General features: G+C 47.0%; 1 protein-coding gene, 1 long non-coding RNA gene and 2 pseudogenes across 2 annotated transcripts; 2 read left to right on the top strand and 2 right to left on the bottom strand.

Annotated features, from left to right (window-relative positions):
• Positions 1–8,150: 8,150 nt before the first annotated feature.
• Positions 8,151–10,840, top strand: LOC142457271 (tubulin delta chain pseudogene; annotated as a pseudogene).
• A 4,183-nt stretch (positions 10,841–15,023) lies between these two features.
• On the bottom strand, positions 15,024–29,897 carry LOC142456328 (uncharacterized). Its single transcript, XR_012786063.1, has 3 exons — positions 29,102–29,897; positions 17,116–17,632; positions 15,024–15,908 (listed from the first exon to the last, which is right to left on the bottom strand). It is a non-coding gene; the product is annotated as an uncharacterized LOC142456328 (long non-coding RNA).
• Positions 21,382–24,455, bottom strand: LOC142456966 (AP-2 complex subunit beta pseudogene; annotated as a pseudogene).
• A 16,161-nt stretch (positions 29,898–46,058) lies between the features above and the next one.
• On the top strand, positions 46,059–57,372 carry LOC142456748 (arpin-like). Its single transcript, XM_075557982.1, has 6 exons — positions 46,059–46,257; positions 47,799–47,874; positions 50,586–50,718; positions 54,392–54,598; positions 55,197–55,360; positions 56,633–57,372. The coding sequence occupies exons 1-6, from the start codon at positions 46,166–46,168 to the stop codon at positions 56,639–56,641; spliced, it is 681 nt and encodes a 226-aa protein (XP_075414097.1). The 5' UTR covers positions 46,059–46,165; the 3' UTR covers positions 56,642–57,372.
• Positions 57,373–71,679: the final 14,307 nt, after the last annotated feature.

Raw genomic sequence — 71,679 nt, 5'->3', positions numbered from 1 at the left:
TGCAGCATCACAATTGGGGGAAGGCTTACTAAGAACCTGGATAAGCAGATGACACACGTTTACTTGCTGAAAGTGAGGAGGAACTGAAGCACTTGCTGATGAAGATCAAGGATTGCAGCCTTCAGTATGGATTGCAACTCAGTGTAAAGAAGGCCAAAATCCTCACAACTGTACCAGGAGGTGACATCTTGATAAATGGAGTAAAGGTTGAAATTGTCAAGGATTTTGTCTTACTTGGAACAACAATAAATGCTCGTGGAAGCAGCAGCAAGAGATAAATGCGATGTATTACAGTAGTTAAATCAGCTGCACAAAACCTTGCTACAGTACTGAAGAGCAAGGATGTTTCTTTAAGGACTAAGGTGCCTGACCCAAGCCATGGTACCCTCCACTGCATCATATGCATGTGGAAGTTGGACACTGAATAAGGAAGGACTAAGAAGAATAGATGAACTTGAATTGTGGTGCTAGAAACTAATATTGAAAGCACTATGGCCAAAAAAAGGTAAAACGGGCCTGTCTTAGAAATAAGGCCAGAGTGCTCATTAGAAGCAAGGATAGCAGGACTTCATCTTACATATTTTGGACATATTATCAGGAGAGACCAGGCTCTAGAGAAGGACATCATGTTGAGTGACGTGGAGGGATGGCAAAAAAGAGCAAGGTCCTCAAGGAAAGGTATTGTCACAGTAGTTGTCTCAATGCGCTCAGGCGTAGGATCAATTGTGAGGACAGTACAGGGCCATGCAGCATTTAATTCTGTTTTGAATAGGGTCACTATGGGTAGGAGCCAATTCAATGGCACCTCCCAACAATAACAACACTATCACCCTCACTAGACTACTTGTCTGTCAGTTGGTTTTACTGAGCTGTAAATTAACCAAAAAGTGTCCCTACCCATAATGTGCACAGAAATCCAATCTCTAGATATACTATCTTTTTTAAGAAAGAAAGAAAATAACTTTGTTGAGAAGCCCTGAGCAAGGATCCAAGAAGATTCCTAGGCTCTTTAAATACCTAGATATTTTCAGAATTACAGGGAAACAGAGAGGTAATTTATACATATTCACAAAAAATGGTGAGGTAAGACAAGGGATTGGGTGAATTTATGTGCGCTTCCATTTGTTAAAGAGCTATGTAATTTTTAACTTACTGTGCAGGTATTCAGAAAGCACTGGGGTTTGGGCTCCAGGAAACCAGGAAGTATGCCTGAAGGGTTTAATAAATCTGACATTAATCCAAGTTGCAATCAAGATATGTTGGTAATTATTGATTATTGGAATGTAAATGTGGCAAGCAAAGATGAAGGATAACTCAAAACTCACTTCTATCTAGTCAATGCCAACTCATAGTAACCCTTAGGATAGGGTAGAGTTCTCCTTGTGGGTTTCTGAAACTATAACTCTTTCTACAAGAAGAGAAAGGCCTAAAGCTGCTGTTTGGGACAGCTAGTGGTTTTGAACTGCTAACCTTGTGGACTGCACCCCAACACATAACCACTACACCACCAAGTCTGGTTTAAAAATAAGGCCTTGATGATAGAAATTATGCCAGAGAGCACATGATAAAACTTTATAAGATCAATCACTTATTCACTGCGATTACTTTTGTTCAACAACATAAATGACAGCTATGCATGCGGGTTCTTCCAGATGGAATAAACAAGAATCAAGTAGACTACATCTGTGGAAAGAGACAATGGAAGGGCTCAATATCATCTGTCTGAATAAAATCAGGGGCCAACTACATCAAACTTATTCCTGAAACAGTCTCTAAATTTAGGTTGGAACTTCCATATGGACAATTCATGGAAGTTTACACTGAACTTAAACAAAATCAAAACAAGTCAGGAAAGCCAAATTATAGTATTGAATCCATTCTATTTAAATCAAAGACTATTTCAAGAATGGATTCAACACATTGGATACTAATGACAGAAGACCACACAACTTGTGAGATGGCATCAAGGCCATCACACATACAGAACTGGAAAAGTCATTAAAAAGAAAGAAAAGATCAAAGCAGATGTCAGAAGAATCTCTGAAACTTGCTTTAGAACAAAAGAAGCAAAAGCGGTAGGAGAAATGATGAAGCAAAAGAACTGAACAACCACATGGCCAGCCCCACTATGAGATATGATGTCCCTCACTGACCCATGGCCCTGCAGGGGATAGCATTGGAGACACAGTGTGGGAATTGTGCCAAAACTGATCCCACCACACCGAGACAAAGCACTGGGGGAGTGCAGCAGAACAACAAGGGAATGGAGCGACAAGGTCCCCAGGGAATGCTGAAAATGGACTTTGGGGCCAGGGCATGGTGCCCCAACAGACTGGACTGGAGAACACTCCTAAAGGCCAACAAGCAATCCTTGAACTAACTACAAGCTTTTCTTTCTTGATGTCTTTTGTTTTGTTCTTTGTCAGTGGTTTGATGTTGTTGTTTTGTTGTATACTGTTGCTTGGCTTTCCTCTGTCTTGTTTCTGTGCATGTTATTATCTCCACAGGTCTGTCTAAATAAGATAGGCAGGATGAAGTATCGGGAGGAAAAACAACAGGACCGACAGTTCCGGGGGGACTTGGGATAGGGGGACGTGGGAGTAAGGAAGTGGGGTTAACAAACCCAGGGACAAGGGAACAACAAAGGGTCCAAATTGTTGGTGAGGTGGGAGGGGGAGGCCTGGTAAGGAATGATCAAGGGTAAGGCAACGAAGAGATATAGCTATAACCCAGGTGGAGATGGAGCATGATAGTGGGGCAGGAGGAAAGTCAAGGGAAGTAGAGGAAAGAGCTTGGAGGCAAAGGGCATTTATAGAGGTCTAGACAAAGATATGTACATATGCAAATATATATATGAGGGTGGGGAAATAGATCTATGTGCCTATATTTATAGGTTTAGTATTAAAGTGGTGGAAGGACCTTGGGCCTCTACTCAAGCATCCCTCAATGCATGAATACTTTCTTCTATTAAATTGGCATTCTATGATGCTCACCCTCCCGACACAACCACTGAAACCAAAGCAAGTGAACAAGCAAATGTGGTGAAGAAAGCTGATGGTGCCTGGCTATCAAAAGAGATAGCGTCTGGGGTCTTAAAGGCTTGAAGGTAAACAAGCGGCCATCTAGCTCAGAAGCAACAAAGCCCACATGGAAGAAGCACACCAGCCTGTGCAATCACGAGGTGTGGAAGGGATCAGGTATAAGGCATCATCAGAAAAAAAACATCTTACCACAGTGAATGAAGGAGGAAGCGCAGAGTGGAGGCCCAAAGCCCATTTGTCAGTCACTGGATATCACCTCACAGAAGGGTCTAGGGGAGGAGATGAGGCAGTCAGGGTGCGATGTAGCACTGATGAAGAATACAGCTTTCCTCCGGTTCCTAAATGCTTCCTCACCCCCAACTACCATGATCCGAATTCTACCTTGCAAGTCTGGATAGAGCAGAGGTTGTACACTGGTGCAGATAGGAGCTGGAGGCACAGGGAATCCAGAGCGGATGATCCCTTCAAGAACAGGGGTGTGAGGGGCAATACGGGGAGGGTAGAGGGTGAGTGGGTTGGAAAGAGGGAACCGATTACAAGGATCTACATGTGACCTCCTCCCTGGGGGACGGACAACAGAAAAGGGGGTGAAGGGAGACGTCGAACAGGGCAAGATATGACAAAATAATAATTTATAAATTATCAAGGGCTCATGAGGGAGGGGGGAGCAGGGAAGGAGGGTCAAAAAGAGGACTTGATGCAAAGGGCTTAAGTGGAGAGCAAATGGTTTGAAAATGATTAGGGCAAAGAATGTACAGATGTGCTTTATACAATTGATGTATGTGTGGATTGTGATAAGAGCCTTATGAGCCCCAATAAAAAGATTTTTTAAAAAAAGATTAGACCTTTGCTTGAGTTTAGGGTTAGGGTTACTGGTAGCTTTAGGTTTAAGGGTAATGGTAGGGCTCGGTTTAGACCTAGGGTTATGTTGAGTGTTAGGGACATTTAAGTTTTGAATCCATACAGGTGAACTTGTGTGGGAAACAGAACCTGGGAAAGAGTGCATGCGGACAAATTCTCAACATTCATATGTTAAGGGGTCTTCGAGGCCAGGGCTTCTGAGAAGGGAACCTTCACAATCGTAAACTGGAGATATGTTCCAATAACATTCTCCTAAAAAGTAAGTCATTCCCCTCAATGTCCTCCCATAATAATGCCAAATTTAAGGAGATGTTTGCAAACACATGGTCACTTACTAGGTGCTTGCAGGTCAACTGCTTGAAGGCTATCTGCCTGAAGGGTGTCTGTCATCAAAAGCAATCAGACCCTATTGTCTGCCCCACCCTAAGTACAGCCCACTCCCTTCTGATAAGGATCATAGATGATTCCCCTGGAGGAGAACTCAAAGACACCTAAGGTCAAGCCAGCTCAGAGACGACCAAGTTTAGGCTGCCACCTTGACTACAGTCCATCCATCTTGTTACATATGTACCGTCTATGTATCTTCCTGTCACATGTATACCTCTAGTCCCTCCCTTTCCTATTGTGTGTATACACCTAGCTCATCCCCATCCCCATTACGTGTATGTCTCTAGTACAATCCCTTCCTGCTATGGATGTGTTTACCATGGTTTGCATGCCGGAGATTATATAAACTCATGTGATCACATTACACTCTCTCTAAGAACCAGGACCTACAAATCAAGCCTGTCTCCTCTGAAATGTAGGGTTCCTATGTAATGGCAGCTCTGTAACACAAGATCCATGTTAAACCAAAATTTTATTTACCCCAGTGTGTTAGGCAGGGATCTCTAGAGAAACAAAATCAGGACACTTGTGATTAGATAGATAGATAGATAGATAGATAGATAGATAGATAGATAGATAGATAGATCTATGTAGTGAGAGGGAGTATAACAGCTAGTTAGCCCACACAGCAGTACAGAGGGCTCAGTTCAACTCACTTTCTTTGAACAGTTAATATACTGATAGCCCTACAATTCACAAGGGCTGCAGGTCCAAGGTCAAGGAAGCAAACAGCGGCATCTGCTCTCAGGCAAGACAGGTAGAGTTTGCCCACTGACAGCAGACAGTAGGGTGGGGCCGCCACAGGTAGTAGCGTGGGAACATGGTGAAGCAGGCCCCAATGGGGTCTCAAGCTCCAGGAATTTCTGAACAGCAACACCACCAGTAGAATGGCAAAGCTGGTCTCGAAGGAGCCTCAAGTTCTAGCAATGCACAGCCAGGCGACAGACACAATCCACAGGTTGGCTCAGCCCACAGGTAGTGCAGCACATGGTTGAGGCAAAGGATTAGCCCAAGCAACAGCATGCTGGTCCAATAACCAGGGAGAAAGAGAAACGGGAGGCCAGCCTTGGAAAGTATTTATCTCGGTCGCCCTCCAATCAAGCTGTGACCTGATTAAACTCCGTCCACATGTTCCTACAGAGGCCTAGTCTGCACAATAAACCTAACTATCACACTCAGTTTGTGCCCGTCATTCTATGATTTGTGTCTGACTGAAGAGCTATCCCACCAGCATGTGTATATATGTTATATACACAAAGGGACAAGGAGGCTAACATTTAGAGAGACACCCCCATGACTATCTCCCGCAGTCTCCTTTCCCACATATGTGAAAATAAAATTTAGAATCTTTCGAATCCACCTGTTTCTGTAACCTGGCAACAGTGACAGTGCAATATGGGGCCTCTCTGTTACCACCGTGCAACACAAGGAATTTAAGGATGTAGCTTAAAGGGTGTCTGAAGATAAAGGAAAAAAAGAATTTTGGAAAGTGTGAGGGAATGAAAATTCCCTGATCCTTTCAGAGAATTACATCCTGTTAACTTACAGACAACAGAATATTCTGGAGCCCAAGACAGGTAAAGAGCAATGAAGGGCTGACACAAGAGAACTTTGGGCTTAGACATACTTTGCTTTCCTTTTACATTTTCCTCACACCGCTGAGATCAGGTTTTCTCCATCACAGACTAACAGGCAGATAAATTCAAAATAATTACTCTACAGTGGCCTCAGAAGAAACCAGGGAGATTGACTTCAGTCCCTCTCTATTTATAATGGCAAGGATCACTCACATGCAACTTATTCTTCAGGCACTAGGGTACAAATCCACCTGCAGTGTCTCTGGGTTCTCCATCACCAGTAGTCACTGCTGGCCCTGCATCTGCCACTTTCGGGAAGGGACTTCAGTGGGTGGGACTCATATGCTATGATGGTAATACAAATTATAACCTGCCCTTCAAAAGCCAACTCTCCATCACTACAGACACATCAAATACTCAGTTATTCCTGAAGCTGAGCTCCATGACTGCTGAGGACATGGTCATGTGTTGCTGTGCAAGGTACATAGTGAGAGGAAGTCTGAGAGCCAGACACCAACCCACCCTGCAGAAAGGATGGCTGGGCAGCAAGGGGTGCACAGGACCACCCAGGATTTAGATACTGAAGCAGGTGCAGATGGCTTCAGAGCAGGTTTCATTTTGTGGTTTCTGATTCATATATATCTCACAGCTTCCCTAAGGTAGTTCTATTTTTTTAATTCTGTTTACTCCTGATATCTGGGAATTCAAAAGTTGTATTATAATAGGAAAAACTTTTCTGTCTTACAGCAGTCAAAGGAATGCAACCGGAAATGCTGGTGTGTTGTTGTTGTTGTTGTTGTTTTTCTCCTGCAGGGGTGCAGCCAATTTACCCTCTCCAAGTCAAAGGAAGAAAGGAAAGTTTTGATTTCAAATGTATCCCAGTGAGGAAACCACAGCAGTCCAAAATAGAATGTCTTTGTGGTATTATGCTTGAAATCAGAATACAGAGAGAATATAAGAGGGTATGCAAAAACAAAACAAAAAATTATTTTCAAACTCTGTATTTAAATTTTTTAACAGAACAAGCTTACACTTAATACATTTGTCAAATCTGCAATTCCATTCTTGGAAACATTTTTCAAACTCAACTGTTTAGATGGCTAACAGCACCTCCCTCGTTTTTCTCTTCACGTCTACGTTCATCAAGTCACTGGCTTTTCATGTTCGTCTTCATTCATGGAAACAAAAAGAAGTCACACAGAGCAAGGTCAGGTGATTAAGGTCCGTGGGGCAAGAGAGGCATGCTGGCTTTTTCCACAAACTGGTGCACTGAGATAGCTACCTGAGCAGGTGCATTGTCATGGTTGCAAAACCAGCCCCCGTCTGTCACAAATCAGGACTTTTTTTGTTGCACTGTTACACAATCTTTTCCCCCATAGAAAGCTTAATTAACAGTCTGACCTGGTGGAATGAACTCCAAATGCACCAGGAGTCTACATTTTTGTCCGTTGGGGAAGGTGACAGGCCTTCCAAACAAGGTTTGTTATCAATGGACATTTCATCTTTTTTGAAATGAGAAAACCACTTGTACACTTCACACACACACCCATAGCGCTGTCCTTGTAAGCTGTGTTCAACATCAAAACAGTTTCTGTGGCATTTTTCCTCAGCGGGGGGGGGAGGGGATTTCAGAGCTGCATGCTGTTCTCTTAAATTGGCCATCACAAAAAAATGAAGTTCAAGTGAAACTGCTTTTAGGGAAAAAATTCACTGTGACCAGTGAGAACCTTCCCAGGTGAGGCCAGTGCCTGTACTAATTCAGAAGGAGTTGCTCACAGGAGCCAGAGGGAGGGGGTTGGGAGACGAGGGGGTTAATGGGATGTGTACTGTTGGTTTTTTCTTGGGGATACCCCTCATACATACTTTTGGCTTTGGAATTTACACTTTGAGGAGTCGCATGTAGATACTTTATATTGCCTGGGGTTTCAGGTCATCCACGTGAAACAACTGTTGCCCAGGAGAAAACATACAGAGCAAGAGGGTCCTGTGAGCCGTGGGCCAGTCTTGGGAAGTCTTCATTGACTAACTACGTAGCAGGGTCTACATTGTAATCACTCATAGTCTGGTAACTAAGAGAAAACTCCCAGTATTATGGACCCTTTTACTTGGCCATCCACGTGCAACCTGCCTACTTCTGAGCAATGTAGCAAGTTACAAAAGTTTCATAGAGACCCTAAGGAAGCGCCCTTAGGCTAACTGTATTTTATAAAGGAGGATTTTTGTTACAACGGGAATAAAAGGAAAGGTGTCTGTGAGAGGTTTTGAGAAGGTGAGGGGTTACGTTATGCTCAGCAGGTACTGAGAAGAAGTTACAGAGGCTGGCATCAAGACCCCTTCACTCAATAAACCTTAAATTCCTGCCTTTTAATAATATGGAATATGGGCAAAGCTCTTTGTCTTCTGTAATTTCTTCCTGCTGGATGCTTGGTGAAGATATGTATACTTTTCTGCAAGAAAAAAAAGGAAAACAATGAAACAAAATATACATACATATTAAAATGAGGCATCCTAGGAGCAGCAGGACCCATGGATCAATTAAGTCTTTTTTAATCCAGAAATTCCAAATGTATTTGATCAGACAATGTGTCCAGGGGTACATATTTTGAGAAAGTTTATTTTACACTTCACATTTTAAAATTTCACATGGTGGAATTAGATCAATGTGTTTCATTTTAGGCTGATTCCTCCCCACCCCCCACCCCCCGCCCCTTCTCTTCTATCTCAATAGAAGGAAATGTTTTCCAACATGGACCAGGCAGGGATTCTTTTTTCAGGATTTGTCACTTTCTCCCAGCCAGCTTGTTCTTGCACCCAGTCTCAGTAACTGCTATCTGGTCAACTCTGACTCGCCGCGACCCTGTAAGACAAGACTCTTTACGGGCATAGAAGGCTTCCTCTGTCTCCCTCGCAGTGACTGGCGATTTCAAACCTTTCTTCCTTTCTTTTTAAAAATCATTTTATTAGGGGTTCATACAACTCTTATCATAATCCATCTATATATCAGTTGTGTCAAGCACATCTGTACGTTCATTACCCTCATCATTCTCAAAACATTTGCTAAGCCCCTGGCATCAGCTCATTTTCCCCTCCCTGCCCATCCCCCCTCCCCCATGAACCCTTGATAATTTATAAATTATTATTTTGTCATGTCTTACACTGTCTGATGTCTCCCTTCACCCACTTTTCTGTTGTCCGTTCCCCAGGGAGAAGGTTATGTATACATCCGATAACAAGGGATATTCGGTCACCCAATTAGAGTTTTGTTGAAAGGATGTCATGCTGGGTGCTCTACAGGCCAGGAAGGTGTTCATCAAGCTTTACTGTTTCCTGTTCGTTTATAGGAATTAACATGCAGGTACACCCCTGTCCATCGTGTTCCTGTTCTTAGATGCTGTCCAGATGATTCTGACCCCTAGTGGCCCCTTGGGACAGAGTTGCCCCCTAGGGTTTTCTTGGCTCAAATCTTTATGGAAGCTGATTGCCGCTGGGTGGGCTCCAGCCAGCCCCCTTTTGGTTGGTAGCCAAACGCTTCACTACAGAGCCCCTCTTCTGGTAGAGAATTAAATTGTCATAGCGATTAGATCAGGGCCCCTCAGACAATTGGCACCTCCAGCTCCCTCTGCCTGCCTCTGATGGCTACCGACGGCGGTGGTTCATCCTATATCAGATCCCCTGGTCCAGCAAGAGCCCTGATGGCTGGTCCCCTTCCCCTCCCCCACTTCACCTGTTCCCGAGATGACAGCTGGCCTGGGATATTCCCTAGTGCTGCGATGTCCACACCCTCAGAGCCCCCAGGGAATTCTTGTGCTGTCACCTTGGTGCTTGCTACTCAGTGTGTCCACCCGGGAGTCCGTGAGGGTGCAGACCAAGTTCAGCTCTCCACTTACACAAGTCTCCCAGGTGACCTGCCCGGTCACCTGCTGTGAGATTGTCCTACCCCAGCTGGCCGAGGCCTCAGTTCTTGAGCCACACCTGGTGGCCAGGGACAGTCTGGAGGCGAGTTGAGCCGCTGCTGCCGCTGTGTGGAGAGGCGCCTGGCCAGCAAATGTTTGTGGTGGCTAAGCCAGGATCAGAGAGGGACTCCTCTTTGCGCTGGTTGGCTTTGAACTTGCTGCTCTGTAAACTGTGCCTCATCTGACTGTGTGGGTGTTCTGACCCTGCCAACGACTTCCTTGGTTGATTGGGTCCCTCAGATGGCTGTCCCTCCTGTGAGTCCCCACCCCCACTCAGCCTGAGTGCAAGCACCCTGGGGGCTGAGGGGGGGGGGAGGGCCGGGTGCCCTTGCCCGCCTTGTCTGTGTGTCCCCGTCCATCAGTGACTGTGCCAAGGCGGTAATAAACATCTGTCAGCCGGAAAAAAAATTGGGAGACTTAATGGAGAATCTTGTTCCCCACCCTGAATTCAAGATGCTGGGTGTGCGGACCATTCCTCAGATGTCTGAGAACCCACTGGCGTACAGCACATTTACTTGGGCAGGCCTCCTCAAGCATTTGAGACAGATGCTCATTTCTAATGCAAACGTGGAAGAAGGTATCAACTGGCAAGTACGGCCACCTGTATCAGGACTGCCTCCTCTTGGCAAAACACCTTTCACCAGGGAGCTTCATTTGAACACTTCTATTGCTAACTTGGTCATCCTTCGTGGCAAAGATGTGCAAAGTGCAGATCTGGGGGGATTGAAAGATCCAGCCCTCTATACTTCCTGGTTAGCACCTGTTGATGCTTTTAATGTATGGAAAACTCAACGAGCCTTCAACAAGTATGAGAAGTCTGCCACATTGGTCAGCAACAGCCAGTTCGTAGTCAAGCCACTTGATCTGATTGTCGGCAAAGCGTGGAATGTGTTTGCTTCAAAAGCCTACATCCATCAATACACAAAATTTGGAATTGAAGAAGAGGACTTCTTGGACACTTTCTCTTTGTTAGAGCAGGTCATTTCCAGTCACTGTAACCTCTGATCTTGAACAAGAGTGTTTTGGGACTAAAATAATTATTGTTAATATCATTTCTGTAAGGGTTTCAACGTCTTATTTGTTAAAGTAACAGTGGAATGCTGGTTTCGTTGTGCACACTAGACCCAAAGGAAAGGAGGGACATCTTTATATTACAAAATAATGTTTTCAATGAAAACATCTTCTACTTACTTTTCATTTTTAGGGGAAAAATTGGTTCTTTTACAAAGAATATTAGAAACCCTTGCTGAGCTGTTGAGACTCGTGTCTGGAGTAGCCAAGGAAAAAGAATATTCCACTTGCCCTCATATTCCTAAATCTTCCGTCTTTTCTGAAAAAGAAAATTCATTCAATATAAAGTAAACCTCTGCTGCAAAATGTTAAGCTAAGAAATTCCAGTTGCGTACGTAAATACAAATGTATTTATCTTTGAAGTGCACGCTTTGAGCCAGCAGAGGGAGCTGTTGTCAAAAGCTACAACGAACATTTAAAAGTAAAAAGTCATAAAAATAAGTTTTGTTTTTTTTAAAGTAAGATTTTTTTCCCACTTAAGCAACTATTTAAGAAATGAATGTCAGGATTTTTATAATAAATATACATCATGTATTTCTTAGGGCTGTCCTCTCTGGTGGAAACTGAATTGGGTATCAGGAGGGCTACGTAGATTCCTCTTTTCTTCTCCATCTCACTCGATGCCTTGTTGTGCCTTTTTAACAGCGAAAGAAGCAGGGTCCAAAGTACATAATTATACATATTAAACTAAGAAGTCCCAGAAGTGGTAGGAGCCATGGGGCTCAAGATTTCAAAATAGTTTTTAATGTTCTTTTCTTTTAAAGAAACCAAGGCAAATAAAATCCACTTTCCTCAAACCTTCTACAATGTACTGTATACCTTCAAGTTTAGCCTACTGTCCATCCTCTGGTACACCCAGACATCCTAAGACAAGCTCCTCTTTTTGTGTTTTTGTTTTTGTAATCATTTTTATTGAGGGCTCATACAACTCTTATCGGAATCCATCCATCCATTGTGTCAAGCACATTTGTACATTTGTTGCCATCATCATTCTCAAAACATTTCCTTTCTACTTGTGCCCTTGGTATCAGCTCATTTCCCCTCCCTCCCCCACCATCCCTCCTTCAGGAAACCTTGATAATTTAGAAATTACTTTTTTCATGTTTTACACTGTCCAATATCTCCCTTCAGCCACTTTTCTGTAGCCTGTCCCCCCAAAGCTACTTTCTTTAACCTTCTTACATCCTCATTGTTTGCAGGTATTGCAAACCCTGACAAATACAGTTCACCTTTCCTCAATCCTTCTCCAACTTACTGCATACTCTCAAGCTGCGCTTTGCCCTCTTTCATCTTCTGGCACAGACGTAAAATTCACGTTCTTCTTCCTTCTTCAGCTTACCGAATCTTTTCCCCTAGCTGGCATTGGAACTTCACTTCTTGGCATCTATGATTTTTGCAGTTAACATAACTTTTAAACCTGCCCAATTGCGTATTGGGCAGAATAGTGGAGAACAGAGTGTAGGGGTTGGGAACAATGGGATGAATCGGCAAGACAGCAAAGTTGATGATGCTTTAAGATCTTGAACTAGTCTGTAGTTGCTACTGGTTTAATGACTGGCAGAATTGGTAAGTTGTATGGAGAGTGAGTGGGCCTTAATAGGCCCTCCTTCAGGGGTTTTGACATTATAGGTTTCAGGCTTTTAATTGTCAAAAGTGATAGGGGACTGAGGCACATTAGGAAATGTCAAGGTGTCATTTAACCTGATGTAAACAGGTTAGTGACGCAAAGTAACAGCATTTAAATGATATACCTCACCCGTGGGTTAACCAGAGCAGGTAGTAAAGGAGGGAATTGACAGGGAGGTACCAGGACACTAGAGCTATTTTGGGAGGAAGTGAAGGCAGGTAGCGTTGTAAGAGAAGTAATAGGTTGGGAGGCTGTGAGGCTTCTGTCAATTGTATAGATACTCCTGTTTTGAATTGAGTACGGGGATGGGCAATATGGAATGGGTAGAAGCTTGTGTGAGAACTGCACATTATACCAGTGATATGAAAGTGTTCGTGTAATGAGTGACTCTGATACTACACTTGTGACTGCTGGAATAGTGGCTGGTGCTAAAGAAGTGTGTCCTACATGTGTAAGTAATGTAGACTATGCAGAGAGGAAAGAAATGGGCTTACCAGAGATGACAGTAGTTACCCTGGGCATGAGGTGGGTGGTCTCCGTGGGCCTCAGACCCTGGACCCAGTTCTTGATTGCTGAGCCTACAAGCCCTGATGGTGAGGCATTTTGAGGAGGTTGCTCCAGAGACATTATCGAAGAGGTGATCCTTCCCACTTTCTGGCAGAAAAGGCAATCAGCATCCTAGAGTCCCCTTTTGATTGTATTCTAGGACAGGTTCTGGCGGAAATCAGGGTCCAAGTGGCTTACCCACTTGTGGTTGAGTGTTAACTGGTTCAGATATACCCATTGTGCTTTGAAGGGTAAAGGCCAGCAAATGTATAAGCTCTTTCCTCACCTTGGGAGCTGTGAGATAAGATGTGGATGAGGTAATGTAGTGCCACCTAGTGTTGAAAGAGTAAACCTGGTGAATTTATGAAAAGTCTTTGAGAGGCTATATGACAGTGGTTCTTAACCTGTGGGTCACGACCCCTTTGGGGATCAAACGACCCTTTCAAAGGGGCTGCCTGATTCATAACAGTAGAAAAATTACAGTGATGAAGTAGCAATGAAAATAATTTTATGCAAAAAAAAAAAAGAAAATAATTTTATGCTTGGGGGGGGTCACCACAACATGAGGAACTGTATTAAAGGGTTACGGCATTAAAAAGGTTGAGAACCACTGCTATATAAAAACTGTGCTGAATTTTCTCATGGGTTCTAGATATGAATTTCTATTGCTTCTCTGTAATGCCATATATTAGTTACATAATCTGTTGTCCATTTGAGAGGATTAAGAGCCAGGGGGTGGGGTGTAGCCTGTCAATCAGGTCACAGCTTAATGACCTTATTTGGAGGTGCTAAGGAGATAAATAGCTCACTGGAGGCAGGACATAGTATGACTCCCTGAAAGACATTCCACCTGAGAAGACATATGGAGCTAAACTAATGCCCTGAGATTGAGGAGCCATGTAGAGACCCCTGCCGGTGCTGAGATGCTTACACACCGCTGGATCCATAAGACTTTGCACCCACACTGGCCTGTGATATTTCTGTATTTGGCATCATTGCATGTGTTGTGTGAGTCTGAAGAGGAATTTATACACTGGAATCAGATATATGGCTAATATCGGACTTATGGACTTGATCTGGACTAGACTGGGACATTTTCTCAATATTCAATTACTCTTGCATGTAAAGCTCTTTCTTATTCACATATGAATCTCCCTGGATTTGTTTTTCTAGTCTACCCAGACAAACCATGCTGCTACCCAGACACTCTTTCTGTCTTTTTTGTTTAATCATTTTACTGGGGGCTCATACAATTCTTTTTTTTTTAACAATTTATTGGGGCTCATACAATTCTTATCACAGTTCATACATATACATACATCAATTGTATAAAGCACATCTGTACAGTCTTTGCCCTAATCATTTTTTTCTCCTCTTTTTTTTTTTACATTTTATTAGGGACTCATACAACTCTTATCACAATCCATACATATACATACATCAATTGTATAAAGCACATCCATACATTCCCTGCCCCAATCATTCTCAAGGCATTTGCTCTCCACTTAAGCCCCTTGCATCAGGTCCTCTTTTTTTTTCCCCTTCCCTCCCCTTTCCCCCCTCCCTCATGTGCCCCTGGTAATTTATACATCGTTATTTTGTCATATCTTGCCCTATCCGGAGTCTCCCTTCCCCCCTTCTCTGCTGTCCCTCTCCCAGGGAAGAGGTCACATGTGGATCCTTGTAATCAATTCCCCCCTTCCAACCCACTCACCCTCCACTCTCCCAGCATCGCCCCTCACACCCTTGGTCCTGAAGGTATCATCCACCCTGGATTCCCTGTACCTCCAGCCCTCATATGTACCAGGGTACAGCCTCTGTCCTATCCAGCCCTGCAAGCTAGAATTCGGATCATGGTAGTTGGGGGGAGGAAGCATCCAGGATCTGGGGGAAAGCTGTGTCCTTCATCGGTACTACCTCACACCCTAATTAACCCATCTCCTCTCCTAAACCCCTCTATGAGGGGATCTCCATTGGCCGACACTTGGGCCTTGGGTCTCCACTCTGCACTTCCCCCTTCATTTAATATGGTGTATATATATACATATACATATACACATATATACACACACTTATATCGTTGTTGTTTTTTTTGCATGATGCCTTATACCTGGTCCCTTGGCACCTCGTGATAGCACTGGCCGGTGTGCTTCTTCCATGTGGGCTTTTTTGCTTCTGAGCTAGATGGCCGCTTGTTCACCTTCAAGCCTTTAAGACCCCAGACACTATCTCTTTTGATAGCTGGGCACCATCAGCTTTCTTCACCACATTTGCTTATGCACCCATTTGTCTTCAGCGATCCTATCATGGAGGTGTGCAGTCAATGATATGATTTTTTGTTCTTTGATGCCTGGTAACTGATCCCTTCAGGACCACTCGATCACACAGGCTGGTGTGTTCTTCCATGTGGACTTTGTTGCTTCTGAGCTAGATGGCCGCTTGTTTATCTTCAAGCCTTTAAGACCCCAGTCACTATCTCTTTTGATAGCCGGGCACCATCAGCTTTCTTCACCACATTTACTTGTTCACCCACTTTGCTAGCTTCCAAAAAGAAAAAACCAATAGCCCACTTGAAAGGTGGGCAAAGTACTTGAACAGAAGTTTCACAGGCGCAGAAATCCGAATGGGCAACAAACATATGAGAAAATGTTCCCGATCTTTAGCCATAAGAGAAATGCAAATTAAAACAACAATGAGGTACCACCTGACACCCTCAAAGGTAGCCCAATTCAAAAAATCAGAAAGCAACAAGTGTTGGAGAGGCTGTGGGGAGACAGGAACTCTCATCCACTGCTGGTGGGACTGTAAGTACGTACAGCCACTATGGAAATCAATCTAGCGATACCTAAAACAGATGGAAATAGAGTTACCATATGACCCAGCAATCCCCCTACTGGGCATATACCCAGAAGAGGCAAGAAACAAACCAAGACCAGACATCTGTGCTCCAGTGTTCATTGCGGCACAGTTCAGAATTGCAAGGAGTTGGAAGCAACCCAAATTTCCATCAACTGACGATTGGATTAAAAAACTGTGGTATATACATACAATGGAGTACTAGGCATCACTAAAAAGCAGTGATGAACGTATGAGGCACATAGCGGCATGGGAAGAACTAGAGGAAATCATGCTAAGCGAGGTAAGTCAGGCACAAAAGGACAAGTACAACATGAGCCCGCTGAGGTAAGAATTAAAACATTTTTAAAAAAGCAAAAGTGGCATAGGGAAAAAAAACTACTGTATACAAACATTTTTTTCCCGCCATATATACAAACATTTTAGGGGTGAAGACGGTGTAGTATGGAAGAGACCAGACCAAAACCAGGGATGTACATAGTAGACAATGGTGGAGGAAGCGGGGAAAGGAAAACAAAAGGATGAATACAAGGAAGAAAAGGGTAGTGGGGTCATGGGGGCATTAATCCACCCAAGGGGAGGGTATTGTTTATATCTCATACAATTCTTATCACAGTCCATACATACATCCATTGTCAAGAACATATGTACATTGGTTGCCATCATCATTCTCAAAACATTTGCCTTCTACTTGAGCCTTAATATCTGCTGCTCATTTTCCCCCTCCCTCCCCACTTCTCCCCTACCTCATGCACCCTTCATCATTCATATATTACTATTTTGTCATATATTACACTGTCTGACATCTCCCCCTGCCCTCTTCTCTGCTGTCCCTCCCCCAGGGAGGAGGCTATATGTAGATTCCTGTAATCAGTTCCCCCTTTCTACCCCACAGTCTCTCCACCCTCCAGGCATCACTACTCTCATCACTGTTTCTGGAGGAGTCATCTGTCCTGGATTCCCTGTGTTTCCAGTTGCTCTCTGTACCAATGTACACCTTCTGTTCTAGCCAGTTTTGCAAGGTAGAATTGGGATCATGAGAGTGGGGAGGAGGAAGTATTTAAGAACTAGAGGAAATGTATATGTTTCATCATTGCTACCCTGCACCCTGCCTGGTTCATCTCCTCCCCCCAACCCCTCAGCAAGGGGTGTCCAGTTGGCTACCATTGGGCTTTGGGTCTCCACTCTGCACTCACCCACATTTTCAATGAATGATGTTTTGTTCCTTGATGCTTGATACCTCATCCCTTCGACAGCTCATGGTCACACAGGCTGGTGTGTTCTTCCATGTGGGCTTTGTTGCTTCTGAGCTATATGGCCGCTTGTTTATCTTCGAGCCTTTAAGACACCAGACACTATCTCTTTTGATAGCCTGGCACCACCAGCTTTCTTCACCACATTTGCTTATGCACACGTTTGGCTTCATTGATCATATCAGGGAGCTGGGCACCCACTGATATGGTTTTTAGCTCTTTGATATCTGATAACTGGTCCCTTCTGCACCTTGGGGTCAGACAGGCTGGTTTGCTTCTTCCATGTAGGCTTTGATGGTTCTCAGCTAGGTGGCCGCTTGTTTATCTTCAAGCTTTAGGAGCCAGAGTAGTTATATGAATAATATGAATATCTTTCCAGGTAAGATTATAAGACTGAGTGATATTTTAAACTTTCTGGCATAAATGTCTACGTCAGAGGCAAAAGTTTCCAGACATCTTCCTAGAAAAAAATAAACCATAAATTTGAGAAAAGAATATGCATTTTTACCAGCCCTTCTGCTCCCATGACTTCTCGGAGAGGAAGGAAGGAGGCAGGGTTTGAGGATGGACTCTGGATTCAAAGAAGCTGCTTCTGTGCAGGGAAGAGTTGAACAAAAACTGGTGAGAGGAAGGAATGATGCCAGCAGCAGGGGAGAGATGTCAGATTGCTCAGAAGATGGTGCTGATGGGAGGGCACTCTGACACAGAAGGAGTGAGGGGAGAAACTTGTGGTGTGGGGAGGGAGAAATGACTGCAGAAGTTGTATAGATAACAGGGTAGGGGGTATGGGATTACAGAATGTCAGAAGGTGGTGGAGGAGATGGAGGTGGAGGAGATGGGATTACAGAATGTCAGAAGGTGGTGGAGGAGAAGGTGGTGGAGGTGGGAGTGGGAGGGGTTTAGAACAAAGGAAGAAGACATTCTTGAGGAGGGGGTGAAACAGCACTAAAGGAAGAGGCTGACTGAGGCTTAACGTGATCTGAAAAACTAGAAGGGCAATTTTACCCTGGGCTTGCAGGAATTGAGGAGGAAGGCAATCCTGATAGAGATGGGGATGAGAGCGGAGACTATAGAATGCTTGCAAGTATGGTTGTTGAAAAAAAGAATTTGATTTGCAGTAATCATTAGAATTTTTAAGTCAGGAGTGCCATCTAGTGGACATTTCAAATTGTGAGGATTAATTTGTAGTCGCTAGATTTTCTATAATCAGTTGGATACCCAGCAGTTCCAGGTTGCATTCACAGTACATCCTATAATCAAAGGCTGAATGAGTGAAAAATTGAGCTCGTGAGAGGAGCCACTGGCTGAGAAGGACATCTGACTGCAGATGACCCTGGAGTGGGGAGCTTTGGATTTTACACTCACAGATCCTTTCGAATTGGAATGTCTCTAACCGCAGACATACAAGACTGCTGTGATGGGTCCGGGAAGAGGCCACCAGAGAATCAGTATTAGAGAGGCTAATGTCTCAACAGTCCTGGCCACAAATACCTCTCTAGAGTTTCAGCACCATTATGTTGGAACGGGAATAAAGGAAAAGCAGAGCCAGATAATAGATTTTAATTAACAGGTTTTAGTAGAGTTAACGAACTGCCAGGGTGTTTAGATTGGAATGAGAGTAAAGAGGGCAGGTTAAAGGAAGTTTGGAAGACAGTAGAGAGAGAATATCTGACAGGAAGAAGGGAGAGCTAGAGAGAGGAAGAGACTGAGGGACTTGCGGCCACAGGAGAAGGTGCAGAAAGTCAGAGAGAGAGAGAACAAAGGAATCCCATGTTAATAATCTTTGGGGGCAGAAATAAATCATTATGTCTAAAAGGAGTCTACTATTCCCCACATTGCCTGTGGCACCAGGGGAATGGTGAAGAGAGGGGGCAAGGTCTCTGTGAGACTATTTTGAGAAGACGAGGTGTCACAGTATGGAGCTACCTCATGGGGGTGGAGAAAGGGTTAGAGACGCTGGCTATGGCTGAGAGCTGCCCCTTCGCTCAGATGGACCTTATAATTTTCTAAAAGCATTCAGTAAAATAACTTGAGGGATTAAAATCAATGAGTAATTTAATCAATGAATTTTTTCAGATGATAAATTTTATTTGGGTCAGTAATGGAAAGGATGAGAGTGTTACCGGATATGTATAGTATATTGTAAGCCTGTCTGATTATGCAGAATCTAAACCATAATGAAACTAAACCAAGAAAATAATCATCAAATAATTATGAAAAGTAATTTGATTATTTCCAAGCTGTATAACAAGGAGTATCTTAAAAGGAAAACACATAAATTCTTTGTAAGACCTCCAAAGTGAAAAATGCTACCATGTAATTTACAAAATTTCCAGTGATATATGCACTCAACCTCACTGCAGATCTATAAAATCTAAGTATCCCATTGTGTTGGACAGCAGAAGGAAACACTGCTTAATCCTACACTGTCCTTTAAACCAAAGGAGGAGGAGAGGGAAGAGGAGAAGAGAGAAGACTGTCATGGAGATAAAGTGACACATGGCTGGGAAAATTGGGCTCCAATATCAGCACTGTGAGGAGGGTACAGGGCCAGGCAGTATTTCCTTCTACTGCATGCAGGCTCTCAAGGAGTCAGGACTGACTCCAAGGCACCTAACACCACCACACTGTCTTAACAATATTTGCTATATTGGAGCCCAGTGTTGCAACAGCCACTGCATCAATCGATCTCCTGAGGACTTCGCAAAGGAAATGTCTTTCCTTTCCATGGTCCTTTCAGTCAGCACAGCCTGTTTTCAGATTAAGAGCCTGCCGTCTGAGGACACTGACACCGATGACCATGCAAGAAACAGAGAAAAGTCGCATCCTGAAAATGTCCGAGACCCACAGCAGAAGGTGGCTGTGCTGGACGGGGGCAGGGACTGGGGCAATTTGTTTGCAGACTTGAATTGACTTGCTGAATACAACTTTGTAAAACAGGAAACTTTCACTTCCTGTTAACTACTTTCAGTTCTGGGCCATTAAACTCATTCCACAAAATGGGAGAGAACATGCTTTCTGACTCCAATCATACAATCATACTCTGTCATTGAGTCTATTCCAACTCACAGGGACTTTATATAGGGTTTTCTGGACTGTAGATCTTTATGGACAGGTAATGTAATAGTTCTCCTTAGAAACTGGAGTTTCGATGGCCAGTGCTCTAATCACAGTGCCACCAGGATTTCTGTATCCTCATTGTATTAAAAAACAGAATAAAAACCAACCAGGTGTTGTTTTAGTTTGTGTAGAGGTGATTCTGGCTCAGAGTAAAACTGCTTCTCTTGTGTTAAAAGAGAAGAGCAGGGCTTATTCATTTGATTCAGCAGGGACCCCATATCGACCGATGAAATAAAACTTAAAGTACAAAATGAAACTTTTTTTTTCAGGAACACTTCCTTACTTTACTTTTCCCTCTTTTCTGCTTTTGAAAGGAGTGGTTGGTTTCAAAATATCAAATGACACTCAAAAGCAGATGTAGACAACACCAATCATTGGCATAGCATGGAGAAGGCCACAAGTAAGGACCAGATAGCAGCAGCAGGTGACAAATGGGAAGCGATTGAAGCAGTGGTTATACAGGTTCACACGAAGCTCAAAATATGCGGCAGGTGATGCCCTACTGTTAGTACAGGTTACATCAGTCACTACTTTAGTGGGTACCCTCAGTGTGTTTGTGTTTAGATTCTGTACATCAAAGCAATTTCCTCCAGTGAAGAGCTCATGGCTTACACGAAACACAGGGTTGCTGGAGGGCACTGGACCCGTCCATTAGTTTCTTAAGATGCTGTCATAAATCTGATAGATGTACTGAGAGACTTCAGAAGCTCTGCACTTCAGTGACAATATATAATTGGGTTTCCTGACTGGATAAAAAGTTTGGCCAAAATCCATTTCCCATGAGCTTCAGCGATTGGTACAGTATGTTCTGCTCTTCCATATTTTGCTTGGCAACAATATAAACATTGCTGTTTTGCAATTTTCCGGAAACAGTGTTGGCATTTAAATGACATTTCTTCATCTGAAACTGAAGTTCATTTTCATTAGGAATATCCTTCCATGTTGCAAAGAAGATCTGGCATTCCAGTTTGCCATCTTCTACAAAAAGCATATTGAATGGAATGAGGTAGCTGAAGTAGAAAACATCTGTGTTAGTCTGGGTAGACTAGAGAAACAAATCCATGGACACACATATGGGTATAAGAAAGAGATTTATGTATGAGCAATTGGACATTGAGAAAACATCCCAGCCCAGTCAAGATCAAGTCCATAAGTCCAATATTAGCCCATATGTCCAAAACCAATCTATAAAGTCCTCTTCAGACTCACGAAACACATGCAATGGCACCGAATGTAGAAGATCACAGGCGAGTGGGTAGAAAGTCTTTGGATCCAGTGGCATTGGAAACATCTCAGTGCTGGGAGGTCTCTGCATGGCTTCTCCAGCACCTAGGGCTGCATCAGGGTGGGTCCATGTGTTGTGGCAGCTGCTTGTCTCCCAGGGTGTGAGCAGAGTCTCCCACCTCCAAGGAGGAAATAGTGGAATTCCCAGAATCCTTAGGGGAAGGCTATGCCCACACAGAAGCCTCATTGGTTATGACCTGATTGACAGGCTGGACTCCACCCCTACACGCTTAATCCTTAAATTGACTGTTATATAACTACCACAACATCCATATTATTTTTCACAACCACCTGCAGAAGTTCCATCTTCATGACTGGGTCTAAGGTGTTGAGAAGAAGGGAGATGTCAATGCTCTGGTTTGGCATCAGTGGTGTATAGATGGTCAGAGGTGTGCTGGGCATGGCACCAAAGTTATTCTTGTTTAACTGGATGGCAAAGTCTGTCATGTGCTGCAAACCTGTGTGGGTGAAGTTCATTTCCATATAGATGTCGCCTTGATGGTAAGTGAATGTTCCTGAAATCTCCAAGCCTTTAAACTTTGCTGCAGTCACATATTCTCCTGTTTCTGTGGAAAATTCAAAAAGGTCATTCAGCAGTAGTAGGTGGTCAGCAGTAGTAGGTGGAAGAGCAAATTTTGCAGGCACTGAAGATGGGATGCAGGACTGCCCAGCCAGACTATCTAGTTCCCCTGCCAAGAGATCCACTGCTCCCATTTGCATGGAAGACACCTGTGGCTCATTGACTGGGAGACTAAGATCAAGATTCAAAAGATCTCCTTGAGGAATCAAAAGGTTGCCTGAGTAAAGAAGCTGAGGTTGTTCCAAGTTGGTTGCAGTGATCGTGCCAACAGGGTTGTCACCAGAATCAGTGCTTCCATATTGAATGGGTGTTTGTTATGGATCCTAAGACTTCCTTCTACAAACGCATTGGGAAGCTGATGGTACACAGAGGCTACAGAGTCAGTGTGACAGATTAGTTCATCTAACAAGGTTGGCTCAATAAGGTCTGTTTCCTTGGAGATCAGTGGTTTCTCAGACAAGACTACTTCTTTGGCAGTGACGGAATCTGTTGACAGAAGGTACCAGTGAATGTAGCCCCAGTTGCAAAGTTCAGGGTTACCAGAGTCCTCGGTTGCCGAACTTTCTAGAATTCGTTGATTCCCTTTTCATGCACAGAAAACATCGTTCTAATACTATTTTCTCTTTTTACATGTCCAACACACACCAAACATACATCTTACCTAAACAAATCCACAGGTGTAGTGAAGTAAAAATCTATACATCTATGGAATTGTATGTTCTTGTCCCCTGAAAATGTATCAAGATGCTTTTCTCACATTAATAAATGGTCCATGAGATATTAATTTTAAAACTTTACTCTTTCCTGTAATTACAAGGCATTTGAATTACCAATGATATTGGAGGTTTTCAGAATTATAGGGAGAAAAAATCAGAAGCAAAGTTCCAAGTCACATCATATCACTTGGAGACTGGGAGACTGGTGACAAGAAGCAGAAAGTTAGTGGAAGTAGCACTGTGCCATGGATCAGAAATACCCACTGAACTCAGAGACGTGGTGACATGATGATTCGGGGTGGTAGTAACATAATCTGTTGTCAATTTGAGAGAATTAAGAGTGAGGGAGTGGAGTTTAGCCTGTCAAGCATGATGCAGTTTGATGACCACATTTTGGAGGCAGGAAACAGGCCACTCCCAGAGAGACATTCTTGTTGACAAGCCACATGGAGACTGACTGATGGAAGTCAAAGCCTCAGAGGTGAAGGAACCACGTGGAGAACCCTGCCAGCACTGAGATGCCTCCTCCACCACTGGATCCACAAGACTTTCCCCCCACCAGCCTGTGGTCTTCCTACATTCAGCATCATTGCATGTGTTGCGTGAGTCTGAAGAGAAATTTATAGACTGGTACTGGACATATGGGCTAATATCAGACACACGGATTTGGACTGGACTGGGCTGCTTTCTTAATGTAAAATTGCTCTTGTACATAAAGCTCTTTCTGTTACACATATAAGTGTCTCTGGATTTGTTTCTCTAGTCCACCTGGACTAACACATTTTGGTACAAAATGAGAAAGAATTAGGAAATTAGCTCTACTACTGTCTGCAACTCAATGGGACAGTTGGAACAAATTAAATCCATGTTGATAGAGGGAAGTGGAAGACTGTCGGCTGTTGATCAACTCTGTAAATGTACCATATTTAATTGAGATTTAGTTTGTTAAAAGGCATTTCCCATTGCCTCATTTGCATGTGAAAGTTGGACATTGAATAAGGAAGACCGAAAGAGAACCACTGCGTTTGAATTGTGGTGCTGGAGAAGGTCATGAAAATACCCTGGCCTAACAGTACAAACCAGTGTGTGTTGGAAGGAGTGAGGCCAGAGTGCTTCTGTGAGGCAAGGATGGCAAGACTTTGTCTTGCACACTCTGGACAGATTGTCAGGAGATAATTCCTGGAGAAGGGCATCGGGCTTGGTAAAGTACGGGGGCAGCAAAAAAGAGGAAGGCCTCAGAGAGATGTATTGATACGGTGGCTGCAACGATGAGCTTAGACATAGGAACAATTGTGAGGTTGGCGCAGGACAATGTAATGTTTCATTCTGTTGTGCATAGGGTTGCTATGGGCTGGAACCATCTTTTTTTTTGGGGGGGGCTGGAACCATCTTGATGGCACCTAACAATAAGGATAAACCAGCTCTACAGTAAATTCATTAGTAAATTCTATTGTAAATTGACACCTGTTAATTCTTGAAGATCTGGGCCTGTGAGAAAGTCTGTTCTAGGGGCTCTCCCTTACCCCACCCCTGCCAGTAGCATACTCTGGGGGGCTGTAGGAGTGGGGCCCCACCAGAATCATGCTTCTTGGGGGACCCCTGGCACCCCCCCCACTGGGAGCATGCTTGGGGGCGGCTGTAGAAGTTGGACACCACCAGAAGTATGATTCTGGGGTCTCCCTCTAGCACCTCCTGAAAAAAGCATGCTCAGCAGGGTGGGGTAGGAGTGGAACCCCACCAGAAACAAGCTCTGGGGAGCTCCCCCTGGCACCCCCATCAAAAGCAGTCTGTAGGGAGGTGTAGGAGTGGTATCCTGACAGAAGCATGTTTCTGAAGGGATACCCCCCTTCTCCCCCTCCCATCCCACCCCCACCCCACCAAGCAGGCTCTGAGGGTATGTAGGAGTGGCACCCAGGCAGAAGCGTGCTTCTGAGAGGGGCTCCTCCTGCCCCCAACCCCTACCAGAAGCAGGCTCTGGGGGGTGGTGGCAGGGGTACACCACCAAAGCATGCTTCTGGGGGGCTCTCCCTGGCAGCCCCTCATGAGAGATATGTCTCTGGTGGGCCATGTGGGAATGGGAACCCATCAGAAGCCTGCTTTTGTGGAGCTTCCCCTGGCACCTCCCCCAGAAACATAGTTGGGGCAGGTATAAGAGTCGGTCCCAGTCAGAAGCAGGCTCTGAAGAAGGTATAAATGGAACCGCACCAGGAGAATGCTTCTGAGGGCTCTCGTTGCCCCACACACACCAGAAACATCCTCTAGGGGGATTGTAGGAGTGGAATCCTGCCAGAAGCATGTATCTGGGGGGCTCCCCCCAGCACCCACCGCCAGAAGCAGGATCTGGAGAAGGGATGTTGGGGTGGGACCCTGCTAAAAGCCTGCTACTGAGGAGCCCCCCTAGGACCCCTCACCAGAAGCATGTTCTGGGGAGGGGGTGTAGGAGTAGGACCCCATCAGGATGCTTTTGTGGGGCTCCCCCTGAACCTGCCTGCAGAAGCATCCTACAGAGAGGGTTGTAGCAGTGGGACCCCAAGAGAAGCATGCTTCTGGAGAAACCCCCCTTGCATGCTTGGGGGGCTCCTTGAATCTCTCTCTTAAAGTATTCTCCCCCTTGCACTCCACCAGAAGCATTATGTGGGGGGGCTGAAAGAGTGGGGCCCTGCCAGAAGCATGCTTCTGGAGCTCCCCCTGACCCCCCCTACAAGAATTATGCTGTGGGGTGGGGGAGGGGTATAGGAGTGGGATCCCACTAGAACCATTCCTCTAGGGGGCTCACCCTAGCACCCCTCCTCAGCAGCAGCCTCCCTCCGGGGTTGTATAGGATAGGACCTGAGCCTGCTACAGAGGAGCACTCCCTGGAACCTCCCTCCCCTCCAGAAGCAGGCTTTGGGAAGGGGCGTGGGTGTAGGTGTGGGACTTTACCAGAAGCATACTTCTTGGGGATCCCCCTGCACTCCACACCAGAAGTAAACTCTTGAGGGGGGGAGTGGGAACCTGCCAGAAACGTGCTACCTAGCAGGCTCGGTGTGGGTATAGGAGAGGGACTCCACTAGAAGCATGCTCTGGGGGGTGGGGGGGTGTAGGTGTGAGACCCCTCCAGAAGCATACTTCTGGTGGGCTCCTCCTGGCACGCCCTGCAAAAAAGTAGGCCCCACTCCCACACTCTGGACGGAGGCATGCTTTTTGCTGGAGCTGGTGGGGAGCAACCCTACAGGAAACAAAGATTTCACCCGAGTTGCCTCCCCCAAATATATGCCAAACTTAGGTGCTTGCTACGTATGGTAAATGACTACACTTGGAGGCCAAGGAAAGTAGTAGGTCAGGGGTATTCTCCCTGGGGGTTATCAGCCATCCAGAGCAAGCAGACAACACTGTTTATCCCACAATAAGTAGGGCAGAGAGAAGTTCATCGGTGGGGCTTCAAGCTGAGTGCCCTGTTCCTTGGGAAGGTCTGAGACTAGGACCAACAATGGCCCTAACAGGGCCTTCCCTGAGCCACGGGGAGGTGAGTGCCCAGAGTAAAGGGCTCAGCACAAGGGCAGACTGGCCAGGATAAGCCGTGGACTCAGCCTGCGGAAGGGACCGGTGGATACCTTCTTAGCTGGAGCTTGGAACACTCATGGCCGGCAAAGTTGAGTTCAATGGCTCCGGTGAGGCACCCTCTCCTGGGGCCACACCCAATTCAGATAACTCTCTCCTGCCCTCTCCTCTTCCATCTCCATGTGGACCACCAAGTGGGGCTGAAGTGAGCATACTACCATGAAATATGTCTGACTCCTTCACTTTACTCTCTCTTCTATCTCTCATGACCTCAATGACTTTACTACAGTAATGTTTACTTATTATCTCTGTACAATTGGGCCTACCAGACCTGCGATGATTCGTTAGGGGCTGGCTATCCTGACACAACTTCGAAGCATGCTTCTGGCAGAGTCCCACTCCTAGACCCACACCCAAACCCACCCCACAGAGGCATGGCTTTCGACAGGATGCCAGAGGGAGTCTCCCAGAAGCATACTGCTGGTGTACACTCCTACACCCCCACACCAGATGCAAACTTCCGGAGTGGGGACTGCCAGGGGGAGCCCCTCAGAAGCATGCTCCTGGTGGGATCCCATTCCTATACCACCACCACCCCAGATGCATGTATCTGGAGGGGTGCTGGCAGGGGAAGCCCCCAGCAGCCTGTTTCTGGCGGGGTCTCACTCTTACACCCACCCCAGAGGCATGCTTCTGGTGGAGGCTGCCAGGGTAGCTCCACATAAGCTTTCTTTTGGCAGGGTACCAGTCCTATACCCCCCTCCTCAAAGGAATGCTTCTGGTGGGGTCCCAACTCCTATATCGCCCCCAGTGGCTTGCTTCGGGATTGTGGGGCCTCCCAGAGGAGCCCTCCACTAGCAATCTTCTGGCAGGGTCCCTCTCTTCCATGTCCCCTAGCCATGCTTTTGGCAGGTGGTTGCCTGGGAGACACCCTCAAAAGCATGCTTCGCACGGTGCCCTACTCCTTCACCCCCGAGAGGCATGATTCTAGTGAAAGCTGCAAATGGGAGACCCCCAGAGCATGCTCCTTGCGGGTCCCATTCCTACACCAACAGTGGGAGCCATCAGAAATAGACTTCTGGTGGGGTCCCACTCTTGCACTATTCCCCAGAGGTATGCTTCAAGAGGCTTCTGACAGGGTCCCAGTCTACAAAATCCCAGAGGATGCTTTGGCAGGAGGCAGCTAGGAGGAGCTCCCCAGAAACAGGCTCTTGGCAGCATCCCACTCTTATATGCCCCCAGAAGCATGTTTGGGGAGGGACCAGGGGGAGCTTCCCAGAAGCATGCTTCTGGCTGCAGTCTGACATTAGCCCCTCTCCCCTCTAGGCATGCTCTGGCAAGGGTATTCCAGAGGGTGTGTCCAAGAAGCATGATTTTGCATGCTCCCACTCCTACCTACCCCCACCCAGTGGCATGCTTCTGCTATAACCAACCCAAAAAGCAAGCTTCTGTTGGGGGGCTGCCAGTGGGTGTTCCCAAGATGCATGCTTCTAGCCCTCAAGCCCACCCAACTAGACTTCAAGGCTTCCAACTGGCTCTCAGGCCTCAAACTAATCCTCAAAGCCCCAAACTAGCCCTGAAACCCTCAAGCTAGCCCACAAGCCCTTGAGTGGCTGGTAGACCAGAACCACTGGCCTTCCTGGTCATCAGGGTGTAGCCATTGCCCCACCAAGTTGCCTTCCTTCGTCATTAGGGAGATGTTTGTAAATCACACACATAGAGTGGCTACAATAAAAAGACAATGGAAGTGTTTGAGAGGAAGTGGAGAAATTGGCACCCTTATTCAGTGCAGATGGAAATACAAGATGCTGCAGCCACTTTGGAAAACAACTTGGCAGTTCCTCAAATAGCTAAGTATACTGCTAACATATAGCCAAGCAAGTCCACTCCAAGGTATACAAAGGGGTTAAAAAAACTCAAAGGAAAAAACCCATTATTCATTATTTTTTAATTCCATTGATTCATTTTTTGAAGTCCCCTCTTATAATCAAAACTAAAACCCTGATAGCAACCCTATATGCAACTGGTGAATGGAAAAACAAACTAGTATATCCATACAATGGAATGTTATTCAGCAATGAAAATGATTTATGCTACAACTTGGATGAACCTTGAAATTATTATCCTCAGTGAGATTAAATCATTAAGTAGAAGATAACAGTCACAAAAGTCACCCCATCTGATTCCATTTAAGTGTAATGCCCAGAATAGGGAATTCTAAAAAGAGAGTAAATGAGGGGCTGGCAGACACTGGGGGAGGGGAGATGAAGCATGATCACTTGCTAATGAATATAGCTTTCCTCTGGATTGATGAAAATGATCTAAATTGATAGTGGTGATGCACAACTTTGTAAATATAGTGAAAACCCATTTAATTGTACAGTGCAGTTAGGTGAGTGTGATGTGTGACATCTTACTAAACTTGTTTTTTTAAAACCGAAGAAAAAGCAGTAAACACAGAAAGTAGGAACAATGTTATTACATTGTGGGGATTGCAATTAATGCCACGAATCACAGAGTTTATGAGCTGTTGAACAAAAAAATCACTTTGCTCTGTAAACTTTCACCCAAATCACAAAAAGCTTTTTAAAAACAAGAAAATTCACACAAAGAATACAAGTGGAATGTGAATAGTTATACTCAACACTCATCTACCTTGATGTAATTTATTGGATAAAATGTAACCTACCTAATACAAATTCCATGAAAAAGGTAAATTGTTTCTTGTCTAGCCGACAAAAGGCTATTAACTCTGTAAGAGGATGAACTGGTCGGGAACTTGGCTGAAACCTGAGTCTCGGTTATCTGTCAGCAGCTCTGAAACCTAATCCCTAAAAAATAAAAACGAAGTGAGTAAGGGCGAGTAACACTATTTGTGGTTGTCTCAGACACACTTTTGGAACATTCAAATACACAGATCATTTGAGTCCTAACGCGGCAGTACTTTTTAAGTTCTCATCTTCCCACTTAGCCTTCAACGCCAACACTGAAGCCAAGTACTAACTTTTCCCGACCCAACCACAGCCAAAGGGTTAAGAATCCGTCTCCTCCTCCAAGCCAAACGGTACAACCAGGTTGACAACCAACGCAATTAGGAGTTCCGAGTGAGACACACCCCCAACTGTCGCTTATACCTGGTATGCCACACAATGACGCCGGGGCTCCAGAAGAGGTGGGCGGGAATGCGGGAATGCGGGAATGCGGGAATGCGGGCCTGGGCCATGGAACAAAGGGTCTGGTAGCGGCCTCGGTGCAGGAAGGAGTCTAAGGAGAGTGAGAGGAGACTGAGCCGGCCAGAGGTGCCCCGGGCGCCCTGTGGGCCGAGAGCCAGGGAAAGGGCCCCCGGGTCGGCGACGCCAGGCGGCGCTCACAAAACACCGTTAGAAGCGGACCAGCTGCGGCTTTCCGAGGTGAAAACCAGAATGGACCGAATCACCTTCGCGGGGCGTGCCTCTCTCGAAACCAGCATCTGGCCCACAGTAGCTCCAACCTCCCCCACGGGAACTCCCGCCCACCGGGAGCTCCCGCCCACCGGGAGCTCCCGCCCACCGGGAGCTCCCGCCCACCGGGAGCTCCCGCCCACCGGGAGCTCCCGCCCACCGGGAGCTCCCGCCCACAGGGAGCTCCCGCCCACAGGGAGCTCCCGCCCACAGGGAGCTCCCGCCCACAGGGAGCTCCCGCCCATAGGGAGCTTCCGGTTGGTGCGCGGCAGCAAGTGGGCCCCGGAAACCCGGCTCCGGCGTCTGGGGTCCGGGCCGCCCGAGGGTCCGGCCTCGCCGCGGTGCGGGGAAGGCTCCCAGTGGGCGATGCGCTTAACCAGGGAGGAAGACGTAGCGATTCAGGGCCCGACTAGGACTCGACCCGGCTCCGAACCCTTCCCGGACCGACCGTTTGCCTCGGAATCCCGAGCACCTTAAGAAGCCGGACACGTCAGAAAAGCAGTCGTTAGCAAGCCTAGGGTTGTATGGAGATGCCAGCTAATTTGTCTGCCCTCTGTGTGGGAGCATCTGATTGTTCTGACTGTTCACTTGTCACCCCTCGTGCTGCAGTGAATTATATGGAGCACCTCCGCGAACAAATGGCCTGATATTTCTCTTTAGAAAATAATAAAGAACGATGGAAGTAAGGGGTCGGTCTTAATGGGATTTTATTAAAGGGTGTGCGCGATCCCAAATTGGTAACGTTTTTTAATTTCTTTTAATGACCTAATGTTGGGTGATAGCAGCGAAATGAGCATGTCCACACAAATAGCCTGAAAAGGAGAATCGCCTATTGAGTTTTGCTCGACGATAAGTATGTACTGTTAAGGACAGAACAAGGAAATTCCTGCATTTGGTGCCTTTTCCAAATAATTGCTTTCCGAGCAGAAAAGGGGGCTAAAACCACAAGAGCAGGGACTCTGAGGTAAGGGGCTGTACCAACTTGGAGCCTCCGGAGTAGGGGTGGCAAATGACTTAGATACCCTTAGATTCACTAGTATTGTAAAAGGCGCATATCCTCTAGCACCATGGCAGTTCAGAGCCCAACCAATTCAAGACAGGAGAGGGGTATAGCAGTTACATATTCTAGTGTCAACTTGAGACTATTAAGAGTGGAGGGGTGGAGTTTAGCCTGTCAATCGGGTCACAGCTTGATGACCTCATTTGGAGGCACTATGGAGACAAAAAGCTTATCAGATGGTAGATGCACTCTCCCCTTGACATCCCTGATGACAAGCCACATGGAGCTATGCTGATGGATCCACAGCCCTGGAGCTAGAGGAGCCACATGGAGACTCACACCAACACTGAGATGCTTCCACCACCACTGAATCCACAAGACTTTCCACCCACTAGCCTGCGATCTTGCTGCATTCAGCATCATTGCATGTGTTGTGTGAGTTTGAAGAGGAATGTATAGACTGGAATCAGACATATGGACTAATATCAGACTTGTGGACTTGATCTGGACGGGCCTGGAATGTTTTCTTAATATACAATTACTCTTTAATATAAAACTCTCTCTTACACACATATGAGTCTCCCTGGATTTGTTTCTCTCACTAGTCTACCCAGAGTAACACAAGGGACAAGGGATGTCACTCAAACTGGGCGGGGGTAGGAGGCTGGGGGAACATTCCTATTCCCAGAAAAACCCTGACTTTCTCCCCTAAGCATATATTTCACATCAAGATATAAAAGCCCTTGCTTTGTATCATAACTGAGTCTTCTCCATTCTGTGGAGAACACCTATCGTTCCTTCTTTAGAATGTACTTTAACTTGTAAGTAAGTGCTTGATGAGTGAGTTTGTGTGGTATTTGATGCCATGGCCAACTCTGATTCCTCCCAGAAAGGGGAGTGGCAAGCCAGGTAAGTCCATCATGGACAGCATCTTTGGTATCAAATTAGACTGCTCGATAAATCTCCCTCCCTACAATTGTGACATACCACAGTCCTATAGGAGTGAAACTAGGAGGAGTCAAGAATTGAGTCCTCCTGTCTCTGGTCAAGACTGTGAAGAACCATGGGAATAACACAAGATCATGCTGAGGTTGATCTGGGCTGCTATGACTCCCAAAAGACAGCTGGAGACACCTGTTCAAGAAAAAAGAAGCCACTCTCAGAAAGCTAAGCCTTCTAGTGTTTTTGTAGAATAAATGCATTCCTTGGGCAGGGATTGTTTTTGCAGTTCCACTTTGCCTAATCCTGGCTGTGACCAGAATTTCTTCATGATGTTTGCTTCCTGTAAGACAGGGGTTCTTATCACAAGCCTCCTTATAAGTTAAAATGAATATTTATTTGGAGTTGTAACTGGTGGCTGCAACTGGTCTTCACTGGAGCAGTGAGAGAGAATAATTATCTCCCCCTCACTAGGACTGTGATTTCGGGTCAAAATCTTGGTGACTGAAAGCTATGCCATCAATCCCCCAAGGAGAGGCTCTCAGCCTCTTCCACCTTTATCCCCACTCGCAAGTCTCTGTAATCCCAAGATTCCTAGGGCAGATCTGTGTCTCAGCACCCAGCAGTAGTAGGAATACAGAACCTCCATTTGGACCCCAAGTAATTTTGCTATACAACAAGTCCACAAGTGGTACTGTTCTTAAATGCCCTCAGCTATTCGAGGACTGGGGGGACAGATCACACCACGTGGCAATCATCCACCCAGGGCTCCTCAAACTTTTTTAACGGGGCCAGTTCACTGTCACTCAGACTGTTGGAGGGCTGGACTATAGTTTTAAAAAAAACTATGTACAAATTCCTATGCACACTGCAGGTGTCAGCTGCTAAGCAGGACAGGCAGCGGTGACAAAAAACACCCAGCAGGCCAGATAAATGTCCTCGGTGGGCCGCCTGTGGCCCATGGGCTGTAGTTTGAGGGCCCCGATCCACACTTTACTATTAACAGTTCCCTGAGGAATTCGTTTGGCAATATACCACATTCACAACCCAAACTCCACAGAACTGCACCATTGGACCCTTCTCTTTAATAAATAGCACCATAAGGACGATGAATGTATATTATTACACTGTCACCCCTTGTGCTTTATCCCCTTTACAACACCTCCAGAGCAGTTCCTGAACTCCAACCAGGTGACGTTCTAGTGTGGAATCAAAATGTAACTCAAGTGGATGGGCCAAGCATAGCCAGGCCTCTTGCATACATTTGTGGAAAAATAACATTTGGGACTAAAACCTGCCATCTGGCTGGGCCTTTACATGTAATTGTTATTCTTCCCAGATGTTTGCATATCACTGCTTTGATGGGCATTGAGCAATACACAAAAATTTAAAATCCGGACTTTAGACCCTTATATCCAGTCTATGTGGGCAGACCAGGCCAGTGGGACCCTCACCAATACTTCCAAAGATGTCAAGGCCAAGGAGGGGATAGCAGCAAGCTGGGGACCAATATAGGTAGGGCCTGAGATATACAGGGGTCCAAGTAACCTGCAAAAATGGGCAGGGCAGATTAACTCTGCCATTATAAACACCCCTCCCTACACATGGTTTGCATGTGGATGGATCAGTGCTTCCAGTGGTGGGGATTCACTTGGTTAGCCCAATCTTCAGTCAAGGGAATGTATTCTCTGGGCTGAGGGACTTCCCCCACAAGTTCTGTGTTCGTCTGGGTTGACTAGAGAAACAAATCCAGAGACACTCATATGTATATAGGAAAGAGCTTTATATACAAGAGCAATTGAATATTGAGAAAACAGACCAGCCCAATCAAGATCAAGTTCCTAAGTCTGATATTACCCCATATGTCAATACTAATAGTAGTCCATCAATTCCTCTTTAGATTCCTGAAGCCATGCAATGATGCTGAATGCAGGAAGGTCACAGGCCAGTAGGTGGATAGCTTTGTGGACCCAGTGATGGTGGAAGCATCCGCGCTGGCAGGGGGCTCCATGTGGCTGCTCCAGCTCAAGGTGCTAGCATAGTTCCATGTGTCTTGCCAGCTGCAATGCCTCCCAGGGAGTGAACAGAGAAAGTGTGTGTCTCCTCCTACAAGGAGGAGTAGCAGAGCTCCCAGAATCCTCAGGAGAAGGCCATGCCCACACAGAGCCTCATTGGCTATGACCTGATTGACAGGCTATACTCCACCCCTTCACTCTTAATCCTTTCAAATTGACAAACACTCATATAACTACCACAGGTTCTATTCATATATCCCAAGATTCCAGTCCTTTCTACCTCCACTCATTCCTCTGTTTCATCCCATGCTACATCCCCGAGAAACTACCTTACCTTACCTCCAAGGAGAGGACGAGGAATAGCTATGGAAGGAGTCACAACTGTAATTTCAGCCCCGGGCTTAGCTGGAAGAGTGGCCTACAAGGCAAACATTATCCAAACCACCTCCTGCATGTGGACAAGACCTGCGAGCCATCAAATGTCCGTGGACTCTTGGGCTCATCAGAGACTAGACTGACAAACCCCCCCGAGGCTGCCTATTAACCACGGTGGAGTCTGTGCTCTTGCCAATGCCTCAGGTTGCTTTCACAGAGGTCAGCCGGTAGTGTTGAGAGCAAGCAACCTATTTCACCAGGCCAAGTGGTGGAGAGAAAACCAGACAGAGTTCACTGAAGATATCTGGAGAAATAGAAAGAGCTTTCTTCCATCTGTAATGTGGTTCCTCTTCTGGGATGTCTTGATATGATCATATTTTGTTTACAGTTTGGACCATATACCATCTGTTAATTTATTAAAGGAATGTGTTTCCTCTTGCTTTCAAGCCATCTATACCCAGGTTCTTTGAGACCCAGATGGACACACCCTCACAGGGATTGAGTGACTCATTCAAGAGAAATGGATCCATTGTCCAAAAGGACATTTAAAGATGGGTCCTGAAGTATAATGCTGTCTGTGATATTCCTGATTCCAGCAGTATCACCAGAGTAAACAGGTTTCAGTGGAGCTTCCAGGCTAAGAAGCCTACGAAGAAGGAATCAGCTGTCCACTTCAGAGGAATCGGTCACTGCACACCTGTGAACAGCATTGAAAAATTGTCAGACACCCAAGGCCAAATGGATAGAAGCAAAACTTTGTCAGAAACAGTGCTGGAGGACAGAACTTAGGTCAGAAAGCCCTCAGAATATGACCGTCGATGAGCTGCCTGCTCAAAGGAGGGTCAACCAGAATGACATGAATGGAGTAAAGTCTGTGAGAATAAAACCACTGGGGCCTTCGTTTATTGACGGGGCACAACTCAAAATGAGAAGAAACAGCTGTAAAAATCTAATAATTGGAACTTGGAATATAAGCAATCTGAATCTAGGAAAATTGGAAGTCATCAAAGTGAAATGGAACATGAATATGGATTTCCTAGGTGTTAGGGAGCTGCCATGGACTGGTATTGGCCATTTTTAATCAGAAAATCATATGGTTTACTACGCCGGGAATGACATGGTCAAGAGGAATGGTGTTGGGTCCATCACCAAAAAGGGCATTTCAAGATCTATCTTGAAGTACAATGCTGTCTGTGATAGGATTACATCTGTCCCCACTTCAAGGAAATCCAATCAATATGACTATTATTCAAATGTATGCACCAACCAGCAAAGCTAGTGATGAAAAAAATTGAAGAATTCTGCCATAGTTTTAGTCTGAAATTGATCAAACATGCAATCAAGATGTATTGATAATTACTGGCAATTGGAATGCAAATGTTGGAAACACAGGAAGGAACAGCAGTTGTAAAATAAGGTCTTGGCGATAGAAATAAAGCTGGAGATCTCATGACAGACATTGCAAGACCAGTGACTTATTCGTCACAAATCCCTTTTTCAACAACTATCTACATGGACTTCTTCATATAGAATACACAGAAATCAAATTAACTACATCTGTGACAGGATGTGATGGAGAAGCTCTGTATGAGCAGGTAAAACCAGGCCAAGGGATGACTGTGTGTGGTAGTTACATAATCTTGTGTCAACTTGAGGATATTAAGAGTGAAGGGGTGTAGTCTAGCCTGTCAATTAGCCTGATGATGCTTCCTTGTGGGTGTGGCCTTCTTATGAGGATTCTGGGAACTTCCTCTCTTTCTCCTGGGAGGCCGGCCACATTCTCTCTCTGCTTCACCTTCCTGTTGAAGAGCCAGCATTGAGACACTTTCACTGTCATTGGACCCACAAGACTTTTCACCCACCGGCCTATGATCTTCCTGCATTTGGCATCATTTCATCATGTACTGTGTGAGTCTGAAGAGGAATATATGGACTAGTATCAGACATATGGGCTAATATCAGACTTATGAACTTGATCAGGACTGGGCTGGGATGTTTTCTCAATATCCAATTGCTTTTTCCTATAAAACTCTCTTTTATACACATATGAGTACATCTGGATTTATTTCTCTAGTCAATCCGGTCTAACACATTGTGGAACACACACCATCCATTGCTTACATGGGAAGTTCAGGATAAAACTAAAGACTGGAGCAAGTCCACCAGAGTCTAAATAAGATCTTGAGTCTATCTCATCTGAATTTTGAGAACATCTAAAAAACATTGAACACTAATGACAGAAGATCTGATGAGCTGTGGAAGCAAAACAAGAACATTTAGTGACCATTAAAAAGACAGGAAAGAGATAAAAGCTCAAACTGATGTCAGACAAAACTCTGAAACTTGAATTTAACGGAAGAGTAGCTCAATCAAATGGAAGAAACCGTGAAGTAAAGAGCTGGATGGGAAATTTCAAAGGGCAGCTTGAGAAGACAGTCAAATATTATCATGAAATGGACAAACCAAAAAGGAAGAACACGTGCATATCTTAAACTAAAAGAACTCAAGGGAGAAAAAAAATCAAGTCTTGAGTTGCAATACTGAAAGATTCCATGGTAAAAGATGAGGCAGGAAGCATCAAAATAAGATGGAAAGCATATTCAAAATCATTGTACCAAAAAGAACTAGTTAACAATCCACCATTTCAAGAGCAAGAACCAATGGGGCTGAAGGAAGAAGTTCAAGCTGCACTGAAAGCATTAACTGAAAATAAGGCTCCAAAAATGGATGGAACGCTCGTTGAAATGTTTCAACAAGCTGACAAAACACGGAAAACACTTACTGGTCTATGCCAGGAAATTTGGATGACAGCTACTTGGTCAACTCATTGGAAGAGGTACGTATTCGCACTCATTCCAATGGAAGGTGACTGAACAGAATGCTCACATTATAGAACAATATTACTGATATCACATGTAAGTAAAATTATTTTGAAGATCATTCAACAATTGTTGCAGCAGTACATTGATAAGGAGCTACTAGTTCAGGCTGGATTCAGAAGAGATCTTGAAACAAGGGGTATATCATTGGGACATATCAGGGGATATGGCAAATGGATCTTGGCTGAAAGCAGAGAAAACCGAAAAGATGTTTACTTGTGTTTTATTGACTGTGCCAAGGCATTCAACTGTGTGGATCATAACAAACTATGGATAGTCTTGAAATAAATGGGAATTCCAGAACATTTCATTTTGCTTATGGAAAATTTATACATGGATTGAGAGGCAGTTGTGTGACTAGAACAAGGGAATACTGTATGGTTTAAAATCAGGAAAGGTGTGCTTCAGGGTTGTATCCTCTCTCCATGCTGATTCAATCTGTATGCTGAGCAAATAATCAGAGAAGGTGGATCATGAAGAAGGATGTGGCATTAGGATTAGAAAAGGCTCACTAACAACCTGAGATATGCAGATGGCACACACTGGCTTGCTGAAATGAGGAGGACTGGAAGCACTTGCTGGTGAAGATCAAAGGCTACAGTTCTCAGTGTGGATTACAACTCAATGTAAAGAAAACCAAAATCTCCACAACTGGACCTGTAGGTAACAGCGTGACAAATGAAGGAAAAATGTCAGTTATCGGGGATTTTGTCTTGCTTGGACCCACAATCAATACATATGGAAGCAGCAGTCAAGAGATCCAACGACACATTGCATTAGGTAAATTGGCTGCACAAGACCTCTTTCAAGTATTGAAAAGCAAGGATGTTACTTTTTTAAAATTTTTAATTTAAGGATGTTACTTTGAGGACTAAAGTGTTCCTTATCCAAGCCAGGGTGTTTTCAATTCCCTCATACACACTTAATGCAAGTTGTACATTGAATAAGGAAGACCAAAGAAGAATTGATGCATTTGATTTATGGTGCTGGTGAAGAATATTGAAGGTACCATGGACTAGCAGGTGCATAAGCAAATGTGGTGAAGGAAGCTGATGGTGCCCAGCTATCAAAAGATATAGCATCTGGGGTCTTAAAGGCTTGAAGGTAAACAAGCGACCATCTAGCTCAGGTATGGATCAGATATCAGGCATCAAAGAACAAAACATCATATCATTGTGAATGAGGCAGAGTGCAGATTGGGACCCAAGACCCATCTGTAGGCAACTGGACATCCCCTTACAGAAGGGTCTCAGGGAGGAAATGAGCTAGTCAGGGTGCAGTGTAGCAACGATGAAACATACATCTTTCCTCTAGTTCTTTAATGATTACACACACACACACACACACACACACACTATCATGATCCCAATTCTACCTTACAAATCCAGCTATTCACTGGTACAGATAAGAACTGGAAACACATGGAATGCAGAACAGATAATCCCTTCAGGACCAGTGGTGAGAGTGGCGATACCAGGAAGGTGGAGGGAGGATGGGGTGGAAAGGGAGAACTGATTACAAAGATCTACATATAACTTCCTCCCTGGGGGATGGACAACAGAAAAGTGGGTGAAGGGAGATGTCAGAGGATGTAAGACATGACAAAATAATAATAATTTACAAGTTATCAAGGGTTCATGAGGGAGGAGGGAGTGGGAAGGGAGTGGGGAGGAAGGAGCTGATACCAAGGGCTCAAGTAGAAAACAAATGTTTTTAGAATAAGGATGGCTAGAGATGTATAAATGTGCTTGACACAATGGATGGATGGATGGATGGATTGTGATGAGTTGTACAAGCCCCCGATAAAATGATTTTTAATTAATTTAAAAAATTAAAACAAAAAAGGTAAAACAAAATAAAACGTACCACAGACTGCCAAAAGAACCAACAAATGTGTCTTGGATGAAGTCAGAATCCTCCTTAGAGGCAAGGATGGTGAGACTTAGGTTCATATACTCTGGACATGTCAGGGGAGGGCAGTCTCTGGAGAAGGGCATCATGCTTGGTAAAGCCAAGGGACAGCAAAAAGGAGGAAGGCTCTGGCCAAGATGGGCTGACCCAGTGGCTGCAACAATGGTCTCAGAGAACAGTTGTGAGGCTGGCCCAGGACTGAGCAGTGTGTCCCGTTGTTGTTCATAGAGTCGCTGTGGGTTGGAACGCACTGGACTGTGCCTAACAACGCTGCGGCAGAGGCTAGGACAGGATAAGTGGCCAAAGGCTCTAGACACGTGAAGCTGAGAGGCTCTGACGTGGCATTAAGACATGTCTGCTACAAAGGCATAGGATAGATTTTCTTTCAAAACGAGGCTTACTCCCTTTGCATTTATTGATGCGATATGATGGGTGGGTGTAGTCCTCACTCTGGCATCTTGTTTTATGTTATGCTTTCTCTATTGAGTGCCTCCTTTGTTTTGTGGCTCCCTGCTCTCTGGTGCGTGTGTATGTAAGCATGTATCTATATTTTCCTTCCGGCTATTTCCCCACAAGTGAGCATGCGATTTCTCCTGGAACCACCAGGCTTTGTCAGGACAAGATGTGTCAGATATGGTAAGATGTGATCTCATGCATAAAGCCTACGACTCCACACACCAATGCACTCCCTCTTTGTTTCACTGCTAAGCACACGTGCACAGCTTTAGTGAGACAATTCCTGAGAGAGCTTCGATTTGATCAGGGTCATTGAGAGCCAAAAGCTGCATGAAGAATTTCTCATGTCTGAGGACAGGAGGAGTGTTCTGCATACCAGCTCCATGGCCCCCGTGGTCTCAAGCCTGGCTCCTTTCCACTGTCCACATAGCCCAGTGTAAGGGAGGCACTCGCTCTAGGGCATATTTCCAGCTCTAGCTTCACTCCTTTGGGGCACAGCATCAGATGAGTCAGCACAGAGTGTGGCCAAGTATTCCTGGAATTCTTACCACCGTAGCACAGCTGGCAACAAGCTAACCATGTATGGACATGACACAAAAATGCCCTTATATCCCACTAACCCAAATGAAACCTTCTTGTGTCAGCTGCTGCCGGGTTGGTTTTGATGTGTGTCAGAGAAGAACTAAGCTCCATAGGGGGAATAGATGGCCAGGCCTTTCTTCTGAGGGGCTCTAGATGGAGTGAAACCTCCAACCTTTGGCAGTAAAGACCATTAATCATTTGCACCACCCAGGGACTGCATATGACATGTTCCTCTTCTTAATGTCCCTTCACCCAAATCTCACTCTAATGTCACTTGATGTGTTACACAGGGTTCTCTAGAGAAACAAAACCAGATTGCTAGTAATTTTATATATATTTATAAAGATAGATAGATAACACAAGAAATGAACAGTGAAATTATAAAGCAGTACAAATGGCTCAGTGCAACTCACTCCCGTGAGAGAGTTGTGAGACACTGGCAGTCCTTCAAGTCTTGAGGGCCACCAGTTCGTCCTCTGTAGAGAGAGCTGGGCTATATATCCCCAGGCAACAAACAGCAAGGCAGGTCCCCAACTGTCACCAACCGTCAGTCCTCAGCTCCAGAGATGTGCATTCCAATCATGTGGTCTTAAAGGGACCTCAATTTAAAGCGACACAGTCCACCGGCTAATCATCCCACAGGTAGTGTAGCCTGTAAATTGAGACACAGAACAAGCACAGCTGGTCAGATGATCAAAGAGCAAGAGACAATAAAAGCGAGACTCACCAAGCCATTTATCTCTCTGCCTTTCAATTAATCTCACTTGTGTTTATCGGCCAGGCTGGCACAATAAACTAACTATCTCGCTTGACATGAAGCAAAGGAGACCTCTTGGCAAAGAAAAGAGAGTGGTCTCAACTTCAGCAAAACTACTTACCATTGAAAATGTCACAAAGCATACATACTCGTGTGAACACACTGTCAGTTCCCCCATGGCACAGAGGGGTCCAAAGCTTACGTTTTTGTAGCCGAAATTCCATTTGTGCCAACAATAATTTCAAAAACAAAAATAAGTTGCTGTTGTTTTATTATTGGGGGCTCACGCAATGCTTATAACAATCCATACATCCATCCTTTGTGTCAAGCACATTTGTATACCTGTTGCCATCTTCATTCTCAAAACATTTGCTTTCTTAAAAATAAGTCTCAAGGGAAATGTGATGACTCCATATTCAGAACAAGAGGACTCCGTTGTTGAATATGAATGCCGAATGCTACTCTCAGGACATACCTGCATGCTGTGTTTCCAGACAGATGTTACACCTCAGGGCGTTTGGCTTAAAGTTAAATTGTGCCATTGAGCCGATTCCAGTGTAGAGTGGCCCTACAGGACAGAGTGGAACTGCCCCCAGAGGGTTTCCAAGGCTGCCACTTACCAGGAACAGATTGTCCCATCTTCCCTCACAGAGCAGCTGGGGGGTTTGAATCACTGACCTTTCAGTTAGTCATCAAGCGCTTAGTCATGGCTCTGCCAGGTGTCCTACGAGAACATAAACTGCAAAGTTAAATGCAAAAAAAAATCTAACAAAGTTCTATTTTAAATGCTTCCTGGTTCATTTAGATTTCTCTGCCTTGGTGGTGCCTGGTCCACCTAGTGAGCTGACGCAGCAAAGTTGCAGAACCTGCGACCCAGAGGAGATTGGTCTTCCCAAGTGTAGTGCTTTCCAGCATTGGTGGCGAGTTGGTCTGCAAACAAGGTCACCCCTTCAAATCCACCCAGCTCTCTGCAGGAGCGAGATGAGGCTTTCTACTCCTGTAAAGTTACCTTCTCAGAAGCGCATCCTGCGCTATGGAGTCACCGTGGGTCAGAATGAACTCGGTGGCAGTGAGTTTTTGGTTTGTCCTACAGAACTTCCTGCAGTGATGGGCAGCTTCTGAATCTGCACTGTCCAATACGGTAACGACTGGCTGTTTGTTGGTACGTACTGAGCCTTCCAAACGTGGCCAGTAAGACTGAAGGATGGAATTTAAGTCTTCTTTCAGTTTAATTAAACAGTCTTAACTGGCTGCTTAAATTTGGAGCCACGGTGTAGGGGAAGATGACACAGAAGGAAGGTAGGAGGAGGGCAAGATAGCCAGGGAATCAGCCTGGGAGTGTTTGGGGGCAGGAGGGCCCAGGAAGGACTAGCTGTGCCCTGAGGGCTCCTGCAGGACTCTTCTGTTTCCTCCTTCTCTGCCTTTTACTGAGAAGGCAGATAGGTCAGCCAGGGGTTGGGCTAACTTACCCAGGAGGTACAGTAGCTGGGTCTCCCTTGAGAAAGAAAAACCCGAGAACAAATGGTTGCATTCGAAGATGGTGTTGGCAGAGAATAGTGACCACACCAGGAACTGCCAGAAGGACGGACGGATCTGTCTGAAAGAAGCACAGCCAGAGTGCCCCTTGGAAGTGCGGATGGCAAGACTTCGTCTCACGGACTTTGGACATGTTCTCAGGAGAGACCAGACTCTGGAGAAGGACATTGCGCTTGGTAAAGTAGAAGAGAAGCCAAAAAAAAAGAGGAAGATCGTCAGTGAGCTGGATGTACACACAGGGGCTGCAACAGTGGGGCCAAGCCTAGAAATGACGGGCCAATTGTGAGGATGGCACAGGGCCTGGCAGAGCTTCAGTCTGTTGTACATAGCGGTTCTAAGAGCCGGAATTGACCCCAGGGCACTTAACTAACAACAGCATACACATAGAAGAAAATTATATGAATTATATACATATATTACAGACATATAATTTTCATAGATCTCCACATAACAAATATGTACAACATACACTAAAAGATTTAAAAGTTATATTTCATCACTATTGGCATCAAGATGAATAGTATATATCAAAATAATTTCTTTGACCTGAAAGTTCCTTTTTCTTTCTGCTGACATATGCGTATGCATATGTATGTTGTTGGACTTTCGGCGGAACGAAGCACTGCCAGGTTCTGTGCCAGTCTCACAACTGTCATTATGTGTGAGCCCATTGTCGCAGCCAAGGCGTCAACCCATCTCATTGAGGCGCTTCCTCTTTTTTGCTGAGCCTCCACTCTATCGAGCCTGATGTCCTTCTCCAGAGATCGGCCTCTCCTGAACGCGTCTGTATTAGGTTGGGTTTGCAGGAGAAGTAAAACCAGTGATGCTCATTTACATATAAAAGGGAACTTGATATCCAGAAGGCGCCCCAGCCCAGTCCAACTCAAGTCCATGGGTCTGATGCTAGCCAAGCCCTCTGCAGACTCACAGAGCTGCAGCGGTGAAGTGGGAAGCAGGGAGCTCACAGGCCAGTGGGTGCTGAGTCATATGGATCCAAGGTCAGGGGATATGTCACAGGACGCTGACAGTTCTCCAGGTCAGCAGCTCACATGGGGTCACTCTTGGAGGCAGACTCAGTGAAGTCCCAGCCAGGAGGAAGCGAAGAGCCAGAGAGAAGAGAGAGAAGAGCCTCACTCTCTTTCTTACCCCCTCAAAGCAGCAGCATCAGGCTGTGACCTGATTAATAGCTTCAAGTTAACAAAAAATTAAATGGCTACAAATATCCAAAACATGGGAACAAAGTCTCACCATCCCCAATGCTAAGGACATGCTGGTGCTCATCCAACAGAGGTTTGTTTATTCTTCTGGGAGTTCATAGTATCATTCTTCACCAGCGCCAGAGCTCAAAGGCATCAATTCTTCTTTGATCTGCATTATTCATTGTCCAGCTTCCAAAGGCATCCAAGGCAACGGAAAAGAGCATGGCATGGGTCTGACAGGTCGCCAGATTAGGGATCAGGGGGTTGACTCCACCAAACGCCTACCCTAAGCGAAAATTAGCTGGTCATGCCACAATAAAGGGGTGGGAAAGGAATCAGGCTCACATTAGACGTCCGAGGGGACAATTCAAAGCGGACCTTGCTCAGATCCTGGGACATAATACATCACACGCGTAGTCCTGAATATAGCATGCTCCTGAAACGGAGCATGCGCAGACTACACTCACCTACTTAGGTGCAGGCGCAGGTCAACCTTCACAGGTCAACCTCACAGGTGCCCATGAACTTAGCCATCAGGCATGGTAATACCCACAACCACGCCCCCTCAAGGAATGTAGGAGGGGATAGCAGCAGGGCCAGCTGTGTGTCTCTTGGTGGTTCTGCTCTGCTGGCACCACGCTCTGGTTCCACTCGCTGCTTCTGACACTGGTTTCACGTGGGTTTTAGCGCTCTCCGGAAGTGGCCTTCTTCAGTGGGGAAATCTTGCACAACCTCCTCTCAGCTTTGCATGCTTTCCAGAGATAGTGGGTACCCTTTGAGACTGTAATACCTGAAACTCCCCTTTCCCTCCTAAAAGTAACTCGGATTATGAAAGTGCTTCTGCCCCATGAATTCTTTCAGCGTTGAGAAGAGCCAAGGTAAACCAACCCAGAAATCTAACAGGGCAGACGCACCTTAATCTTCAACATGGCATTTTTGCTTTTTCATGCTTTGAGGAGCAGATTTCCCCAATGCAATACGTGATTGGGTTTCCTGACTTTCGCAGACCTCGATTGTGAATCCCAGGAAAATGCAATCCTGGACAACTTCAGTCTCTTCTCCATTTATCATGATGTTGTTTATTGGTCCAGGAAGGAATCTTCTTTTCTTTACAACAACAACCACAACTCCAGTTGGTGCTGACTCATAGCAACCCGACAGGGCAGGGTAGAGCAGTCCCTGTGGGCTTCTGAGACTGTAACTCTGTACAGGAGTAGAAAGCCCCATCTTTCTCCTGCGGAGCGGCTGATGGTTTCAAACTACTGACCTTGCAATTAGCAGACGAACTTGTAACCATTAGGCCACCCAGGGCTCCTTGTTTTCTTTAAATTGAAACATCATTCATATTGAAGGCTGTCCTCTCTGATCTTCATCAAGTCCTTTTTGCTTTCAACAAGATTGTGTCACCTTCAAATCACAGCTTGCTAGTGAGTCTTCCTCCAATCCCGATGCCATAGTCTTCTGCACATGGTCTAGCTTCACATGCTATCTCTTCAGCAAACAGAGTGAGTATGGTGAAATGTACACCCCTGGCATACACCTTTCCTGGTTTTCTTTTTAATTGAACTTTTCAGTGTGAAGTAGGTGAAGGTTTACAGAGCAAATCATCTGTTGTATATTCACTATCTCATCAAACCTCCCAATGTCTTGACCTTTCTTTGGTGAATTGAAATCACACGGTCTCCCCTTGTTCTGGTCCAACAACTGTCCCTGGCTACAGGTTCCACATGAGCACAATAGATGTTCTGGAATGACAGTGCTTTACAATGTTACCCATGTCCCAATGTTCTGATCTACGCAAATGCCTCCACATTGTCAATAAGACACCAAGATCTTTGTCTAACTACAAGGATATTTATTTGGGGGGAGGGGGAGGATGGCTGTTGTCTGGGGCCCACGGAAACCCTGAGGTGAGAGGGGGAGGGCACACAGCGCTCTCACACTGTCTGGCTACCTCCCTTTGAAAGAGCCCTTCGGCCAGAACAAGGTCTCCCTGAATAGCCCCACACACTCCTGGGCTCACTCCCAGGACAGGTTTGAAAAAAGATTCTGCCTTCTCTCTGCCTCAACCTGAGGGCCACTGTGCCAGCACAGGAAGGGATGGGCAGTGGTAAACTCATCCAACCCCCTTTTACAGAAGAAGGAGCGTGGGCGCAGAGAGGTTGAGGAGTCCGTCCAAGCGCACACAGCTGCATCCAATCCTTGCTCAGGTTCCCAGGCTCAGAGTTATTTGTCCCAGAGCTCTGGAGCCCCTTCCTCAGCCACTGTGGGACCACGAGAGGGCACAGGTCGGCATAGCCTCATTCCTGAGGGCTGTCCCCCTCTTCCCCATTCCTGCTCCCCCCAAACCCATCCTCCTACATATCTCCTTTGTGCGTGTGTTGGGACAAGGGCCTCCCTCCCCTCGCAGGGAAGGAGGGAAAGTACCCTGAGCCCGCGGACGCAGGTCCCTAACCCGCGATGGGCGTCGCGCAGGAAGCCCGCTCCCAGCGCGCCGGGCCGGCGGGAATGGGGCTCGGCTCCTTTAAATCCCGCCCGGGCGCGCCCGAGCGGAGCCGCGCCCTTCCCGGACCCGCAGCCCCGGCCCGGCGCGTCTCCGCCACTCTCCGCCCCGCGCCTCTGCTCCCGGGAGCCGGCTCGCGCCTCGGGCCTCCCGGCGCGGCCATGAGCCGCATCTACCAGGACGGCGCCCTCCGGCACAAGGCGGTGCGGAGCGCGCGGCTGCCCGCCGCCTGGGACCCCGGCGCCCACCAGGGGTAGGCCCCGCCGCCGCCTCTGGGAGCCACCCCAACTCCGCCACCCCAACTCCCCAGGCTGCGGGTGGCACGGAGGAAGGGAAGATTGGGGTGCCCAGATTGCCCTCTCGGGCCCGCGCCCCGCAGCCCGAGCTGCACCCCCTGAGACAAAGATGCGCAGGGCCACAGGCCGGCTTGCCCGCGGGCTCGGACCTGTCCCGACCTCTGTCCCTCCTCCAGCGCGGGCCTTTGCACGGGTGCCCACCCCCTCTAGAAAGGACCGCGCCCTTGGGGTGCTGGTGGGAGTTGGCGAGTCCAGGGCAGAGTTGGGTGCAGGAGAGCCCGCCCCGGCGGATATCCAGATCCTAAAAGCAAAGGAGCCCTTCCAGTCAAACTGACACGCCACTCACACCCCTGCCGGGAGCCGATCCCGCGCACAGCGACCTGGGATCACGGAGTAGAACCGCCCCGTGCGTCCCGACGCTGTCAGTCTTCAGGAAGCAGGCTGCCCAGCCTTTTCCTTTGGAACAGCCGGTGGGCCCCTGTTTTCTTTTAGCAGCCAAGTGCCTTAACCATTGTGCCACCAAGACTGCCTGAAACCCAAATGCTACCTCCTGTTTTGTATGTGGTGGTTGTGACAAAATAAGAGTTGTTTTCCAATCGTGATTTCCTCCCCCCACCCCACACACCTTGTCAGCCTCTCTCCCATTTCTGCATTCCCAAAGAGGGAGCCTCCGGTTCTGATTTTATGCAGAGTGGAACCAGAAAACCTCGGGTTCAGCTGATCTCACGGGCCACCCTGCCATCTCAGTCTGGTCAGGAAAATCCTAAGTCCCCGCATCCCCGTTTCTCCAGCTCCACCAACCACTTCCGTGTTAGGTTGTTGAGGAGCACTGCTGGCGTAGTATGCTGCTAACCCAAGGTCAGAGTTCAAAACCACCGACTGCTCGGGGGAAAGTTGAGGCTTTCCACTCCTGAAGACATTGACAGTCTGGGAAACCCACAGGGGGCAGTTCTGTCCTGTTCGAGAGGGTCACTAGGGGTCAAACTTGATGGCCCTGAGTCATTAGGTCGTCCCCTATGTGATGTGAATGACAACAGAAATATATGCACGGCTTTAAAGTCAATGAGAAGGGATGATCATAGATAGCCCTTTAGAAACACCCCCCCCCCCCCGCCCAAAATTGTTTTTCGGTTAATAAAAAGGCAACATCCTTTATATGTAGTAAACGTTTTGATAGTTTACAAAAACCCTTCGTGCCCACGGTCTTTGTCACCTGAGGAGCAGTGGGGAGTGCTGAATGTGTTCTCTGCCTATTGTATGTAAGACTGAGTTCTGGGCTCTGCAGGGGGGCCCATTGCTTGGTCTCAACAGCACTGCCCTCTGGTAGTGCCCTCACTTGCACACCCACTCTGGGATAATAAAATCCACCCCTCCCACCGCCCCCCATCCCCCCACCCCCACAGGTCAGGATCTTGCTTCGCGGATCTTGGGCCATCACACTGGAAGGGGGCTATTTTCTGGCAGAGCTGACCCATCCCTTCTCTTCCTCTTGTCTCAGGGGCAACGGGGTCCTGCTGGAGGGAGAGCTGGTGGATGTGTCACGGCACAGCATCTTGGATACCCACGGCAGGAAGGTGCGCTGCTTCTGGGGTGGCAGCTCGGCGCTGGCTTTAGTCCTTCCAGAAGTCACTCCCTGCTCCAGGCTCTGCCAGTGCCGAGGACTGGGGAGGGATGCAGCTTCTTCACTGAGTGGTGCACGGGTTGTTGGGAGATGTGTCCCAATACCAACACCAACCAAATGTGGCTGAAGATGGGAAGGGATCCATTCAGGCCATGCTGGGCAGTGTGTGGCCAGGAGGAAAGGCCCGGGTCGTAGCTCAGAAAACAGACCAGGCCCTGGACCCAGATAGTGTGATTGGGCTGAGATTGGGAGCCTGAAAGCAGGAAGGGGTGAGGTGGATGCTTCAGGACTCAGCTTGTGGATGCCCTGAGGAGGGCCTGCAGGGGTGACTTATGAAAGGAATGGGGCCAGGAGCCTTGCTGGGCATGGAGTAGAGGAGGGGAGGAAGGCAGGATGGGTGGCTGGCTCTTTGTTCTTAGAGTCTAGGGCCCAGATCCCTTCCCTCTGGCCTGGTACTTCCCACTGCCTCAAAGTAGCAGGCAAGGTCAGAGAGGGCAACCAACGACCTCACCCCTCCTGGGTACCAGCTCTGATCCTGGGCAGTTGTGCGCATGCCAGCCCTTGGGAGTGGGTTATCATAAATGTACCGCTACGTTTGTTGTTTGCAGCTCTATAGAAGCAGGGCGGCTCTTGGCACCGACTCATCTTTTTTCATTGCTGTTTGTGACTGGGCATCTAAGAATGTTGGGCGTTTACAAAGCAGGTCACCTGTGTGGACCTGGATCTCCACTGGGTGCACATTGGTGGCAGGGACTATGGGAGAGGGCTGCTGTTTTCTGGGCTTTTATTTCCACGCTTCATGTGACCTCTCCGTTGTTGACAGTTAGTGACTTCCCATCTCCTTGGAGCCCCTGCCACTGTTGCTCTCCACATGTCCAAGGTGACATCTTACACAGCCATCTCTTTGCTGTCGCTCGTTGCTGCGCCAAAGGATCCCTGCCTGTCTGCCAAATAGAATCCCAACCCAGAGCGCCAACTGAACGGCTGCCTCCAGCGGATGCTGCTTGTTCTGAGTGTCCGCGCCACCCCATGGCATGACCCGGATATGTTGACAAGGTGACTCGTTGATAGTAGCACCCTGTCAAGGTGGCCAATGGTGCTACCCAGAGCCTTTCTCTCTACCCCATGAGAACGCCCCCCCCTCCCAGCCCCCCACTACTTTGATGCCAAGAAATGCTTTGCTTCGCCCTTCCTGGCCATTGCCAATCTGGAGTCCTGAGCCAACCTTCTCAGGAGAGTCCATGTGCACGCCCATGCTGAGGCCGAACTTCTGCTAGGGCTGACTTGTGCCCAGGCAGGCAGGGTGCTCTCCTCAGCCCGCTCCAAACTTGCTTCCTCCAAGTTTCTTGGTGAAGCTAGAGCTAAAAAAGCAATGTCCAGTCAGGTCGAGCTCCTCCCTTGGCCATTCCTGACCTCCCTCATCCATATCCACTCACCTCGGCTAGATCCTCAGGAACGCCAGTCCGTCGTGATGGGCTCTCCGACCTACCCCTTCTGACTGCCCCTCGCTCCAAAGCTCATTCCTGCCCTGTTGCCAACTTGTTTCCTGAGAGACCCTCTGGGGTCTTTGCTGCTCCGAAGGATTCCTTCTTATTTACCAGATAAGCTCCCAATGCCAACTGGGGATCTGCCTCCAACTGATCACGCTTGCCTTCCTAGCCTCGGCTTCCCCAGGTCTTGGCCAAGTGGCTCAAGGCGCTCCACTGTAGGTGGGACTCTAGATTTCTGTGTACCTGTCTTGTGTTTAATATCTATTCTAGTCCCTTACCTCTGCACTTGCAGGTCTCTCTGCTCTCTGAGACTTCACCTTCCTCAGCTCTCCCAGGAAGTGGGCATCTCTTCATCAGTCTGCTGGCATCATGCGTTGGCCTTTTCTTGTTAGACTAGCCGGCAAATAGCAGCTAGGGTTCGCTTCCCGCTTAACACCGTGCTTGCTCCTCCCCAGGATCCCATTGAAGCCTTGCAGCATTCCTAAGGGTAGCCATCACTTCACCCCTGGCTCGCAGAGGATCCTGGAGCTTGGGAGGCTGGGAGTGATTTGTTCCAGGTCATGAATCTGTTGGAAGAGGCAGAGGGGCCACTGGGCCCAAGGTCTTTCTCAGTACCTTTCCCATGACACGTTGGCTGTATCCACTTCTGCTTTATGGTGTTCGGGGTGCTTCATGCTTTGTGCTTGGCTCATGGATTTTTGCATGTACTTTCTATCCTGGTCATGTGCAGGCCTTGTGCCCACCCTACTATGGACCTCTAAACCTCAACTCGCAGCCATCTAGTAGATTCTGACTCATACCAGGCCTGTAGGACAGAGTAAAACTGCCCCCTGTGAGTTTCAGAGAGTGTAACTGCTTCCAGGAGTAGAAAGCCTCCACTTTCTCCTATAGAGTGGCTGGTGATTTCGAACCGCTGACCTTGTGGTCAGCAGCCCAACATGCAACCCACTACACCACCAGGGCTCATTGTGTGCTCTACTGAACACATGAATGAATAAATGAATGAATATTTGAATGGGGGACATCAGCCCAGCTTGAATATTTTTTAGAGCTGAGGTGGGACTTGAGGGTTAAGGTGAGGTTGAGGAGGGCCACGCCCAGAGCCCAGGGGAGTTGTGTGTTGAGGTGAGCACAGTGATGGCAGCCTCCTCATTCTCTCTCTGCCGGACCACAGGAACGCTACTACGTGTTGTATGTCCAGCCCAGCAGCATCCACCGCCGCAAATTTGACCCCAAGGGAAATGAACTTGAACCCAACTTCAGCGCTACAAAGAAGGTGAACACGGGCTTCCTCATGTCATCATACAGTAGGTATCCTTCCACCCTTCTCCCTCAGGGCCCTCCCACAGGGCGTTCTTCCTTGGCCCCTGAACCTCTCAGCCCCTAGATAATATCTTCCCAGGATGGTTAGCCTTGAAGCTACCTTGGGACCAGGGTCCTGTCTAGCTTTCTATTTCCCTTCCATCTTCTCCTACAGGCTACAAGACCACCAATGACCTGGCTCTGGACTCTTAACTGGTTGTGTCCATCTGTTTAGGTCATGCTTCTTAGTGGTTTGATAAACACTAAGTAAACAGTCTCCATTTTGTGATCTGATGTGAGTGGTCAATCCATTGGAAGAGGCATTTATTCCCTTGTGGGAATGGCCTGCATCCAACAGCTGTAGATGTTTTGGCAAAGCCTACCCTTTCTTGATCCTGTATCTGATTTGTCATCCTCTGACCTCCTGGTCTGGGGACTTGAGCCAGCAGCCTTTCATCTGACTTGCCGATTTTGGGATTTGTTAGCTTCCATTTTGAATCATGGCATTGGCAAACATATTGACTATACCATGGACTTCCAGAAGAACAAATCAAATTGTCTTGAAAGAAGTAAAACCAGGATGCTCTGTAGAAGGGACGATGTCTAGACTTTTATCTTGTGTACTTTGGACATGTTATGAGGAGACAATAGCCCCAAGAGGAGAGTATCGTGCTTGGTAAAGTGGTGTCAGTGAAAAAGAAGACCCTCAGTGAGATGAATTAACACAGTGGCAGCAACAATGGGCTCAACCTTAGCAGCTATTGTGAGGCTGGTCCAGGACGGGGCCGCGTTCCGTTCTATGGTACATAAGGTCACTGTGAGTCGGAGCCGGCTCGAGAACACCTAACAATAACAACAACCCCCAAAACCCTGCGAGCCAGCAGCCTGCTGCCTGACCTGCTGCTTTGGGGTTCTTCCGCCCTTGTAACCATGTAAGTCAGAAGAAGCTTCCAGTAAGAGGGGATCCGTAGAGCATCTGGAGACCACTAAAGTTTGTTCCTGCTTCAGCAGATCCTCCCTACCTCTCCCCAAAGCAGTAAGACTCAGGATCTGGAGAGATCCCTGCCTGGCCTCCATTGTTTCAGGAGGAAGGCAGAATTCTGTAGTGAGTTTGGAGACTGACTCGTTGTGTGATCTTAGAGCAGTAACTTAACTTCTCTGAGCACAGGTTTTCTCATCTGTAACATGGGAATCTTAAAGATGGAGTAACCCTCACTGAGATTTACTGGTCAGGAAGATACTGTGCTGACACATGCTTTACAGGCCTCATTTCGTTTACAGCTGCTGTCAGTCCTGTCAAACAGGCACATTTTCTCCCTCCTTTTCAGGCGCAGGGCAATGAAGTAATTTGCTCTAAGCTCAGATTCATGAGTACCCACAGGCCTGCTGTGCAGTCTGTGAGGGGTGACTGAGGCAAGGCATCTAGAGCACTCAGTCACAAAAGACGCTCTGTGGGAGTAGCAGAGGGAGGAGGAGAGTCGGGCATAGGAGGAGGAATGGAAGGGGTAGCTGGCTAACTCCATGAACAACTGCCCCCTTTGCCATGAGACCAGAACTGGAGCATGCACAGCGACCATTACCGAACAGCTGATTCCTCAAAGACACTACAGGAATCCTGATCTAAACAGGGATTATATGGATCAGAAGTTCAAATTCTCAGGGACTCCAGACTTTCTGGAGCCATGGAGGCTAGATGAACCCCTGAGCCCAGGGCCCTGAGATCATCTTGAAACCTGAAACCAAACATAGGTATCCCCGAAAGTTTTTTAGTGAAGACTGTTTTGAGCAGTCTGATCAGTCAAGATCAATCTAGATCAGTGGTTCACAACCTTCCAATGCCATGACCCTTTCATACAGTTCCTCATGTTGAGGTGACCTCCAGCCATGTTTTCATTGCTACTTCATAATTATGGAAAAATGTAATTTTGCTACTGTTATAATTGGGATACCCCTGTGAAAGGGTCATTCGACCCCCAGGGGGTCGCGACCCACAAGTTGAGAACTGCTGATCTATAGGGTATTAAATTGACAACAGCTACTCTTGTGGATTAGACAAGAAGCATGGGGGCGGGCAGTGAGTTTATGGTGATGCAGAAGGGACACTTGGGGAAAAGGAGGCCGGGCATGGCGCCACAACTTGAAGAATGTAATCAATGTCACTGAATTGCTGGTTGGGGTTCCAGTTCATACGAGCAATGACTGATGACTGGTGGCAGATAAGTTCTCGTAGTAATATCGTCTTAGTTTCGTGAGGTACCTTCAGCAAAAGGCATACTTCTATGTCAGGAAAAACCATTTTGAGGTCAGGGCTAATATAAGATTTTTAGCAAACTTAGATGAACATCTTCTAAAATCACCGAAGCTTCGTAACATAGATAGGCTGTCCTACGTAAAACAATAGTTTTTAGAAGCACCAAGAATTTTGAGGAATGCTGGAAAAATTTACGAAATGAACCCCAAGAGGGAAGACAGTCAACCCGGTGAATGAAGAAACAGCGTCCGAAGAGCAGACACTGGTCGAAGACTATAGGATGACCATTGTTAAGGTAGCTCTTGGAGTTGAGCTCTCACTGGCTCGGCGTTTTCAGTGGTAAGTGATCAAGCTTTGTGTTGAACGGTTTCTAAAAGCACTGCATGAAGATGGGCTGGCTCGAAGGGCTGATCTTTCCAACAAAGCTGAAGCTCCTGAGGACGAGCCTTGCCGCTGCCAGTCCAGTCCCGAGCGAGCGGCGTGCGCCAATCGAAACGGTGGCTTCTGAGGGAGCTGCGGGGCCAGTGAAATGAAGGCAGAGAGATCAGCTGAGAAGTTCTAGTGCCGAAATTTTTGGATTCCAAAGAGGTCATATTGGTAGATTTTCTCAGACCTGGTGATTGCGGAACTTATTTTGAGGAGGATTTCAGAAAATTGAAAACCACAGTGGTGAGGAAAAGGCCAAGGAAGTTGGACCAAGGGGTAATTTTACCCATCAGCTGTGCAGCTGCTCCGTCTTTGAGGGTAGCAGAATGGCTTGTGAAAATCTCATTGGGGTGCCTTACCCCATCTACCCATGGCCCTACCCCTGGTCTGGCCCCTTCAGGCGTCCTTTTGTTTCCCAAACTCAAAAGGATATTTCAAAGAAGAATGATTTGAGACCCCAAGAAGGCCAAAGCTGCCATTTTGCCCTGGTGTAAATCAGAGAATGCAGAATGTCTGGGAGATGGAAGCGCCACCTTCCGAAGAGGGTGGACCTAAGTGTGGACGACATACTGAGAAAACGGTAGCTTCGCGATTTGATGTTTCTCTTGAAGAACATTTTCTATGACTTTCTAGCCATGCTTTTTGACTTACCCTCATATTCTCAGGAACAGAAATCAAAAGAAACATAAAGGGGAAAAAAAGAAGAAAGAAAAGATAAACATAAGCCCTTTGTAAGAACTTCAGGAGTCTTGGTGACATAGTGGATTATGCCTTGGGCTACTTAACCACAAGTCCAGCAGTTCAAACCCACCAGTCACTCCGAAGGAGAAAACTGAGGCTTTCTGCTCTTGTAAGATTCACAGCCCCAGGAAGCCACAGGAGCAGGTCTCCCCTGTCCTGCAGGGTAGCTTTGAGCCAAGCTTAATTCGATGGCAGTGAGTGTGTGTTTTTGTTTCTGTAAGTGAATCGATAATAACCCATCCAATGCTGTCTATCTGCAGAGGTAGAAGCCAAGGGGGACACGGACAGGCTCACCCCCGAGGCGCTGAAGGAGCTGGTCAATAAGCCAGAGCTGCTGGCACTGACGGCGAGCCTCACCCCAGACCAGACCGTGGCCTTCTGGATGCCCGAGGCACAGATGGAAGTGATGGAGCTCGAGCTGGGGGCCGGGTTACGGCTGAAAACGCGGGGAGATGGCCCCTTCCTGGGTGAGCAGTACAGCCTTCCTGCTGACATAACTTCTTGTGTGGGAGTTGAGGACTCCTGGTCCCCTTCATGAGCCTTTCCTCGGAGCTCATGGCCACTGGCTAGTCCAGTCTCGGTGGGCCCCAAGTCACTTGATATTTATTTTAAAATTCCTGGACACATGCCTTTGGGGTCTTGGCCTGGATGCCCTGGATTCCAGAGTGTTGTCCAAGCCCATGGTTCTTGTGAGCAGCCTTATAGCCTAGTAATCTAGTGCAGTGGTTCTCAACCTGTGGGTCGTGACCCCTTTGGGGTTCAAATGACCCTTTCACAGGGGTTGTCCAATTTATAACAGTAGCAAAATGACAGATATGAAGTAGCAATGAAAATAATTTTCTGGTTAGGGGGGTCCCCACAACATGAACTGTACAAAAGGGTCGCGGCATTAGGAAGGCTGAGAACCACTCAGAGACTCCCTCACCACACCCTGGCTGAGACAGTACAGAGGACAAAGGCTGAATCGAGTCCCACAGGACCCCCCACCCCAGACGAAGCCCTCCCCTTCCCCGCAGTGTTTCCCACGCAAGGCAGAAGGCCATTCAGCTTCTCTTCTTCTTTCAGAGTCATTAGCCAAACTGGAGGCAGGAACCGTGACCAGATGTAATTTTGCTGGGGATGGAAAGACAGGCACTTCCTGGACAGACAACATCATGGCCCAGAAGTCTTCAGAAGGGGCCACTGCGGAGGCCCGCGAGCAGGGAGACGGCGCAGAGGACGAGGAGTGGGTAGGTCCGGGAGACGGCTGTGGACCTGGCCTTGGAGTGCTCCTCTCTTCGGGTAGTGTTGTGGGACGAGGGGAGGACAGCAGCTCGTTTATCGGTCGTGAAAACCTCCTCATGGAATTCTGAGGGGTGAGCCCAAGCCTGACAGCCACGGTGAGGGGGACCTGGACGGGCAGTGTCCCCGTTCCGCTGCTTGTGGCGTTGCTGAGTCACAATGGACTCCAGGGCACCCTACATCCACGCACCAGAAACATTCCTACAAGGTTCCGGGGGCACACCCTCCGTCTCAGTATCTGGTGCTGCCCGAACAGAAGCCCCATCCGCGAATGGCTTCAAGAGCAGATGTGAATGTGCTCCCCTTTGGAGGCTCTGCATCCAAACCGGGCCTGGCAGGTAGACCCTTCTGTGAATCTCTTAGTGCGCAGCGTCCATTGACCGCTGTCCGTGTCCCTTGGCATGTCTTTGCATGAGTGCCGCTGTGGCTACTTTCGTAACTCAGAAGTGATTGGGTTTAGGATCCACCCTACGTTGGATTTTCTCATTAACATAAGAACAGGAAAGGCAGGTTGCAGCCCCAAAAATAGATGTCGCAGGGGAGACAGTTTGACCTGGAACCTTTCCGAGCTGGGTCTGTCTGCATGTATGCCCCAAAGATGTAAGGAAACCAGGAGGATTGGAAGAAAGGGGTACTGAGGAGAGCCTGCAAAGGCCAGTAAATCTCTCAAGCATTTCCACTGCAAGTGATTGCATTAGCCGGGCCGGGTCAGGCCGGGCCATGGTGCAGGCGCATGAGTGATTGGCTTCTTGTTTGAAGTAGCTGGGAAGTGACTGGGTTGCTCCTCACTAGTTTTTCCCCCTGGGTCAGCCTCCTGGTTTAGCATCAGGCTGCAGGCTCTTCACAGTTGGGTTGTTTTCCTAAACTGTATTTCACTCAAAGATTTGAATCGCTATCAAAGGCCCCAATTTGAACAGTAAAAACAAAAATGTTTCCCAACAGGAAAATGAGCCATTTATCTAGGTGATAAAGATGCTTTTTATCTATCTATCTATCTATTTATTTATTTGGGGGTGACAGAGAAAGCAAGGCCAGATAGAATCGAGAGTCTGGATTCTCTTTTGTCTTGGGACGGGGGATCTGGACTGCAAAATCACTGAGAGCTGCCGGCCTGGCTCCAGGGCGAGCCTAAGGAAGAGAAGCTGTTTACCCAAAGACTCACTAACATGCTTTTACTAAGAGCTCTCTCTTTGTGTCTCTGCCCCCTTGGGTTTCCCCAGGATGCCTGAAGTTCATGGAGGACAGCAGGCCTCCAGGGCCCCACCAGAACCTGCTGTGGCGCTGTTGAGAGGTTCTTCCACCCACTTCCACTCTGGAGCTGAAGACAAAGAGCAATCCACCTGAATCAGCCTTACCTGATCCTTCCTACCCCCATCTTGGAACACCCTTTGGATAAGCTCCTCTCGTGGGTGTGGGGGCATACAGTGGCTCAGGGAAGGACCCTCCCTGGGTGAGAATCTAGTCTTCTTAGACCTTTTCCATCCTGGCCCATGATCTGGAACTTATTTTGAGAGACAGGTGGTAGACAAGTCTGGGGCAGTCTGAGATGAACTGGCTTGGTCTTGGTGCAGAGTTGGGGAGCATCCATTGGTCAGAATGGAGGGGGAAGTTTCCAGGGGGCACTTTTCTCTGTGCCTGCGATTCTTCCTGCTTTCTTTCCACACACCCACACCGTCCCAAGCCCCACACTCTGCATTGCAGCCTCTGCTCTCCTGCTCCCAGCCTCCTTGTCCCTGTCCCTGTTCCTTCCACTGATCCTGTGCCCCCTCCGAGTTTCCTGTCTGCTGCTTCCTTCCTGGGCTGGTTCCTGGTGAATGCTGTTCTCTGCGAGGCCAACAGTGTGCACTCTCACTCCCCATCTCTCAGACTCACTCTGCCAGGCTGCGTTTTTGAAAACACTTCTGTTGTTGTTTTGTACCTTGGGAACTTTTTAATAAACAAGTAAATTTTCAGAAAAGAATTCTTCCAGCGTGCTGAGTTCTTGTCGCGTAAACAGTGTTCCAGCTGAGTAGCGTCCCGATTGGAAGGACTCCCATTTCTCGTTGTTCTTGAACTTTGCCTTGCTGGCTAGTGTACCCAAATGCAGATCCGAGGAGCGAGAGGGAGTTAAGTGTACATGTCCTAAGGAGGAGTAAGGACTGGGGGGCACGTAGATGGACCTTGCTTGACTTGAGGAAAGACAGGGGGTGGCGGTGAGCTCACAACGATGGTGAATTAAGATGACAAGGAGTCGGGGTTCCCTAGTGGGTTATGCTTTGGGCTGCTAACTCCAAGGTCAGTAGTGACAAAACTGCTCCTCAGGAGAAAGATGAAGGCTTTCTACTCCCGTACAGCGTTACAGCCTGGAAGCTCCACCCTGCCCCATAGGTCACTGTGCGTCGGACTGGGCTGGGTAATGGTGAGTGCTTGATGTGAGGATCCATAGTCTCGGACGTTGGAATCAAATTGATAGCAGTGGTTGGGTTGGACTTGGTTAATATATCAAGAAGGAGCCCTAGTGGCACTGCCGGCTGCTAACAGCAAAGTCAGTGGTTCAAACCCACCAGCCGCTCCAAGGGAGAATGATAAGACTGTCTGCTCCCATAGGGATTCAGTTTCGGAAGCTCAATGTGTCAAGGAGTCCCTGTGTGGCACAAACAGATCACACACTTGGCTGCTAACTGAAAGGTTGAACATTCAAGTCTACTGCAAGGCTACTTGGAAGACTGGCCTGGAAATTTACTTCTGAAGAATTAGTCATTGAAAACCTTATGGAACGTAGTCTGAATTGACACACCTGTGATTTCCTTGAATCAGCATCAATTAGATTCCACCTGGGCGACCATGCCAGATGCTTTCTGTGATAATAGCTCCAGCCGCCCTCTGTGAGTGCCCCCGTGTGCTGGCACTGTGCTGGGAACTGGCACGATCTTATTTGTAATTTCCACAGCAATTCCAGGAGTACCTATGATTATTAGCTCAATTTTTCTCATATGAAACTGAAGCTCAGCAGCTTCATAACCAATATGAAGGGCTTCAAAAAAGCTGGGGGGGAAATGGAATGGAAAGCGAATACACTTTTCCCACAAACTTTCTGAAGGCCCTGCATATGTAGGAGAGGACTTCAAACCCAGGCCATTTGGCGGCAATGCCAATATTAATGATCACACCTTTCGGCTTCTGTGTGTATATTACAGAGGAAGAACGAGGCTTCAGAGAGATTGAGCAGCCGAGCCAAAGTCACTCAGCTACTAAGCAACAGAGCCAGAACTCAAATCTAGAGTTGTGTGAATGTGGCGGTTACATAATCTGTCAACTTGCTAAGGGGTGGAGTTCAGCCTGTGTGATGGAGATAAATAGCTCACTGGAGGCAGGAGAAACTCACTCTCTGTATTCCTGATGACAAGACACATGGAGTTAGGCTAGAGCCCTGGAGCTGGAGGAGGCACGTGGAGACCCCTGCTAGTGCTGAGATGCTTCCACCGCCACTGGATCCATAAGACTTGCCACCCACTGGCCTATGAGTCCTGCATTAGGCATCATTGGTTGTGTTTTGTGAATCTGAAGAGGAATTTATAGATTGGTATTGGACATATGGGCTAATATTGGACTTATGGACTTGATTTGGACTGGGCTGGGATGTTTTCTTAATGTGCGATTGCTCTTTGATATAAAGCTCTCTCTTACACACAAATGAGTGTCTATGAATTTGTTTCTTTAGTCTACCTGGACTAACACAGTGAGGCAAGACTTCTGCTCCTTCCCTGTGCTCTCCTACTGAAGAGTGGAGGGCACAGAGTTCTATGAAACAGGGTTGTCATCCCAGACTGCAGGGGGCTTGCTCAGAACCTTGACAGCTAATCTTTCCCAGCTGGGCCCACCTCTGTTGTTATCAATAGGTGAATAATTAATATTGTATGTCCAGGGTTCACTGTCATAGTTCAAACATTTGTTTGTCCTCCAACCTATTTATGACTCGGCTCAACTTAATGGCCATGAGGCTTAGGATTCATACGTTAGCTGGCCGCCTGGAAGTCAAGAGATCAAAATGATGCGTTCTGCTGCGTAACTTTGCTCCCCCGAGACATCTTTAGAGTGTTGAAAAGCAAAGATGTTACTTCGAGGACTAAGGTGCGCCTGACCCAAGCCGTGGCATTTCTAAATGCTTCATGGGCATGTGAGAGTTGGACACTGAATAAGGAAGATCGAAAAATAATCTACATGTTTGAATTGTGCTGGAAAGGAATACCGAAGATACCGCAGTCTATCAAAAGGACAAACGTGTCTGTCTTGGAAGAAGTACGGCCAGAGTGCTCCTTAGAGGCGAGGATGGCGAAACTTTGCCGTGCATCCTTTGGACATGTTGTCAGAAGAGACAAGTCCCTGGAGACGGACACGATGCTTGGCGAAGTGGAGGGGCAGCGAAAGCGAGCAAGGCCTTCCAGGAGTCGGACTGACACGGTGGCTACCACAATGGGCTCAAGCATGGGAAGAAGGCTGAGGATGACAGAGGACAGGGCAGTGCGTCATTCTGGTAGGGACAGGGTCAGCACAGGTCGGGCCTCGGGGACAACTTGAAGTCATAGGTCATTGAGAAGTAAGCCTCTCCTCTCTTTGCCTCGCAGTCTCTCACCTCAATGGTTGTCGTAGCCACCTCACTGGTGTCTTAGAGCTGCCCCGAGGCTGGGACCTTGATTGTGGGAGTGGTCAGGGAGAGGGTTGAGTGAGAGGAGGACTGGGAAGCCTGAGCAGAGGCACTAGTGGGGGCATCCTGTTGCTCAAAGCACTGTGGCCAAAGGGTATGGCAAGTTCTGTGGGCAGGTGACCATCCCACCTACCGAGGACTAGCCTTGGGAGTCTGTGGCAACACCGCACGCGACCGAGAAGAAACAGCGACTGTGGCAGGAGCGTGGAGAATGAATAGAGTTGGATGTGTTGGAGGTGGGCAGGGCACCTTAAGCATGTTCAAGATTGGGCCTTAACAAATGATCCCATAGAGCAGAGGCAGGGAATGTCAGGCCCACGGGCCAGATAAAGCCCATCACGCTTCACCAAAAGAAAGCAACTCCAGCCATCACATTAGGGATGAGCTCATACAATGTTTGACTAGTGTGGCTTGCAAACCAGGTTATGAATATCCAACTGGCCCTTGACAGACAAAGGTTTGCCATCCTTACTGTAGAAGGTGGTATGTTTCACGTGACTGCAGGGAACCTGGCGAGGGCTCCAGTGGTTGGTTCTACAGCTCTGGCAGTAGAGGTGGGAAGAAGAAATGATTTGAATCAACAGGACTTGGGGAGCAAGATGCCCAGATTCTGGGTGAATGGAGGTACTGGAGGGTGGGGGTGGGGAAAGCCATAGTTCCTGTAATTCTAGGAAGTATTGGGAGTCGAAACCAGCACTCCCTGGGAAGGGAAAGCTTGGGGGTAAGAAGTAGGGTTCTAGGCTTAGCAGGTATGGCCACTGAGGCAGAGCCCTATCCTGGCACTAGGAAGTGGGGAGCTGCTATGGCTCAGGCTGTGTGGGTGTCCAGGAAACTTTCTGACTCTGGTAGAAGAGCCAGTGCTACCAAACTCAGCCTCAGGCTCCCACGAAGATGGTGAGGTCATGACCTTTGACTTCTCACCTTGTTTAGCACTGGCTCAGGTATCAGGCAGGCCCAGCTAATGGGTGGAGCATTATTAGATGCACATCTCGGTCAGGGAAACAGGCAGGGGATAAAATCCTGTTCCAGGGCACCCCAGATGACGGATTCAACTGTGCTCCCCCCCACCCTCACCCCCGCCCCAGATGGATGTTAAAAATCCCAACTCTGGTTGTAGGAGACAAAAGAGAACATACACACCCAGATCTCAAATATTTACAGATAACCTTTGTTTAGCATTGAAGAGGACAAAGACAAAGCCCCGCCCATCACCTGGACGAAGGAGGCCATCAGCATGAGGTCATAATGGAATTGGCATCTTGAATAGCACATAGGAGTTGTTTGGGGCACAAGAGACCCACCAATTTCAAATACAATTTAAGAAGAGCATTTAAGTCTTAAAGAGGACAAAGGCACATCATCCAGATGAGGGAGCCCTTAGTACAAGATCGTAATGGCATTCAAGGGTTTGCTGAGATAATGAGCTATAAAAAGGACATCAGAGGCCAAAGGAAATGGTCTGACAGGCATTCTGTTGACAGATCAATGCCTCCTAATTGGGGTAACAGACACGAGCCTGAGACGGTTGGGGCACATTCAATAAGTTGGGAAGATTAGACTAGGGCCTTCCTACCAAGGCAGTTGGGGCATGACAGACAGAAACCCCCAACAAGGTCATCTTGAAGGACAAACCTAGGCAGGACCCTAAGGGAGGGTAGCCCTCCCTGGCTGGCTGGAGAGGGTGTGGAAGTAGGCTATGTTCTAATGAACCCTGCCTGCGGGCAAGACCATCATGGTTAATGGTCAAAAGGAATTCAATGGGAGCTTAATTCCTGTGGGGACTCTGTAAATGGATTTGGGGCCTTCACTGTCATCCAGAACCTCCAGCAAAAGGGTTGCTTGAATTCAAGCTCTAAGACGGAGGGCAAAGGAAACTGTCACAAAAGCTCAATTGGTAGCTGATCAGTGCATCACCATTGCGGCTGGGACTTTAGAAGCAGGACTGGGTCCATGATTGGGACACTTACATTATGTCAGACAGAAGAGCTTACAAAGATTGGCTTAGGGCCCACAGATCAAGGCAGTCAGGATGTTACTCATGGCCATACTACCTTAGTACCCCAAAGTTCCAACAAGGACAAGACTCCCCAAACTCACTGCCGTTGAGTGGGCTCTGACTCATAGTGTTCCTATAGGACAGGGTAGACCTGCCCCAGTGGGTTCAAACTGCTGATCTTGGGGTTAGCAGCCCAAAGCATGACCATTATACCACCAGAGTTCCTTATCCATCAAGGACACACCCAGGCAGTTCCCTAAAAACTAGACCCGACCCTCCTAGGACTGGTTAGGGGAGTGGCTGGAATCTGCCTTCTAGTGTACTCTGCCTGAGGGCAAGGCTGTTCCCATTGCCAGGAAACCATCAGAAGAAATTCAGTGGACATTTAATCCATGTGGAGATTCAAAATGAATTTGGGACGATCCCTCTCTGTGGACTCAGTGCTCAGAATTTCAACTGGAACACCGCTTTGCCATGAGCACACCACAGTTCCATTTGGCTACCAGTTCTCTCTGAATGAGACAGGATGGGTCTCGAATGTGGTTTAACCTCTCTTGAGATATAATGCAGATTAAAGGAGCAGAGATTGGTGGGAGTAGATACCCTAGAAGCAGAAGCTTGTTGACTAGGATGTTCCTCCAGAATCAAAACCGAAAAACCAAACACCCTGCCATTCAGTCAATCCTGATTCCTAGCCAACAGAGTCCTGCCCCACCCCACCCCACCCCCTGTGGGTTTCTGAGGAAGTGAGATGTCAGAAGTGACAGCCTCATCTTTTTCTCAAGGAGTGCCTGGTAGATGCTAACTGCTGACTTTGCTTTTTTAACATTATTATTATTATTCACAAACATATTTTTGTTTTTATTGTTTATTATTTTTGTTTAATTTTTAAAATGTTTTATTAGGGGCTCATACAACTCTTATCACAACCCATACATATATCAATTGTGTAAAGCATATCTGTACATTCATTGCCCTCATTATTTTCAAGCCCTTGGCATCAGGTCCTCTTTTTTTTCCCCTCTTTCCCCGCTACCCCCTCCCTAATGAGCCATTGATAATTTATAAATTATTATTTTGTCATATCTTGCCCTGTCCGACGTCTCCCTTCACCCCCTTTTCTGTTGTCTGTCCCCCAGTGAGGAGGTCACATGTAAATTCTTGTAATCGGTTCCCTCTTTCCAACCCCTTTCCCTCTACCCTCCCAGTATTGCCACTCACACCCCTGGTCCTGAAGGTATCATCCGCCCTGGATTCCCTGTGCCTCCAGCTCCTATCTGCACCAGTGTACAATCTGTGCTCTCTCCAGACTTGCAAGGTATAATACGGATCATGGTAGTGGGGCAGAGGGTGGGTGGGGGAGAAGCATTTAGGAACTAGAGGAAAGCTATATTCTTCATCAGTGCTGCATCACACCCTGACTGACTCATCTCCTCCCCTAGCCCCCTCTGCGAGGGGATCTCCAGTGGCCGACAAATGGGCTTTGGTTCTCCACTCTGCACTTCCCCCTTCATTCACTATGGTAAGATTTTTTTCACAAACATAACTTTAATAACACATACATTTACACTGCATGCATGGGTAAATAAGGGGTTGAAATATTCTATTTCAGTACATTTAAATTGTTTCCAATCTTTTGCTTTTGTAAAAGGAACTGGGTCTCAAAATGTCATTCAACTAATATTTGGGATGTAAAACACAAACAAACCCTGAAACCCTGGCCTCTCAAGGCCCATTCACTGGTTAGCTTGAGGGTGATGGGGAAGGCAAATTCAGTCCTAGCCAACAATCCTTCAGTCTCTTAAAGAAAAATGGACCGCCTTCCAAGTACTGTCCAAGATGGTCTCTGAGGAATAAAAAGGGAAGGAATGTGATTTCTGAAACCCCATGGACAGGGGTCGGGGGATACTCTGGGTCTTCCATGGCGTGTTTTCACAGGCTGATTTCAGGGTGATGTCTCACAGTGCCCGTCCCCTTCAACTTCACTGTTCTTTCTCAGCTTCGCTTGGATCCCTTCCACCACAAGGGGGCGCTGCGAAAAGATCAGGAAACCTAACCACAGCACCTCCCTCCAAGAACCCCCGCTGTGCTAAATGAGGTGACAAAGCCTCCTATCCCGTGCACGGTTTAAAATCAGGACAGGTGTGTGTCAGGGTTATAGCCTCTCACCTTACGAATTCAATCTGCACGCCGAGCAAATCGAGAAGCCGGATTACGTGAAGAAGCATGCTGCATGAGGATGGGAGGCAGGCTTATGAACAACCTGCGACATGCAGGTGACACAGCCTTGCTCTGAAAGTGAGGAAGACGTGAACCACTTGATGATGAAGATCGAGGATCACAGCCTTCAGCATGGGGGACATCTCAATGTCAAGAAGACCCAAATCCTCACAATTGGACCAATAGGTAGCATCAGAATAAATGGAGAAAAGGTTGAAGTCGTCAAAGATGTTGTCTTGCTTGGACTCGTAATCAATGCTTTAAAAAACAGCAGTCAGGAGATCAAAAGATATGTTGCATTGGGGAAATCTGCTACTCTTTAGAGTATTGAAAGACAAGCATGGTACTTTAAGGACAAGGGATGCCCAACCCAAACCATGGTATTTTCAGTGGCTTCCTCTGCATGTGAACGTTTGACACTGAAGAAGGAAGACTGAAGAAGAATCCGTGCACATGCACTATGGTGCTGGCGAAGCACAGTGAACTACCAGGGAACGCCCAAAGGACAAACGGGTCTGTTTGGGAAGAAGGACAGCCAGAGAGCTCCTGAGAGACGAGGAGGGTGAGACTTTGTCTGAGACGCTTTGGACATGTCATCAGGAGAGACCAGTGCTGGAGAAGGACATCATGCTTGGTCAAATGGAGGAGCAACAAAGAAGAAGATGGCTCTCGACAAGATGGACTGACACCGTGGCCGCAACAATGAGCTCAGAAAATCGGGAGGACGCACAGGACCAGGCAGCGTTTGGTTCTGTTGTTTTAGGAGCCTTATGGGTGAGAACTGGCTTGATAGCACCTAACAAAAACGAGCCTCCCGTTGTCACAAGACTGTTTTTAAGGCAGTCCCCTCAGGGGCCGCAGGCAAGGGACAAGGGCAAAGCGCCTCCATCCTGGCAGTCACTGATTTCTGTAGCTCTCATCACAAGCTGCCCGACTTCTTCTCCTCCTTCTCCTCCATTGCTTTCATCCTCCCACTTCCACAGGGCTTGCCACGGGCAGGCTCCTACCCGGCTCATTACCTATGATATTTTCCCTCTTGTGCCAACAGGCCTCATATGCTGCCTTTTGAAACAAGACCTGCCATCGGGCCCAAGCTGATCCATAGTGCCTCTCTAATTCCTTGCCTGGAACTCTTTACGGGAGCACGGAGGCTCATGGTTCTGCCTCTGAGCTGGTGGGGGCTTCCGCATGCGGACCTTGCAGTCAGCAGCCCAACTGGTGAGCATGCCACCACCAGGACTCATCGCCAGAACAGGGGGCTGTCTCTCCCCTTAGGGGAGACCAAGACAGAAGCCTGTGGGCTTCATTGTTGATGTGCTAAAGGAGGAGGCAGGAGGCCTAAGATTTGTTTAGAGTTTCAAGAGATGGCCAAACGCAGATATCATTTAAAGAGGATGTTTATTCAGCCTTACACAGGACAAACAAGACAAAAAACACATTGTGTAGATGAGGGAGACCATTAGCATGATGTCCTAATGGTGTCCTAGGACTTAGTCACGAATGGGACCGGGACTGGAACAAGTACATTGTGTTGGATGAGCTTACAAGCTTGGTCCAAGGCCTGCCTACCAAGGTGGTCAGGGTCTGATGAACATGGGACCCTGGAGAAAGTGGTCTCCTCAAGAACGCACACAGGTGAGCCCCTGGGGAGACTGCTGCTCACTGGGCTGGCAGGAGAGGGGTGGAGGGAACCCAATTTCCAATGCACGTTGCCCGATGGCAAGACTATGCACCTGGTCAGGGGTCAGAAACGCTTCAGCAGAGGGTTAGTGCATTTCAGCGGTGTGCACTTGGGCTTGGGCTTTCACTGTCAGCTAAGTGAAGGCTACCCGTTGGTTTGGACTCAGCATGACCCTCTGCACAACATGGTGACCCCGCCACACACACACACACACACACACACACACACGGCCTGTGCCATCCTCACAATTGTCGCCATGTCTGAGCCCGTCCTTTCAGCCACTGTGTTCAAGCCATCTTGTTGAGGATCTTCTTTCTTTACTGTCCCTTAACTTTCCCGAGCATGACGTCCTTTTCCAGGGACTGGCCTCTCCTGGGAATGTTAGGTTTGGGGGGAGGGGGGGTATACCTCGGTTCTTGGTTCACTACGCTGATAGAATGCACGCGGCAGAAGCAGGTTTTGTAATCCAAGCGATTTCTATGAGGAAAGGGGAAGTTTCAGGTATTCACAGGAAATCCCAAAAGAGCGCCCTGAGACAGAGGCCTGAGAGGGAGCTCGGGTGCCAGGTCGCAGGTGGCACACACGTGCCTCCACCCCGGCTGGCAAGAGAAGGGTCAAAGAGGAGTCAAGAGGCTCAGCCTCCCCGTGCCAGACTCTCACCTTCTCGGCTGGGGTTGAAGACATTGGCCGACCTCACTGGCTGAGTTTAAGCACACCTAGGTGTGGTCATGCATTTGGACCTACTCTGTGCACCCAGGTGGGCCTCCCACCTGGGCCCAGGGGCCATGGGTCTGAGCATGCTCAATTTGGATCTTAGCATAGGGTCGAATGGGTGCCTGATTTCTTTCCAACCCCTTTGCCGTGACCCTACGCAGGCATCTGGGGAGACACCCCTTGAGTCCCTATTCTGGCCTCCTAACGATAACCCGTCCAAAGTACCGCTGCCATGGAGGAGATGCCGACTTACGGTGAGCGACCCTGAGCAACACGGTAGCTAGGCTTCTGCAGATGGCAAGCAGATTTAAGCTGTTAAAACGGATGTAAAGAAAAGCATTCAGAAGAGTTTTTCTAAAGACAGGGACCCGTGGGCAGCCCAGACCCCAGGTTGGGTGTGAGAACCCACCCAGGGGGATGGAGAAAGAGAGGCCTGACCATCTGATTGCCAAAGGTCACAACCTTGGAAACCCTCTGGGGTGTAGCTCTACTTCCCCACAGATGGAGTTGCTGTGGGTGGCAATGATTCCACGGCAACTGCCTCCTCGTTTCTTTCTTTCCTCTTTTATAAAAACTGCCCTTTTCTGACTCGAATGAAGGTTTACAGGGATCAGTTTTCCGTTCAACAATTCATACACAGTTCATTCATGCCATTGATTGTAATCCTCACAATATGGCTTCATTTATGCCACTTCCTCCCTGTTTCCTGTTTCCATTCTCTCTTTTCTAACTCTGACCTTTGCCCTTGGGGAAATGCTGCTCTTTTGATCTCAGATGCCTGATGGTTCTAAGGTGAATGTACCTCCTGTTATTGTTGTTCCTTATCTTACGACAAATATCCATCTCACAAAGCTAATGTTTTTACTTAAAAAAAACTATTTTGAATGTCCAAATTGTGTATAAAATTCCTTTTTTCTTCCTTATTTTTATGATTATGCAGGTCACAGAAACTAACATCATCAGTTGTAAGATTCAGCTTAATGGTAACAAGTTAGGTTGAGATCTGCAAGGTCAGCAGTTCAAAACTACCAGCCTCTACAAGGGAAAAGGATGGGGTTTTCTACTCCCATATAGAGGTACAGTCCCTTGACCCTGCTTGATGCTCACCCTCATGAAGAGATCACTGAAGAGATGGGTGCTGTAAGAAAGTGAGGTGAAGAGAGCAGATGGTGCCTGCCTATCAGAAAAAAACAGTATCTGGGGTCTTAAAGGTTTGTTTTCACACAAGCAGCCATCTAAGTGAGGTGTCAATTAAGTCCACATGGAAGAAGCATACCAGTCTGTGTGATCCAAGGATTGTAAATAATATAATCCAAATATAAAGGAGGGAACGGCATCAGAGCTTAAATTGTAAACACCTGGTTTGCTGAAGGCTAGGGCTGACAGTGGAAGCCCAAAATCCATTTACAGGGTGGCCACCTTCTGGTCATAACGGAGGCACATGAGTAGCTGTTATCAGACAGAGCGCCTTGTGAAGTCTATTAGGGCAGACATAGTTAGATCAAAATGGAATGTCTTATCATTGGATCTCCATGGTTTAAAGATGTTTCAGTTAAAAAAGGAAAGGAGAAAGACATGTGGATTAAGGCCCTGGTGAATCCCCTTGGAACGTGGACCAGAGATGCAAGTGGCTTTGCTGTCCCGCAGGGCGTGTTGGACAGTGGATTGTTGAAGATGCAGTTAGGATACCATCTTACCCCCTGTCATCTGATCTCCCTTACAATCCATTTAAACTTGTTCTAGTTTCTAATCGTTTCTGCTTTCTTTTCTATTGAGGCTTGTTATACTTTGTTAGTGGTGTTAGTTCTTTTAAACAACATTTTTCTGCACATGAGATCCAGGATAGGTAAATCGATAGAGAGAGTGGCTGGAGAAACGACTCCATGGGGGTATGGCAGGTCAAGTTGGGGGGGAATGAGAACAAGGATGAAGAAAATGTTCTAAAATGGATTGTGGTGATGATTGTACAAATCTTTTGGATGCGATCGAACTATTGCATTGTATGATATGTGAATTATATGCCAATAAAACTGTTAAAAATAAAATCCAAACTTAAAAAAAGAGAGACACAGTGTTAGAAACTCACGGGGGGCAGTTCTGCCCTATTCTACAGACAGTGAGAGTGAAAACAAAAGCCACGTAGCCAATTAAATAATGAACAAAGGTTTGCTGTCATTTAGAAGTTTGGGGTGGGGGGTTGGGGCTGGATGGACAGGCACCTCCCCCTACCCATCCCTCCTGTGTGTGGTTGGAAAACTTTGTTTTTTGGGTTTGTTTTTTTTTCGGAATAAAAAAAGATTCTACTAAAAAAAAAAAGAAAAGAAGTTTGGTTCATGTTTATCAAAAGAATTCTTGAAAGAGCTCTTTGTATATTTATCTATCTAGCTTACATTTTCACTATATATCATTCTTGTGAAATGTGAAAAGGAAAATGCATATAAAATAAATTGGAAAGTATTCCCCAAATGGCTTTACACAGGGAGACTAATTCTTCTGAATCCCTGTTCTTTTTTGTTTTTAAATGTATCTTATTTATTGTGAATTAGGCAGGACGTTTGAATTTCAGACCATCTACATTCGACAGTTCAAAGTATTGATCAACACCCACCCTGAATTCAATCTCACCACCACCCTGCCCCCTGCCCCCCACGCCCCCCATTTTTCTTCTCTCTTTTGTGGACCTCTATCCTCCCGGTCATCCAAGTGGTGCTTGTCAAATGTCTGGCCCATTGATTCATCTTCCTGTCCTGCCCTCCCTCTGTTGGGAGCCTCCAAAGTCGGTGCCCTTTGTCTTGGTCCTAGCCTATCCTCGCAGCAGCGGCCTCATACAATATTTGTTCCTTTGTGATTGACTAACTTCACTCAGCATAATGTTCCCCAGGCCCATCCATGTCAGGAGGGGCTTCGTGATTCACCGTTTTATTTAGTTAATTAATGTTTTAGCGGTGCACAGTATTACACTGGGTCTTGGCCCCATGGTTTCTCTATCCATTAGTCTACCCGTGGGTACCGGCTCCTTGTGGTTGTGAGAGTGCTGCCTGCGATGAGCATAGGAGTGTGTATGTCTCTTCGTGTTAGGTTTCTTAGTACCTAGCAGAGGTATTGCAGGATCATGTGCGATCACTATTCCCAGTTAGTTGTCTCAGGCAGCGCCATATTGCTTTTCACATGGTTGTACATGGAATCCCTCTTCACCCAGCGTTCTTAGCAGCTCCGCTTCTCCTCCCAGTGTCGTGTGTGCCATGCAGAGTGCTGGTGATGGCGAGTCTCTAGGAAGTCCCTCTTGCCTCTGGGGTTTTCTTCCCCACTGCTCACCTCCACGCTGCAGGTCTTTGAGTTGCACCTCCTCAGGCCTTAAAAATAAAATAAAGTCAATCTGTTGTTTTCCTTAAAAGGTGTGTGCTGGGGGTGGTTCGTTGCCATGGAGTGAGCTCTGGCTCACGGACACCCCAGGGGTGCTGAGAACTGTGGGGAGCAGACGCCAAGCTTGTCTTCTGAGTCATGGCCTCTCAGTGGGTTTGAACTGCCAATCTTCCTGTTAGTAGCCCAGCTCGGAACCACTTATGCCACCTGGAGACTCTTAATCACTCTTCCAGGAGGTGTTGCTAGATGGTTTTCAGGCAGGCTTTGCACATGGAAACACAATGACAACTGCACTGTGACTACTGCCTGACCACCAGCTATGGTGGGCGTCTTGATTGTAGGACTCATTCCGATATTGAGTAGACATAAGTCTTAGGAATGGTGGATCACTGTAGACCATGATAGTTTTCCTCTCACCCCTCCTCTTCTAAATCCTGCAAGATAGATGCTTCGAGTCAAACAAAAAGGAAGCTGTGTACTTAGAAAGATTCCTTGACACTTTCTATTCTATTAATCCTGCTACCAAAATAGGATTTGTATCTCAGAAACAATGCTAGAAAAGAAATCTTTGAATATAAAACATTGATTCGAAATTTTTATTAAGTAATTTTATTGGGGGCTCTTACAGATCTTATCACAATCCATACATCCACCCATTGTGTCAAGCACATTTGTACATATGTTGCCATCATTTTCAAACCATTTTCTTTCTACTTGAGCCCTTGAAATCAGCTCATTTGCCCCTCCTGCCCCCAACTCCCTCCCTCTTGAACCTTTGATAAATTATTATTATTATTTTCATATCTCACATTGCCCACTGTCTCCCTTCACTTACTTTTCTGTTTCTGTCCCCTGGTGGTGGGCATGGTGGTGTTTATATGTCAGTCATTGTGATCCATTCCCCCTTTTTCTCCTCACCTTCCGCTTACCTTCCTGGTATCTCTAGTTTCTTTATTGGTCTTGAGGGGTTTATCTGTCCTGGATTCCCTGTGTTGCAAACTCTTATTTGTAGCAGTGTACATGTTCTGGTCTAGTCAGATTTCTAAGGTAAAATTGAGGTCATGGTACTCGGAGGGAGGAAGCATTAAAGAACTATAGGAAAGTTGTATATTTCATCAGTGCTATACTGCACCCAGACTGGCTTGTCTCTTCCTTATTACCCTTCTGTAAGGGGATGGCCAATTGTCTACAGATGGGCTTTGCGTCTCCATCCTGCACTCCTCCTCCCCTCATTCACATTGGTATGATTTTTTTGTTCTGGGTCTTTGATGCCTGATACCTGATCCCATCAACGCTTCATGATCACACAGGCTGGTGTGCTTCTTCCATGTGGACTTTGTTGCTTCTCAGCTAGATGGCCACTTGTTTACCTCCAAGCCTTTACGACCCCAGATGCTATATCTTTTGATAACTGGGCACCATTAGCTTTCTTTACCACATTTGCTTATGCACCCGCTTTGTCTTCAGTGATCATGTCTGGAAGGTGAGCATCACAGAATGCCCGATAATTAGAACAAAGTGTTCTTGCATTGAGGAAGTCCTTGAGTTAAGTAGGGAATTTGGATATATAAAACTCAAGTTGACTTTTCATGACTAAATCCTAATCATT

The sequence above is a fragment of the Tenrec ecaudatus genome, chromosome 9 (genome assembly GCF_050624435.1).
Source record: "Tenrec ecaudatus isolate mTenEca1 chromosome 9, mTenEca1.hap1, whole genome shotgun sequence".
Lineage (NCBI taxonomy): Eukaryota > Metazoa > Chordata > Mammalia > Afrosoricida > Tenrecidae > Tenrec > Tenrec ecaudatus.
The sequence above is the reverse complement of the archived record's forward strand: the minus strand, read 5'-3'. Positions and strand labels throughout refer to the sequence as shown.

Excerpts from the sequence above, each read along its gene's own strand:
- LOC142456748 (XM_075557982.1), top strand. The coding sequence starts at position 46,166 with ATGAGCCGCATCTACCAGGACGGCGCCCTCCGGCACAAGGCGGTGCGG. Across the intron at positions 46,258-47,798 it reads GACCCCGGCGCCCACCAGGG|GGGCAACGGGGTCCTGCTGG; the intron begins GTAGGCCCCGCC and ends CTCTTGTCTCAG. Across the intron at positions 50,719-54,391 it reads CTTCCTCATGTCATCATACA|AGGTAGAAGCCAAGGGGGAC; the intron begins GTAGGTATCCTT and ends GTCTATCTGCAG.